The 69294-nt window shown below is 41.6% G+C and overlaps 7 protein-coding genes across 14 annotated transcripts in view; 3 read left to right on the forward strand and 4 right to left on the reverse strand.

Moving 5' to 3' along the window:
- Positions 1 to 10866, reverse strand: part of rab40c (RAB40c, member RAS oncogene family) — a 19432-nt gene extending 8566 nt beyond the window's left edge. Inside the window, exons 1-3 of the mRNA XM_048245357.1 lie at positions 9341 to 10866; positions 4208 to 4268; positions 511 to 571 (exon numbers count right to left, since the gene is read on the reverse strand). Coding sequence (XP_048101314.1) covers positions 511 to 571; positions 4208 to 4268; positions 9341 to 9482 — 264 coding nt within the window. The 5' untranslated portion in view covers positions 9483 to 10866. The remainder of the gene's footprint in view (positions 1 to 510; positions 572 to 4207; positions 4269 to 9340) is intronic.
- Positions 10867 to 12885: 2019 nt separating this feature from the next.
- Positions 12886 to 24630, reverse strand: pigq (phosphatidylinositol glycan anchor biosynthesis, class Q). 4 transcript variants are annotated; one of them, XM_048246953.1, is made up of 12 exons: positions 24456 to 24630; positions 24092 to 24178; positions 23160 to 23928; positions 22893 to 23024; positions 22655 to 22775; positions 20971 to 21097; positions 20584 to 20737; positions 19189 to 19300; positions 16699 to 16779; positions 15484 to 15598; positions 14581 to 14642; positions 12886 to 14179 (listed from the first exon to the last, which is right to left on the reverse strand). In XM_048246953.1, exons 3-12 carry the CDS (start codon positions 23885 to 23887, stop codon positions 14024 to 14026), a joined length of 1788 nt encoding a protein of 595 aa, XP_048102910.1. In that variant the 5' UTR covers positions 23888 to 23928; positions 24092 to 24178; positions 24456 to 24630; the 3' UTR covers positions 12886 to 14023. The 4 variants fall into 4 exon arrangements, with proteins under 4 accessions (XP_048102910.1, XP_048102911.1, XP_048102912.1 ...); XM_048246954.1 differs by having other exon boundaries at positions 24080 to 24178; XM_048246955.1 differs by lacking the exon at positions 24092 to 24178 and having other exon boundaries at positions 23160 to 23914.
- Positions 24631 to 25883: 1253 nt separating this feature from the next.
- Positions 25884 to 27746, forward strand: eef2kmt (eukaryotic elongation factor 2 lysine methyltransferase). The gene is made up of 8 exons (XM_048245664.1): positions 25884 to 26127; positions 26210 to 26272; positions 26362 to 26442; positions 26543 to 26644; positions 26800 to 26933; positions 27058 to 27299; positions 27406 to 27555; positions 27647 to 27746. Exons 1-8 carry the CDS (start codon positions 26008 to 26010, stop codon positions 27742 to 27744), a joined length of 990 nt encoding a protein of 329 aa, XP_048101621.1. The 5' UTR covers positions 25884 to 26007; the 3' UTR covers positions 27745 to 27746.
- alg1 (ALG1 chitobiosyldiphosphodolichol beta-mannosyltransferase) lies at positions 27557 to 32011 on the reverse strand. Its single transcript, XM_048245663.1, has 13 exons — positions 31714 to 32011; positions 31499 to 31576; positions 30990 to 31093; positions 30734 to 30882; positions 30554 to 30643; positions 30342 to 30452; positions 30046 to 30167; positions 29811 to 29849; positions 29651 to 29710; positions 29430 to 29540; positions 29183 to 29297; positions 29021 to 29096; positions 27557 to 28809 (listed from the first exon to the last, which is right to left on the reverse strand). Exons 1-13 carry the CDS (start codon positions 31997 to 31999, stop codon positions 28672 to 28674), a joined length of 1479 nt encoding a protein of 492 aa, XP_048101620.1. The 5' UTR covers positions 32000 to 32011; the 3' UTR covers positions 27557 to 28671.
- A 1489-nt stretch (positions 32012 to 33500) lies between these two features.
- Positions 33501 to 36741, forward strand: c6h16orf89 (chromosome 6 C16orf89 homolog). 3 transcript variants are annotated; one of them, XM_048246344.1, is made up of 8 exons: positions 33501 to 34135; positions 34363 to 34512; positions 34604 to 34754; positions 34858 to 34948; positions 35331 to 35493; positions 35582 to 35686; positions 35845 to 35931; positions 36525 to 36741. In XM_048246344.1, exons 1-8 carry the CDS (start codon positions 33967 to 33969, stop codon positions 36626 to 36628), a joined length of 1020 nt encoding a protein of 339 aa, XP_048102301.1. In that variant the 5' UTR covers positions 33501 to 33966; the 3' UTR covers positions 36629 to 36741. The 3 variants fall into 3 exon arrangements, with proteins under 3 accessions (XP_048102301.1, XP_048102300.1, XP_048102302.1); XM_048246343.1 differs by having other exon boundaries at positions 33504 to 34135; positions 34858 to 34975; XM_048246345.1 differs by lacking the exons at positions 33501 to 34135; positions 34363 to 34512; positions 34604 to 34754 and having other exon boundaries at positions 34864 to 35067.
- Positions 36742 to 37687: 946 nt separating this feature from the next.
- flr (fleer) lies at positions 37688 to 54803 on the reverse strand. 2 transcript variants are annotated; one of them, XM_048246341.1, is made up of 20 exons: positions 54606 to 54803; positions 54127 to 54192; positions 49458 to 49667; positions 49146 to 49202; positions 48806 to 48941; positions 48102 to 48206; positions 47211 to 47339; positions 46964 to 47013; positions 44911 to 45063; positions 44435 to 44500; positions 43919 to 43972; positions 43091 to 43156; positions 41850 to 41926; positions 41356 to 41566; positions 40915 to 40962; positions 40636 to 40707; positions 40400 to 40503; positions 39961 to 40039; positions 38973 to 39102; positions 37688 to 37837 (listed from the first exon to the last, which is right to left on the reverse strand). In XM_048246341.1, exons 1-20 carry the CDS (start codon positions 54657 to 54659, stop codon positions 37701 to 37703), a joined length of 2004 nt encoding a protein of 667 aa, XP_048102298.1. In that variant the 5' UTR covers positions 54660 to 54803; the 3' UTR covers positions 37688 to 37700. The 2 variants fall into 2 exon arrangements, with proteins under 2 accessions (XP_048102298.1, XP_048102299.1); XM_048246342.1 differs by lacking the exon at positions 40915 to 40962.
- si:ch211-76l23.4 lies at positions 53873 to 58748 on the forward strand. Of its 2 annotated transcripts, XM_048246347.1 has the most exons (5): positions 53873 to 53896; positions 55888 to 56005; positions 56858 to 57002; positions 57297 to 57426; positions 57834 to 58748. In XM_048246347.1, exons 3-5 carry the CDS (start codon positions 56876 to 56878, stop codon positions 58078 to 58080), a joined length of 504 nt encoding a protein of 167 aa, XP_048102304.1. In that variant the 5' UTR covers positions 53873 to 53896; positions 55888 to 56005; positions 56858 to 56875; the 3' UTR covers positions 58081 to 58748. The 2 variants fall into 2 exon arrangements, with proteins under 2 accessions (XP_048102304.1, XP_048102303.1); XM_048246346.1 differs by lacking the exon at positions 53873 to 53896 and having other exon boundaries at positions 55815 to 56005.
- The last annotated feature ends 10546 nt before the right edge of the window (positions 58749 to 69294 follow it).

Genomic DNA, 69294 nt, shown 5'->3' on the forward strand with positions numbered 1-69294 from the left:
AAATCATCTCTCGTGCTCTAACATTCATGAATCCCTCTCTAAACTCAAAATTGAGCTAGACCAGTCATAGACACATAAGAAGCTTTAAGTTCACAATAATATATAAAGCAAATTTAAAGCGCTATCTGGTCTACAACATACTTGTCTACTGCACTAACCCAAACACTGTTTCTGCTGCGGCTATGCAACGTAGCTGGAACATCTGGAGCCAGGACAGGCGAGCTGCCCGCAACACAGGACAACTGTGGCCGGCATGTGCAGCCATGACATCATCTGACCTACATCATCCACAGACTACACTACACACAGGGTTCTTTCTCTGAGCACCGTGACCCTGAAGAGAGAGGGGCTCTGTCTGCTCCCTAGAGAGCGCCTCCGCTGGGCTGCGCTGCGCTATGCTGCGCTATGCTGCGCTACGCTGTTGACTGCACTCAAGGGAGCCATGGCAACGCCTCAAACAAACACCAGCTTCATGGGGTCGTGTCGAAGGTCAGGGGGGTGTGTCCTCACCTGTGCCCCTCGGGAGTAGGACCTGAAGATAGTGCAGAAACGACCTTGCCCGGAGGTGTCCCTGGAAAACAGAAAAACAAGAGCATGAACGTACGCACACACACAGACACACACAGACACACACAGAGCCACACAGAGCCACACAGACACACACACAGACACAGAGTGAGTATAGGCAGGCTGAAGCAATGTTGTTCTTTCTCTATTCATCACCCCCACCCTATCCCCAGTGGGCGGGACACAGCTGTGGCAAACACAGAGAGGCTGGGGACCAGCTGAGAGCTGAGCTGAGGCAGCCGGCGAGGAAGAGACTAGGCAGTGAACACTCGAGAGTCGCTCGCTCAAGAAGATGAGTCACTGCCCTGCTCCCCTCGCCAGCGCAGCAGTCTCAAGGCACGACAAACGAGTTCTCCACCATGACACAACACTCACACCCTTCATCAACACCAATCCACTGCTCCTGCAAAACAACACAGTTGCTCTTGTCTAATACCTCCCATAACTGGAAAAAGAGAGCCGGAACAAAAACAACACTACAGCACAAACAAATCCATTCCCTTTCAGCATTTTACCATCGATAAGGGAGAGAAACAAATTGGACAAGCAGATCTGTTCTATTTCAATCTCCCTTTGCTCCCTTTGTTCCAATGCGCCCTCACTGAGGTGGAACATACATACGGGAAAGGAATGGCATGGCCTGTAGTGAAAACCAGCGCTGGAGTTGTTTACAGTGCTGGTGGTTTTCAGCACTACCTGCATGCCTGTGTGTGTGTGTGTGTGTGTGTGTGTGAGTGTGTGGTCTGTGGCTGCGGCTCCTGAGTGATTAAGGCCAAAGATAACAGGCCTAGAGGGCAGTCAGAGGCCGCTGGAAAGAGAGAGTACTTAGCCTCTGGTATGCATGTGTGGCAAACGCATTAACAAATCAATGAGCTCGCAGCGGATCTGAGGTCAGCTGGATCCAGACAACAACCGTGAAGCGAATCAGAGGATCGGTGAGCATCTCTTTCTCTGCCCGAAGTTCTTCTTCTCTCTCTCTTTCTTTCCCTCTCTCTCTATCTCTTTCTCTCTCTGAGCTGAAAGCTCACTGGCGTGTCCTGCTTTTGTGTGTTAGTGATGAGGCAGCACTCCCTGAAGTGGAACGCTAAGTGCTGCGACACTAACGTCCTGCCATATTAATGTTCTAATGGATGGCAAGAATGTTTTGGAATGCGAGCTACTCAAGCCGCGTCTTCATGTAGCTGTGAAGGGCGCTTCTCTCGGGCTCTACCCATTAGTTATCCACAACTACATGACCAATATTCACAAGTAGATGGATATGCATTTGAGTGCTTTCTTTTTTTTATAAAACCCATTACGGGCTCCTGCTGTCTTTAGTGTATACAGAAGTGAAACATATCCTCTCAGTCGAGCTGACAAAAGAGGTACTTTTCCATGTGAAAAAGTTATGTAGGATATATGTGTCTCCTGATGAGCCCCCAGACAAAGATTGATGCCTCCCATTTGCCACCCTATCATTTCAATGTGTGTAATTTCCATCCCTGTCTGGGAATGAGGCAGTGTGCAGGGAGACGGGTAGGAGGGGGTCTGCAGGAGAGGAGAGGAGGGGGGGGTCTGTAGGAGAGGAGAGGAGGGGGGGGTCTGCAGGAGAGGAGAGGAGGGGGGGGTCTGTAGGAGAGGAGAGGAGGGGGGGTCTGTAGGAGAGGAGAGGAGGGGGGGGGTCTGCAGGAGAGGAGAGGAGGGGGGGTCTGTAGGAGAGGAGAGGAGGGGGTCTGCAGGAGAGGAGAGGAGGGGTCTGATTCATAGGTCTGCTCCCAGATCTTTTTGACAGTGATGATGATGGTGATGCATCATCTTGATTGATCTTGAAAAAAAAGAAGCAAACCTACTTCGTCCAACATCTTCTACACGACGTTCTACAATATTCTAATGTGGAGGAAGGGCCAGGGTCAGCCCAGAGAGACAAAACAAGACTCTCATAGTGAGAGTTCGTCACTGAGTCAATGTAGGGCAAAATGCACAAACATGAGCATGTGTCAACTCTTGGAGCATCACTAAAATGACAGGGGGAGAGGGGCAGACGTGGCCTACTGGTTAGGGCTTCGGGCTTGTAACCGACGGGTTGCCGGTTCGATCCGACCCAGTAGGAAAAATGTGGGAGGGGGAAGTGGTTGAGCACTGCTCTCCCATGCCCACATCCACTGCTGAAGTGCCCTTGAGCAAGGCACCTAATCCCTCACTGCTCCCCGAGCGCCGCTGTAGCAGGCAGCTCACTGCTCCGGGTTAGTGTGTGCTTAATCTCACTGTGTGTTCACTGTGTATGTTTCACTAATTCACGGACTGGGATAAATGCAGACCAAATTTTCCCTCACGAGATCAAAAGAGTATATATACTAAAACATAATATGTTGAGTGGCCATTCAATTCAGTTCAAAGACAGAAGAGAAAGCAATCAACACACTGGCACTGTGGCACACATCATAATGACACATCTCATCAGGCAGGGCCTATCATTTGATGACGGGGCCTAACTTGTAAAGGAGACAGCAGGCACAGGATGGCTCCTTCAGCTGTTCAGAGAACTGAGAGGAATTACTAGCAACATCACTGGGCATCAAGGCAACGTGGGCTAGTGCTTGTTGGTTATCTTGTTTTTTGTAAAAGGTATTTATTTATATTATATATATGTATTATAAATGTATTGTTTACTCCAAGGGTTCCTATTGCCCTGTAGCTTAAATGTAAAATGTTGCTTTGCTTGAATGTTGTCGATGTAGCTTCAGTAAAAGTTGCTTTGGATAAAAGTGTCAGTAAAGTATAAATGCAACTATACTTTATTCAACTGCTTGGTTGAATTTCCCATTGTCCTGCATTCTTCAGAACGTGCATTAACATATGTTATTTGAACACCTATGAAGTAGATCCATTTTTTTGGCCGTATCACACTTGAATATTAATTCGCCGAATTCGTTGTGAAGTTTAAATGAACGGTCACGTTGCATCCAAGCTGTATAATACAGACGTTCAGAACATAGCAACATTTAGCATATGACGGAGGTGGCTTTTAGCTAGTTGGATGGCAATAGGCTAAGTAAAACAGCGATGTTTCAAAGATTCAAAGGTTCATCAGAATCCTGGGATATGCCCGCTTAACATCGGGAGAGCTGGAACTAACAACTGACCTTGGGCCATAGCAACCATCCATTTAGAACTAACGACTGGCCTTTGGCCATAGCAACCATCCATTTAGAACTAGTAATAGCAGTTTGTCCTGCAAGTTGAGAAATTAGTTGATGTGTCGGAAAGAAGCAGTTCTACAAACAACACAGTTTTAGCGATTAAAACGTTTAAATTATAATAGGAAATGAACACAACGCAAGTGGCAACAGTGGAATAAGTGGGATAATGAACTCCACAGCATTCGATTAACAGAAATGAATGCACTTACGAGGTTTGAACACTCTACCGTGCATTAATTTCTGTTAATCGAACGCTGTGTCGTTCATTATCCCTAACGTATTGCTGTGGGGAAAAGTTTGTTTGTGTAAAGCACATTACACACACCGCATGTTATGCTATATGTATGCGACATGCACAAACATGAAGACAAACACATTTCAGAGTCATTTTGTAGACAACACACTCAAACATCCGACAAGCCCAGAGACGCATTGCACTCAGGGGCGTCATCTCTACCTACCAGAGCTCAAGTTTCACTCTCCTGCCATCCAACAGAATGGTGGTGGTCTTGTAGTCGATTCCTGCAGGGAAGAGAAGACAAAAAACAGAAGTTAGAAGATAAGGGGGGCAGAATTAGTGCCACAGTGGTGCTGCAGTGATGCCCTGGCTGCAGACACTCCCCAGAATGGCTTGGCACAGCAAGGGGGTGACTCACTTCAGGCGGCAAATGTGATTTTACGCCGCTGCTTTAAGTGCCCGAGTCTCTGCAGTGCAGTGCTACGCTATGCTATGCAGTGGTACGTGGGGCCATAGTGATTGCATTTGGGGACTGTGAAAGCCTCCTTCCTTAAGCTCTTATAATAAAGTGAATCGATTATTAGATCACAGAGGCAGGCTGGGCTGGGCTGGCACTGCGCAAAGGAGTAGACGAGGTCAGGTGCAGTGTGTTGAAAGGCCAGGTAAAGGCCTTTCCCAAGCAGTTCTCACATGTGTGTGTGGTGTGTGTGTGTGTAGTGTGTATGCGCATGCAAGGGTGTATCCACAAGTAGGTGAACTTTATCCAGGTGAGATGGTACATAAAGTACATAAAGAGGCCATCAGAACAGGTGATGGGCCATCAGGGTCTGCTCTCATTTATTTCCTCCTGTCTCATACACCTGCTTCTTATCTACTTTCCTTGCTCTCTTTTTCCCCTCTCTCTCTTCCTCTCTCTAGCTCACACACACACACACACACACTCCCTGTTCTCTAGAGGCTTCTTCCCTCCATGTCAAAGCACAGAGGCAGAGCAGCAGGATGGGAGTTTTTTGCTTCTGCGCTGCTGCGTCTCAGCTGCTGCGGATTGTTTTAAAACCTGTTTAGCATTTTAATGGCTTCTCTGCTGGCAACAAAAGCCCATTGTGTGTCGCTGAAACCCCCCACCCCATACACACACACACACACACACACACACAACCAATACTGCCGCCACCACCATAAGGCATACAGCGACAGCCAGCAACTGTCATATTCACAAAACCAAATGAGCTTGTCTTATGTGCTGGTTCATCCTTTCGTACACTCTAATAATCTGATTACCTGTAATGCTGACAGCCAGGAACAATGCGGACAACAGGCGAGGACGCACAGATGCCAAGCACATTCGTCATGACGAGACGGGCGTAGCGCTGCAGCTGTTTATGCCCACCCACCCACCCCCATCCCTACCACATCACCGCCACCGATGCCAACACTACCGCTGTCTGTCTCTCTCCCTTACTCTCTCACACACACACACACACACACACACACAGAGAGAGAGAGAGATTGATTGATGCTGTGCACACTCCCATATCATCCCTTCATCCAAGTTGTTTGCTCTCCACATACACAATCTGGCAGGAGCTGAGAGATTAAAAGGCATGAAGGGAGGATCAGCGATGAAAAACAAAATGGCAACAAGGATGATGCGGCGGGGATGGGATAGGGTGGGGGGATGGTGGGCTGCCTGGTACAGAAGAGAGGGATGCAAAACGAGGAAGAGAGGGTGAACGAGAAACCAAACGCTGAGTGAGCAAGGCTGGATGAGACAGCAGCCAGACGCGAGAAACAACACAAAGACAAAACACAGATTGGAAGAGGAGTAAGATAGAGGAGTAGAGATACAATGGACACATGCAGGGGGGCACGAGAAGAGCGAGGAGACAACAGCTCAACAAGGACAGGACAAGCATAGTCTTTTTTTGGGCCCAATTCCTTCTTCAAGCCTTCATGACCTGGTGACAGAACAAGCCTGAGAGGGGGGAGAAAGGGCTCCCCGCACATTTGGTCTGACAGATGCCTAGAAAGAACGAGAGCAAACAGGAGGAAGAGAAATAGAATGAAATGACAGAAAAAGGAGAGAAAGATAGAGAGGAATAGGGGGAGGGAGAGTGAAATCGAGAGAGAGAAAGAGGAAAGAGAGAGAGAACGAGAGAAAGAGAGAGAGAGCGAGACAGAAAGAGAAAGAGAAGCAAGAGGAAAGCTGTCCAGACAGGGAGAGCAGCTCAGCTCAGCGCTGAAGGCAGGCAGGCTGTCCAAGCCTCCATTATTAAACATGCAGAAGAGAGCCTAATGAGGAGGAAACGGCTCTCGGCCTCAGCTTACACTTAAAAGGGAAGAGGGGGCTGCCATTTGATCCATGCAACCCGTCTAATCACATCTCTCTTCCTCTTTCCAAAAACCACACCACCAAATGCACAACTCCCTAATCCATGACCAGATGCTGTTAAAACCAGTCCTTCAAACACACACACACATCATAACCCCCCCACAAACCCTATGTTTTTCTCCTCTCAGAAAAATAAAACAATCCCAATCATGCTGGTGGTGAATGGATGCTAACATGTCCTCCTTTCCAGCCATCCCTCCCATGTCAGCATGTCCTGCTGCTGGCTGTTTGTCAGGTCCTGTTGATTGGGCGTGTGGCCCGCCTCACAGTCACAGCAGTGGCAGCATCACTGTGGTGTGCAATTATCAACTCAGCAGCACTGCACTGCCAAAGCCCCTCACACTGAAATTATGCAAGGGGGTAAGAGAAGGAGGCGAGAGGGCAGAGGGAAGAGCTGTGGGAGTGTGTGCGTGTGTGTGTAATAGCACAAAGGCATTCACGACAGGGAATTATAACCTAGACATTATTAGGTCAATTATAACTCTGCGGTATTTAACAGGTGGTATTGACTTTTCGCCATTTTCCCCTAAACGTTACTTTCAGTGAAGCTGGTGAGGAAAAACCTGGTGAACTCTCTATGTTCCAGAGCAGCAGGCCCACTTCTGGAGCACATTCTTAAAAGCAAAGCACAGCACAGCACAGCACAGCACAGCAGCCAAAAATCTGCTTGAGCTCAACAAAAGCAATGTCATTCTAAGCTACCCAGTCCTCCCAACACATACTGCTCTTTTTAAAGCAGTGTTTCGTCTTGCACGGTAGGCCAAACACACACAAAGACGGCCCGGGAGGGTGTGGATATGATTGACAGGTGTGTTCTGTCAGGTGCACTGAAGAAGAAGCATATGCAATCCCTTGGGGGAGAAAAAAAGTGGAAAGTCTGGTTTTAACACCTCCCACCATTTCTGAAGGTGTGGACCAGGCAGCACGGATGTAAAGTCATGTTAACCCATTATGTCTGATGCCGGTGGCGCAAATGGAGGATTTTCAACAACCTTGAAGGAATTTGGGCACACTGAGCTGAAGGCTAATAAAGTAAATTCCCATTTCACAGAATGCCTTCTCCTACGCTTGGACTTGGCAGCCATTGGACGTTGTTTAGCTGTTCCAAAACACTGTTCTTGATCTGTGCTCAAGATTGAAAAAAACATTGAGTTGCAACCAAAAACATGTATTACAGTGGGGAAATGTCTGCATAATACCTCGCCTGCTCCTCTCTATTGAAATATTTACACACATGCCGCTTGAGCTTGAGGGAGAGAGGGAGAGGGAGAGAGAGAGAGATAGAGAAAGAGAGAGAGAGTGAATGAGAGAGAGGGAGGGAATCAATTCCAGTAAAGAAGCCTAGAGCGTTCCCTAATCGAAAAAAAAAAAACAGCTTTGTGTTCCACATTTTTTAATGATGAAGACTGGTGGCTTATGAAGTGCCTTGTGTTTGCTGATTATTGTAATCCCTCAGCATTTCTATGCAGTGATGGCCCTGATTGGATTTGGCAAGAAGAAGGCTTGCAGGAAGCTCCTTTTAGTGGACCTCCCAAACGATGATTAAAATGGCCAGCAGGAGACATCATCAGCGGATGAGAAGGCCTAGAGAAATCCAGCCACAAATGCCTAAGCTAGTCTAAAGCAAGCATTTCAGAACACAGTGAAATACAAATGACTAAAATCAGACTTAAACGCGAGGGCTTTATTTAACCTACATAGCAGGAACACCACCACCCCTTTCAAAAACACCTCTGCAATCCCAAACCCCTTTGCTAGCAAGGAACCTTCAAGAGCAATTCTCCATCTGGTACATATCTTCCGGCCATGGGTTTGTGTGGGCTAGGGTGATGCATATTTCATCATAAAACCCTGTGCGAGTTAAAAGGCTTTTCTCTTCCCCCTGTGATAGTATCCATCCATGGAGAAGAAGCAGCAGTCAGCTGTGGGGTAGCTGGAAGGTAGGCAGCTTCACATGTAATGTAGCTGCCTGGCACAATCCCCCAGGGATGGTTCAGCAGGGAGAAGGGACTGACTGTAAGCAGCCTAATTATGGCTAAACGTGCACGCGTGTCTCCTTTCCTCTGCTGGTTTAGCATGCTAGTTTTGCAACAGCTGTGGGTTTGTTCGCTTTGACCACCTGAGATGTCCGACTGAGGGGCTGCATGCTGTCAAAGGCAGAGGCATAAGGACACTACATGCACAGACAGAGAGTTTTTGCTCACAAATAACCACAAGGTGCAGATCCTGTATTGAGAGCACCATTAACCCAAAACATTTTCTGTGAATCTATGGCTACATTTCAGCCATTCAGTATTTAAACAAACAGGCATTGTTTTTGGAACAGAAGTAAGATGATCATTTATTACTTTTGATCACACCTTTTTGTTTTTGGTCTTGCATTCAGGATCAGAAATTCCATGATTTCTGAGGTTTTGTGAAGCCCCAAGTGTCACTCACAGTCACTTCTCACTGCCAACATTACTATGCTGCCATTTAATGAGTTCAGACCACACTTGTCAGAGCCAACTAGCATTGGCATTACCATCTCAGCATGAGCACAACAAATACCTTTAGTGCCAACTGTAAAGCAACATAAACAGACTCAAGTTAGTGGCATATTCGGTGACTAACACGAACCACAAGATTAGAGGCTGAAATGCCTTCTCATCATGCACATCAGAAAGAGCGGCTCCTCTTCAGATGAGTCAACACTCCAAACTAAGTAACATTGCTGTCATGCCGTAATATGTTTACTCAGTCACATGGACACGAACACGCTGGTTTGTGAGGTAGGCTGTGTGTGGGCATTTTCTAGCCTACAGGTTAGTTATTATCCAAAGGCTGGCGCCCTTGTTTACAGTTGGTGAGAATTACCTTGCAATTGTAGAAATAACCCAGAAGAACCCAGCCCTCTTGTAAACAGATGGAACTGTCATGCTCTGTGAGTTAATTTGTGCATGTATTACAACAATATGGTCTTACCACTACTGTATGCGTATGGAGACTCCGCAGAGCCATCTTGAAGACTATCCAAAATCTCTCCTTTGCCCACGTCGCTGTCCCCCACCAGGAGGAACTTGAGCAGATAGTCGTAACTCTTCACAGGGCTTCCCTGGGTCCCCATTCTGCCTCACATCTGAGCTCAAGTAGGTGGCAACAGAAACGGGGTACGGTGTGTCCCAAGTGATGCCAAGGATGCCCTTGGGGTCTTCTGTCTTCCAATCTACGTCATGAACCTTTCCAGACAAAATAAGCTGGCTGGCAGGTGGCTTCAAATGACTCCAAGGTCCCAGTTCTCTCGATGTTGTTTGAGCCAGCTGACAATTATCTAGCAGTATCTGATGTGCCGCTGTCTTTTAATGGTTTAAAACTATTTGCAAAGGCAAACGATGTTAAAATAACTTATCAAAACGGCACTATGATCACACCAAGTATGCAATAGTTAATACAAACAGCGGATATCGCACCAAGTAAGCTAGCCAGCTAACATTACCTTGCTATCTAACTTGTTTACACAGAAACTGGCCATTTTTTCAGGCGTTAGTAGCCAAATGTCGTTTTTCAGAGTTGTCCCTATGTCAAGGCCATTTAGTGGAGACAAACGATGTACGTTTCAAAAGAAAACTTAAATATGACAATGGCAAAACAACTCGAAATATCAACTTGCTTCTTCTGCGTCTACTAGCCAGCTAACTTTAGCTTGCTAACTAGAATGATCTGAGGCTTCATTGTTAGCTAGTTAGGTTAGCTAGCATTTGCTAATCTGTCAACAATTAACAAAGAGTATACATTTGACTTTCGCCAATAATTAATGCACAGGCGTTCAAATAGCACAGGAATCAAGGTAGCGACGATGTGTTGACTAGCTGTCTGTTGTTCTATGGGAAGAACAAACATGTAAGTTAACAAGAACGGACACTAAAGAAAGAAATCTGTTTTCCTTGCCAGACAGTTAGCATGCGCTTTCAAATAGGTAAACCCCAATATGGATCGGTAGCTAATGCAGCCAGCTAGCTATGGCTGGCTATTTAGCCAGCTAACGATAGAAACGTTACCTGTCAACTGCCAAACCAATTTAGGAGCAACATCTACCATACATTGACACAACATTCATGTCTGATGTGATAACAGTATTGCGGTCTCCGGATAATACTTATATAACGTTAACACGTACAGAAACGCTGGCAACTCAGTTATCTGAAAACATGTAAGGAAGCTAGCCAAGCAGCTAATCGTAACGTTAGTTCAGCAGACGACTGCACCCAGGCCCCTCTTTCTTCCCCCCGGACAACAACGATTCAGAACTTAGCATGGGATATCCGAGAAGAGTCCAGAACCAGCTTGTTGCGTCCTCTCTTTTCTTCCACGATTGGTCCGAAACCCTATTTGTAAAGGTTGCATTAGAAGTGCTGAAACTATTAGTTCCCGTTGTTACAAGACGAGCTATCTCCTGTGACCAGGCATATACTCCTGATCATGCACTGTCAGACGTAGAATGTACTGCACTCAAGGCGACTGAGTGTTGCTCCCACCCCCCAAAAATAAAGCCCACCTACTTTGCCTTACGATTGGACACCATAATCGCTTATTAGACTGCGATAGGTTAATATTGAATTCAATCAAATTATATGCCAGCGTTTACAATGGGCACCTTTTTTGGATGAAATCCAGGCGGCAATACAGCAGCTGATACAGGTCGTTACAATGTGCTGACTTGCAATCTTTTGATGTGGCCCTTTCGATACATTTTGAACTGCATGTCAACAACAACAAATACAACCCAAATAGAAAATGCCTAGAACGATATTAATCATTAAATTTTCATGATTAACTCATTAAAACAGTTTGTTTATTTTAAAACATTTATTATTAAAACATTTATTATTATTATTAAAACAGTTTTTTTTTTTAGTTGCTCACAAAAGCAACTAAATCTACTTTACACCTTCCCGACCTACTGTAGGCTAGGCCTACATTGCGAACTTGACATATTGAGATGAGATGTCATTAAGCATTAAGTTGCTGCTTGTCTACAGAAACGTGAAATAGTAAGCTTTCAGTCTGTAGCATTGAAACAAACATAGCAATCAAGTAGGCTACCATTTCAGCTATTATGGCTTGGGCAGCTTTTCCTTTTTTTTAATTATAGTTCACCCAGGAAGCTATGTGTAATGACAGCTGTTTGGGAGCAGAGGTCAAAGCACTTTCAGGAAAATGTTGAGAGATTATTTTCCTTCCTCTGAATAGATTAAAATGCAAATTGATATGAAGTTTTTGTGCAAGACCATCTAGATCTGAGTCATAAAAGGGCCTCTGAGGGAAATGGGGGATGGTGACATTATAGTTTTGTTAATGCCATGAAACCAGTGGTGCTCTAACATGAATAGACACAAGTGTAAGCTGCCCAGGCGATTACCCTATTTTAATACCTTGAGGTTTAGAGAGAGATGATGCTTTTTTTTACTGTCCAGTGAAGTGGAGTCCAGTGAAGAACTCGAGCAGCTGTAAGGCAGCCCTTTACAATATTTATTTCACTAAAAGCCAAATTCAACATGGCTTCATCTATGAGCCTGATCTCATAATCTTATCAGAATGCTAGGTCAGAATAATATATAGGTCAATTAAAAGGTTAAACAGTCACTACTCATTTGTGATGTGCCACAGTGACCTAATATCACGTAATGATAAACAGCCACATCATTGTTGAATATATTGCAGGTTTTTAATGGAACTAGGTAGAGCTGCACAAGTAACTGATTTCTAATCAAAATCGCAATTTGAGCTAATGCAAAGGCAGAAATTAATTGTGCAACTTGCAACTCAGTCCCAATGGTTAATCTTGTCACATCTTTTTACAGATTTTTATATTCATGTCATCCTCTTTGTGTGTCAGACAGTGAAGTTCACCTGACAGGACTGCTGTGCTTCTAATGCATAAGGCATGCTCATTGCTCACCAATCAGAAGTGGCCCAACTTAAAGTGAGATTTGGAATATCGAACTGAAGTTTGACTTTCAAAAATTATATTGCATATAATAATAATATTATTATATTAAGTAATATCTGTCAGGGGGAGGGGAATCTAAATTAGATATGTTTTGCAAATATTGCAGCCCTACTACCAGGTTGTCAGTGGAACCTCGTGGGTGGTGGGTCTTGCTGGTATGTGGTGACATTCATCATCAGTTTTCCAGTCCTGTCTGCTCACATTCTCAACAGGGCAATTCATGGGACACACCTGTGTTTGTTTCACCAACACAACAACCTCCCTCAGACACACACACACAGACACAGACACACACACACACACCTCCCTCAGACACACACACACACACACACCTCCCTCAGACCTTAAGGGACACACACACACACACACACCTCCCTCAGACACACACACACACACACACACACACACACACACACACCCTCCCTCAGACACACACAGACACACACACACACACACACACAGCTTTTGCGTGCACCATGAACAGATTACAAGTGCAGGTCATAAGAGCAAAATTACATAGTCATGAATCAGAAATTTAATTTAATTTAATTTAATTTAATTTAATTTAATTAGAAATGTTAATGATTTTTAATAATACAGTTGAAGTACACCCAAATCATTTCCATTACCAAATTAAAACAACACAAAAATTAAACAAATTAAAGTTCAGCCTGGATTTGAGGTCAAGTCATAATTCCACTAACAGTGTACTATGCTTATTTCTGTCAACATTAAATCTATGCATAGTCTCAGGGGCCATCTTAGTCTAAACGTAGGCACATAAAACAGATATATATATATATATATATATATATATATCTCCAGTGTTTTAGCAACTGTTGAGTTGATCAATCCATTCAAAATATCCACAGTCAGGAACAGCAAGGATTTATGGACCTGCTTTAACAAAGCACCTAGGTACTACAAAGCTTCATCAATCATCATCTGCTCCCTGTTCTCCCTGGACAAATACTATCTGGTGATTGGAGTGAGTGTGAGAAATAGCAGCCTGGGAAGAAACAATCAGATGGTGGCAGTGCTAAACGACAGACCGAGTGGAAGGTCAACGGTTTGTCTTCCTGGTCAAATGATTGGAATCAGAGTTGGTTTATTTTCCCTGCAGCAAATCAAATTGGATGGCATGTCCTCGCCATGGTTACAGGTTGTAAAATACGTATGTCTGACATGTTCTCTTACTGTGATGGCACAATTCACCTACTAAAAAATAAACTATGAAATACACATAATAATCAAGTACATTTCATTATTTCAGGTCATTTATCTTTTTTTTGCAAATATTCATAATGTTAAAAATGGTCTCTGACATTTCAATAATAAAAAAAAAGATTTGCATGTAGAAAATAATTTGTTTAAATAATCCTAAATTACACTTTCAAAAATTACTGCATTTTGTGAATGAAGTCTAAGTAAATACACAATACTAGATTGTACCTTTCTATCCTATAATCTCTATTAATTCACTATCTGTAACATAATATTATATTAGCAGCTATTGCTTTTTTGCTTCCGGAGGGAAAAATAAAGGAAACATCCCCCCTGCCCTACACATGTCTGCCTATGCCCTTCTGTCCCTGTGTCCCCAGCAGTGCTTGTTTGCTTGTTGTTTTGGTCCTGCTCTTGGCTTGTCCTCTGAGGCCTCAGTCCATTTTGGTGCTGCTCTTGTGCCTCCAGGGATAGATGAGCTCTCCCACAAAGAGCTTCTTGCACAGGGCTCCCCACGAGTCCCTGGGGTAGCAGCTGTAGGTGGGCGTCCGGTAGAACTGCACCACCGTGCTGCACTTTATAGGATTGATCTGGACAAAGACACGATAGAGGGAGTGTGTGTGTGTGTGTGTGTGTGTGTGTGTGTGTGTGTGTGTGTGTGTGTGTGTGTGTGTGTGTGTGTGAGAGAGAGACAGACGAAAGAAATGGGAGGAGAGACGAGCAAGGATAGGGTGATGGTGCAGAATAAAGTGAATCTATAATAATGTTTTATCTAGGTCTGAATTACACAGAAATCAACTGGGTATTAGAGCAGTTACACTGCCCTTGGTGTCATTCCCCAAAGTCTTCACACTAATAATTCAACATGGAACTGCGAACATAAATGAATTAAGAAGCCAAATCCGGCTTCTGGATCTGGATCTCCAACTAAAGGCCCGCTGCAACAGTAATGTCAACAGCATTATGCTAATAATGAATAAATTAAACCCACCTCCATTAACAGATGAAGCGGAGTCCCAGGCTCCTGAGTCAACACTCTAAATTTTACCCCCTCTGTAAAGACACAAACAAACTACGTCAACAAGGAAGGATGCATCAGATCACACTTAACAAATAGAGTAGCTTCATTAACACACTACAGTTCCCTTCTAAAGCCCTAATATAAACATTTATTTTATTTCTTTATTTTACTATTTATCTTATTTTTAATCTCATATTTTAGGCATTACCTTATTTTATTTCTTATCCTTTTTTTATCCCTGCCCTGTCTTGCCATTATCTCCTTGCTCCTTAAATGTATTTCCTTATTGTCAACTCTTTATGGGGCAGCCGTGGCCCACTGGTTAGCACTCTGGACTTGTAACCGGAGGGTTGCCGATTCGAGCCCCGACCAGTGGGCCGCGGCTGAAGTGCCCTTGAGCAAGGCACCTAACCCCTCACTGCTCCCCGAAAGCCATTGTAGCAGGCAGCTCACTGCGCCGGGATTAGTGTGTGCTTCACCTCACTGTGTGTTCACTGTGTGCTGTGTTTCACTAATTCACCGATTGGGTTAAATGCAGAGACCAAATTTCCCTCACGGGATCAAAAAAGTATATATACTTATACTTATACTTTACTACCTCAACTGTAAAGTACTTTAGGTCGTTTAGGCCTGTTGTCTTGACTTTACTTTATTAACTTTCATTAATTTGAGCAAGCATCATTGTAATGTTATAACTATATGCATACGGTTTTAAACTCAGATATTCAGAGTTTCGGTTGATAACCAAATGCAACAATGACCAGCAAATTACAGTCCAACACCGATACTATGACATTTTAAAATGAACTTATGTGGTCCAGATGTTACAACAGGTGGCACAACACCAGCTGCACCTGACAATACCCAGCTCACCTGCAAGCCTGTAAGGCCGACACACGCGCAGCCCCATGGCAAACAGAGGGAAAGAGTTGATAAGGTCAACACTGAGGTGAATCAGGCCTTGGAACAGCACCACCACTAGACGAAGCTGCAGAGACAGAGTGGGATCAGATCAGATTAAAGCTCACTTCCAACTATGCCTCTCCCTAAATAGCAGATCAATTCAACCACTTTCTGTGAATGGGAGTATATTTAGCTCCCATTCACATTTTCAGTGATGGCAGACAACGAGCCAATCTGATTACCATGCTTTTAATAATACTGCTGGACTGCATGCTGTATCATGGGAAAAGGTGTGAAGCAGGGCAGTCCTGAGGGAACTCAGGGGGTAACCAGGCCGGCTATGCATTCCTCTCTCTTCACTGATATTTAAAGAGTTGGTCAGGAGAAATACAACCATTCACAGTACTTGAATATGAAAAATGAACTGCAAAATGTCCTTCATACTGTATGTCTTCCCTTGCACTATCCACGATGGAGAGGTGGGAGATGACACTGTTCTGATCTGACGTATCTCATAAATCAGCATGAACACCTGCTGTGTCTAACTGACCTCTCTTTGACCTTGAAGCCATAGGGCTTTTACGCCCCTCACCTCCACCACCATCACCACCACTACCCAGAAGGGCAGACCCTTAAGAGAAACACTTTCAAACTCAATATCCATTATCATAATGTTGCAACTTTGCTACAATCAAGTATGAGAGGTAATCTGGCAATAACAATATAAGCACTTTTCTGGTATTTTCTAATGCGTGTAAATGATCTAAAATCATTCACAGCGCCAAACTGACAGACTGAGCAAATGGTCATTGATATTCTCTGTGAAAGTGGTGTGAAGAGCGCACAGTCCCAAATACTATGATGAAGGTCAGAGCTGAGCGAGGAGGAGGAAGAAGAGTTTTTATGCCACTCTAGTGAAGTGTCTTATAATCGTGAGAGAGGTTCATGAATCTTACAAGGAGGATTAAAAGTTGATGTGGTTTCTCTGATTTTCGTAATTTATTGAGGCTCTGCTGTACTCCATCTTGCAATGTAGTGTGAGTGTTGTGGACTGGAATATCAATGTTTGAAATTTAAATAAAGCAATCTTCATTTCACAAGTTCAATTCCGCAGAGATGCACATCCCATAATTATCTGAACTGAAGCTACACATGGAAAACAACACTGGTATTTGAAGGACTCACCAAGGTGAAGACCAGGTAGTATAGGGCTGTAGTGGGTAACAGGAAGAGCAGAATGGTGAAGAGCAGCGTCCCGATGAACAACTACAAAACAAGTGGAAGAACATTCAGAATGTGTGCTTAAATTATTAAGATGCAACGGTCTCAGCAGAATCAACTATCCAATATGTCTTAAAAGTGATTTATTTTTTCTATTTTTCTTGTATTATCCTCAAAGCACCCAATTAGAAGATACAATTTAAGCCCAACCTAGCCAACCTAGACCATGCCTAGGTTGGTTAAGAGTATTTGGATGTTTATTGAGGTAATATGGTGGCAACATGGGGCGTAAGTTAAGGTAAGCTAACTGGCTCATTTGTTTTGTGTTTGTGGTGGGCTGTGCCTAGGTTGATGGTGGTTGGCTAGGGTTTTTATGGCTATGGTTCAGTCCACATCAACGGGACGGACCAACCTAGACCATACCTAGGCTGGTTAAGAGTATTTTGGGTATTGGATATTTCAATGTGGTAATATGGTGGCAGCATGGAGGCGAGTGTCTCCAAGACGCTGGTTTCACTCTATAAAAAGGGCATGAGTAGGCTGTATCTGCTGAGGCGACTCAGATCTTTTGGGGTTCAGGGGGAGCTTTTGAGAACATTTTACAATTCAGTGGTGGCATCAGCCATTTTTTATGCAGTAGTATGTTGGGGGAGTGGCATCTCAGCTGCCGACAGGAGGAAGTTGAATAAACTCATTAAGAGGGCTAGTGCTGTTCTGGGATGCAAGCTGGACTCAATAGAGATAGTGGGAGAGAGCAGGATGGTAGCTTAAACTGACATCTATGCTGGGTCACGAAGTCCACCCAATGCATGTCACTGGTCAACGCTGAGCAGCTGTTTCAGTGACAGGCTGCTACACCCTGTGTGTATAAAGGAGAGACATCACCGGTCCTTCCTACCCACTGCAGTTAGATTGTATAATAAACACCACCCCAATAGAGCACAAGGCACTTTAGAACTACTGGAGATGTTTTACTGACTACTTTTTTATACAGTTTTATACATTACACAAGGACAATGTAACTATTCTTAAGAACTGTGGGTTCCCATTAGAAAAGGTTATCCTTGTTGTTGTTGTATTTATTTATTTTATGTATTTAGCATTAGTGCGTAGTAGGATGATAAGACTGTCTGTTACTGCGATAAATGGCTGTACATGGTGGTTGTGCTTTCCCCACATGAGCTCAAACAGGTATGGTGCTGGGAAGCATGCCCCAAGGAATGTGTATTTGTGTATGTGTATTTGCTGCATGTCCTACTGAAGATGTATGGGGGTTGTCTGTAAGTCTCTTTTCCTTCATTGTCTTGGACGCTGTAACAATGCAAATTTCTCCCTTGGGAGACAAATAAAGGATTATCTTATCTTATCTTATCTTACGAAACATCGGTGAATGAGGGTGCCCACTTGATAACCCAATGACATGCCGCATACTATATACTGCTGTTGGAATGGCCATTTGTCTTGTGTTTGTGACCATTTGTTGGCAGATTTGTGCTTTTTAAAGTTAATTTGAGTTGGGGCTTCTGAATGTGTTTTTACCTTGGATTTTGGCAAAAGGGATTTTAACATCTAATCCTGTGTATTAATGTAATGCTTGTTGGTTTCTGTGTTTTGGGAGGTGGAGGTGATATAAGGTTTCCTTGTGTTTTTCTACGTGAGTAGTCATTATATGAAGATTTGACAGGTCGAGAGAGATGATACACTTAGTGGAATGGAATCAAATATGGTTGGATATTGTAGGCAGGGTACCTCAGAATTTAAGGCTTTGACAGAGAAGGCAAAAGTAACAGTTAGTCTGTTTGTGGGGGCTGACTCATTTACAAAATCAAAAAAAAGTTGCACTCCAAGAATTTTTTTCTTTTTAATATTTTCTTTAGTAGCGACAGGGGTAACAAACAAATGTTTCAGCCATTAGGCCTTCATCAGTGTCTCACACTGTCGCAACTACACATTAGCTGCTTTCAGACACGTCCTCCGCAGTATATGCGGAGCTTTGCCAAACGGAGGTCCGACCCTTCGAGTGATTCAGATATGATGCTAACATGCTGACATTATGCGGTCAAATGTGTGAACGACACGACGCACATTAACAGATTCTGTGTGGTTGAACAGGTTGAACGTGGTTGAACACATGGTTATGTTGTTCAAATATACGGCCCAACTGCTTGACATCCGCAGAACATATGGACTTACACGTAGGTCTGAAAGCAGTTATTGTGTAGTTGTACTGTCCAAGGTCTCTGTGCACTTAAGACATAAAACGTATTCCTTCAACTGCCTAACTCACACTCTGGGGTGCGTTTCCCAAAAGCATAGTTGCTAATCTGTTAGCAAATTAGTTGGTTGGCAATGGGAAATTGCATTGCAACCAACAAAGTTGCTAACTTAGCAACTTTGCATTTAGGGAACGCACCCCTGGTGAGGAATGAGCGATAAGGCTCCACTGAGTCGTACCTGGTCCAGATCGTAGGAGCAGGAATCCACACGCTGCCTCAGCACATTCCACTTCTTGCCCCGGAAGAGACGCCAGAGGGAGGCCAGGCCGTAGATCTTCAGGCAGTACAACCTGCAGGGCCAGTCAACACACCGTGAGCTCATCATGACCACAGCACAGGCGGCCCTACTTGGATGACGAGATCTCGAGTGACGATGACCAAGGAGAACAGCACTGTAGCCTCTCACAGAGCTCATGAACCAGTCTGGTGTTTCCTGTAAGATGAGCAATAGTTTCTTTCTTTTCTATCTAGTTTCTATTTTTTGTTTCTTCCCTGGTCAAAAATAAATTGTGAAATCCAGATGAGTCCATTTGAGACGTGTGTGCGCTACCTATTTACCATTGGGGTATTTAAGTTGCCTATTTTGATGAAGAGAGGGGTATTTAATTACTAGATGCCACCTGAGAGTAACCGTCTGTGATTGATTGGGTGTCTACAGCTTCAGTCACAGGAGTCTAGACCAACAGCACACAACAACCCAGCCTGACATTGACAGACTCACACTAGGCCTCCAGCTCCATTAGCAATCACACAGATCCTCCGAGGTTTCACCATGGGAAAACCTTGAGCACGACTTATAATGCATTCGTGTCATTGGTTTAGATAGAAGTGTGATGCATTTAAAATTGTAATGAGAAGTGAAATACGTTTTGTGATACTCTCCTGGGTTCAAAAGAGCAAAGTAAAACAAGACACGTATTGTCCAGACACACAGGACCGCAAAATGCTTATAGTCACGGTGGAGAAGTCCACTCTAAATATACAAGTCCAGGTGCAGAGAGGAACCTAGGGCTGTTGTTGTGGAGGGGCTTGGGATAGGTGAAATAGCTGACCTTTACAACACTCACTTCATTTGTGTATCGTTTACAGTTTTCCATTCAAGTGGCTGTTTGTATTCTAAACATCCAAAGGTGCTGAGTTCTACATGGCTAACTGCCACAGATGGTATCTTCAGAGGAAACAGGAAACCTCAGCAAAATCACATCACCTTAGGCTGTTTGCATGATCATATAGACATTATGTTTAAAGATATCATATGGATTCATGATCAACTGTAAACTGTGAGGATCAGGCTAGCACTGCATTTCAAAAATTCAAATATAATTCCATCAATCTTTTGATTACGGTCATTTCCACAGATAAAACTTGTTTTTCCCTCCTTGAGATTTAGAGATGGACAATTCAATGCTATGAGTGTTGAAAACATTTCACCTAACATTTGAAAGACCTCCACTAAATGGCCTGACAAATACTGCCCTCTGCTGGTAAGAAGTGCACATGATCTCACAATAATCCATCATACAAATGGACAGTCCGGCAAGGTACCAATACAAAATATGAAAGTGAGCCTTACCTGGCCCCATAGACGTAGAAGCAGTAGATGTGAAAGGTCAACAGGGCAACAATGTCTGACAGTACCGACAGAGCAAAGGTCAACCCCAGGCAGGCAGAGAGCCCTACATACCACAGGATCATCTCAATGAAGGGAGACATCAGGTGGATGTAGCCTGCAAACAAAACAGGGTTATTGATCAGCCCAAATACTTGGTTTTATTAACAGTACAAAAGTACAAAACTGTGCCAGGAACTGATTACTGTTTGTTTTAGTGTTTATATAAGATGCAGTTGGTAATGTCTGCAATTAAAACACGTCTTTATCTAGTTTATTTTGTTACCCACTAAAGTGAGCACAAAGTACAGCATAATAAGCTAGATGAAGTTACAGAGAGCCAAAACTCACTGATCCACAGGTGGATGTGATAGAGGAAGAAGCGGCCCAGCACTTCATCCAGAGCCTTGTTCATCTTCAGGCCAGCTGGTGCCCCCATCAGCCACTGCAGCAGCTCCTGAAGCTCTTTGGCAACATGCTAAACATTTAGAAGTTAACAGATGTTTTAAGCCACTTACAAGATAAAAATGCCACTATGCTACTTGTTGCAAGCATTCTGTCAGTAAGTATATAAGTTTCACATTATATTTGTTGATCTGGCAGACACTTTCATCCTAGATGACTTACTGATGAGCAGTTTTATCACACTTCTCTACATTCAAGACGTATTAGTTAGTACTCCTCATAAGCAGTCTCATAATAATACAGTTTACTTGGATAGGCCGCCCACAGAGACTTAATATATCATCTGGTAAAATTCAAAATTCAAATTCAATATGAAAAATCGTTGTTGAACAATTACTTAACATCACCTTAACCAAATCCAAGTCCTTACCTTAACCTTAACCGTAAATTGTAGTTAACAGTGTTAACCAGGGCTTAAATTTCACTGCGGGATTGCGGGTATTGCGCATAATTTGTTCAAGTCCCGCAACTCTAGCCATCATAATGCGAGAAATTCCCGCATACACTTTTACAGCCTGTCTGATGACGTTAATATAGCCTAATCATTAAGTGGCGTGAATGCGGTGCTATTGACCGGACTGATCAACTACCGAGTTGAATTGAACATAGCCTCATGCAGACGCACACACACACGAGAGAGAGAGAGAGAGAGAGAGAGAGAAATTTGCGCTTACGCAAATAGGCTACGCTACCATGGCAAACTTTTACATCTGGAAAGAGCTCCTTGGTAACTATCCTGCTAGCTCAGTCAGGTCACGTCAACACTTGATCCCAGAAAGATTGTCTTCGACATGTTAGTTTTTTCAACATTTATTGTATCTAATGACATAGAAAACATAATGATTTGCATACACATACCGCACTGTGCACAACTTTTATTCACTAGCGACTATAGCCTAAAACCGTCAGGTTGAAGGGGGGCTAATTACTCCATAGAATTAATCTCACGTATTTTCTTAAAGTGACAGGCACTCAATTACACCTACTCATCAGCAATGTGCACTCAACCTACACACCACATTAAAGATATGCCTAAGTGTTATTGGTTAAACGTCAATATGAGGCATTCAAATTACTAAATATGTTTAGCTACTAGTAATTACTAGTAAAATGCTATACTTTAAAAAAAATGCATTATTAAATAAATACACTCTATATGAATTCAAAAATATATGATAGAAACATATCACATAAGCTATCATTTTCAGTGTATGTTTGTGTGTGTGGAGAGAGTCAAGCAGAATCTAGGATGTCCACTGTTGTGAATGATCCCACTTCAGTATATATTACTGATGACGTCAGGGTGGTGGGGGCCCCAAAATCAAACACTTTTTAAAAAAAAGTATCGAAGTATTGAAATCGCAATTCTTGACTTGGTATCAGAATCGACCCCCCCTCCACCCCCAAATTGTGTAAATCCCCCCTACATGAATAACCTAAGGGGGGAATTCCCCCCCATTTTGAAAAATTAATTTTAAGCCCTGGTTAACAGATAGTTTTTGATGATCTGAGCATCTGTTTATAGTCTGTGGGTGGACTATACATGTAAAGTGTGACCCATAATACTTACATCTGCAACTGGTACCAGTGTATTGGCAAATTGTCCTATACGATTTTCCCTGTAGAGCCAAGATATTAGCAGCAGTCCAAGAGCCATGTCCACAAAGAAGGACACAAAAATGTTGGCCTTTCTGCAGAAGGAAATTATTAATATATTAACGTATATATATATATAAGAATACACTACCTTGCAATATACAATATTGGCTACCTATTTAAAATGGACTTTTATCTAATCTGATGCACACCTCATAAAATCCATGTGTCCGGTGGCTTTTTTAGGAGATGCCACAGTTTGAAGATGCTCTGTTCTGTGTCCCAGCTGCACACAAGTCGACAGTTTGCTGGAAATGAACTGGATAGGACGTGTATTCAGTATCCTGCAAAAAACCAAAGGACACAACCATCATCAATTTTACAACACTATCACGCAATTAAAGCCAGGCACATTTATAAAGACAGTATAGTGTGTGTGTTGTGTGTGTGTGTGTGTGTGTGTGTGTGTTCTAGCTCACCTGATGCCACATATCCAGTGCCAGACTGACAGCATCCACGTGATGAGCATGCACAGGGGAACAGAGCCCTGTTTGAGCAGCTCCACTACGATGCTGGCCTCCCTGCCCTCCGACTGCCAGTGGGTGGTCTTCAGTGGCCCGTCGTCGTACCTATCCAGGAAGAAGAGCGCCTGGCTGTGGGACACTGTCTGGAACATGGCACGCAGTTCAGAGGGCTCTGCTTTGGAGTTCTGTATGGCCTCATGGACTGGGTGGAGCTGAGACAACATCACCTTGCGCTGGTCGTAGTGGATGAAGATGATCTTCTTGCTACCTCCATTGTCACCGCCGTCCTTTTCTCCATTGGGGATACTTTCATCCTTTCCTTTGGATTTATCCGTGAAAAGTGTTCCCTCGTTGCCTACCATGTCACAGTGGAAGCCACTCTTGCCGACCTCACGGCTAATTTTAAGCCAGCGATTGTGAGGGAAGATGGTGCTGAGGTCCTTCAGAAAGCTGTCCATTCCTTCCTGGCCTTCTTTAGGCATGCTCCAGGAGCCCAGCACAGTGAGGTCGACATCTGTCTCACTGCGCATTTGGCTCAGGTACTTCTTGACTTGTCCGGGAATGAACGGGTAGTGGATGACAGCCAGGACCACAGCAGAGTCATGGCCAGGGAGCCAGCGACCAATCAAGAGGCCACTGTCGGCCATATTACAGCACTGGGGAAAGAAAATCTTCAGCACCATATTTTCCAGTTCAGGGTCGTCCAGCGACTGAAAAAGAAACCCTGTAGGTGAACATAATATGCAGATAGTGGTGATTACATTATCTCACAGCAAAAGTTGAATGATACCATAAAACGAATGAGCAACAAGCTATGTTTCGGTGTACAAGTTAAGAAAAATGCCTCCTGAAAAGATAATGGAAATTAAAAATACCCGTTTATTTACTCTTGCATGATACGAATCGCGCGCCTGTAGTTTCTCTGCTCTGCTACTGCCCCACTTCTTCTGACCTTCAGCTTTATTGAACCGTTTCTATAGTAACAACAACCCTCTGGCAAAATTAGCTTCATGGAATGCCTTTATTGATTTGTCACATCATTCATGACCAAATTACTGAATTTTCTCTTGACATAGTGTGAAAGTTTAGCAAGAAATATTTCCTATTTTGGGTGCATGTAACATTTCAGTTGACCGATAACATTCTGTCATGCAACCACTCTGTTATCGATAGCTAGCTTCCAGACCAGACAGATGTCAAACTAAACTTAGATAGATACGCTAGTTCTAGCAACCTAATGATGATACCCACCTTTCAAGACGTAGTGGACAGGTTAATTGTGTCAATCCATCGCTTTAATTATCTTAATCAACAGATCTATACCTCAACAAATACAGCTTTCTCATAACAACTAATATTTGATAGGCATACTCTACATTTAGCTTAAATGCTACTGGATATCGCCATGTTCATTGTTGATAGTGCGTCCATAAATACCTTCCGACTACTTTATTGTGGTCAATGCAATGGTTCCTACCTACCACACGAATGTAACCTAATGTGTAGGATTTTGTCGTTTCTTCTTGAAACCTGGCTCTGATATTATTACTTATATATATAGATATATATATTATTATTTTAATATTTGTTTACGTTCCAATTAATGCTATTTTTGCTGTCTGTGAGATGTTGACATGATGTGATGCGCTCATCCACCCTATTGTTGATCTTCAGTAGGCCTAGCTAGCTGCTACGACTGTGTGAGAGTGTTTTTCTTTTAATTATAGCCTAATTGCTAGCCAACAATTGCACGCACGCCAGTCAATGACAGGCAATACAGTCATTGACAATCTACATGGGGTTTTTTTACATCATAATTGTAACCTACTCTTATTGACACATTTACAAAAACATTTTATCCGGTAAAAAGGTTTCGTCTTACCCCCCAATTTTTTTAGCAGTAAAAGTCAAAGCTGTCTTCTCTTTAAAAGACCACAGACATGTCTGTCTCAGAAGGCTGGTTCAAATGACAGAACAACAAAAAGAGCGGGCTCAAGACCAGTGTTCAACCCTAGATAATAGCCTGAGCTGATAGATAACAAGGGTGAGGCTAACAGATATTCAGCATGCAGTACTGGCCTGGAACCATACAAAGTTGGAGAATAATATATTATGCTTTTTTTAAAGTGAAAACTGATGAATGTGTAGCTATAGACCTATCAACTGATCATATGGACAATTGAGTATCACCATAAGCAGTGGAAAGAAACAGTGACTAAAAAAGGCAATTATGCACACTTGCTTGCTTTCCAGCACTGCCCCAGCTCTTATTAACATGTACATGTCCTATTATTACATTATCATTTGGTATGTTATCCCTCCTAGCATCTGTAATATGGTTAACAGATGTATGCATGTATGCATGTTGTAAATATACTCAAAAACATTCAAACATATAGGCTATATATATATATATATATATATATATATATATATATATATATATATATATATATATATAAATATATATATATATATAAAAAACCAGGCTACCAAGCCTACAAAAAAAACATCCCGAGGGAGGGCAGCTGTCCAAGTTGGTAGCGGTAATGCACCATTAAAGTTAGTTGCCAACCGCCATAAAAACCGAAAGAAGAAGAAGAAGAAGAGGGCAGCTGTCTGCACCTATGGTCTGCACTTAAAAACTACATCCACTATGTAGCAACGCGGCTGCATGGAGTACCATGAAATCGTTCCGGGTAATCAGGAACTGTTGTCGGTGTAGTGTGGTTGCACGTGAAACCTTACTGTCTGTCTGTCTTGGTATGAATGAACAGCTAATGTGCAGCCTTCTAAAATACTAATGGAGACGACTATTAGTTCATCTAATTTCGCAGATGATGCCAGCCAAGTTAAAGATATCGTTTCCATCTTCAGGGTGCAGTTCTTAGCAATGTGTCGTTTGAATACTCTTCCATGGAGTGTAAGTGAACGCATCACGTTTATGTTCTCCTAATGAAGGTATTTCAAGATGTTATGCATTTAATATGATGTTTATTATTTAGTTGCTTGAAGCTGAACTCACAAACGGGCGGTCATCAGACCTTATTCTCGATATTCTGAATCAGGTTAGTAGCCTATCTCATTAAAGTAACGTTATGTGGATAGATTATTGCAGCGGTTCTAGCCTGAACTCTTATAATGTTCTTTCTTACAGACGTGTCTTCACACAGTTTGTCTCCAACATCCTCCGTCAGTGAAATACAGGAGACTCTTTCTTCAACAACTTATAAAAATGGTTTGTTGCTTTTGCACTGTATGCTATATTGCCACATTTTTGTTGCTGATACCAATTTTAGGGGATGTTCACGATTATTGATTTTGAGAAATATTCTCAGCATGAATCTACCACAACAGAACCGTTGGATGAACTCTATGATGCCTTGAGTGAAGTTCTGAGTCTCGAAGAGAAATCCACCTGCTATAAAAGTTATTTTCTGGTAGGACATTTTAAAGTTCATGGATTAGCAGCACATACTACAATCCCTGCATCTATGTTCACATATTATTGCTTTATTGGGGCTTTGTTTGAGCAAAAGGGCCCTCCCTCTTCATTGTCCCAAACACTGTTCAGTAAGCATGTTTTGGTTGTCAGCCTTCAGGGGGTACAGTGAGTCTGACAGAGAGCCAGGCTGTTATATCTGAAGGCACTACTGGACTGGTCACATGGGAGGCTGCTCTTTATCTAACTGAGTGGGCCTTGGAGAACCCACAGATGTTCAGTGGCAGGTGAGTCTCCGGTTCTATCCCAGTTTAACTAATGAATACTTAAACATTCTGCCCAGCATCAAAATGTGACCTAGTGGATTGTGAATGCATATACTGGGTTCACTCTGCCCCCTTTTCCCCTCAGGACTTTACTAGAGTTGGGCAGTGGAGTTGGACTAACCGGCATAGCAATATGTCGCTCCTGTAAGCCTAGAAAGTATGTATTCAGCGACTTCCACCCCCGTGTGCTGCAGAAATTGCGCACAAATGTTAATCTCAACAGCCACGATCTGTCAGATGTATCGGTATATGTTGAGGAGCTGGACTGGGCGGAAGTGTCAGAGGACAGGTTAATAGACATTGACGCCAACACAGTCATTGCAGCAGGTAGGACTGGGCCAGTATTAAGTCTAACTAATGAAAAACAAACAATAACCATAAGTGAAGTCATACCTATAATGTTGACTATTCTGCCATTGTTTTTTTTATACAGATGTGGTATATGACCCTGACATTGTAGACTGTCTGGTGTCGCTATTGGGCAGGGTGCTGAAATGTTCCACTACAAGTGGCCAACCAGATGTTTACATTGCCTCCACAATCCGCAACCCAGAAACATACAGTTTCTTCAAAAAGCAGCTTGGTGAGTGTATAAATTACTTTATTCATTTTGCATTGCTCCATTAATTTAGACCCACAGTGAATACCTATAAAATATCCTTTCTTTATTTCAGCAAATGCCGGGGTGAAACATTCAATCACAGGTCCTACAACCCAAATCTTCCCATACAACAGATTCTCCACCATAGAATTAATAAAACTATATTTGTAAAAGAGAAATGTTGCATTATTTCTTTGATATAAAGCATTTATTTACATTATTTACACATGGTAGATATATGCTGCCCTTATATTTAAATAAAGGAATGGAACACTGAAGTTAAAGGAGAACTCTGGTGAGTTTTCACATAGATCTCTGTTTCTCGAGGTCACCAAGTACTGTAGGTACAAGAGAAAAAAATGAAAACACCTAATTTTACCTAGCTCGAGTTGCTACAGCCAGCAGCTAATGCAGCTACAATGCTACACTCTGGGGGCATGTACATGGGAGCTCACGGGCATACCCATAGAGTGTAGTGCTGTAGCTGCCTGGTTGTGTTAGCTGCTGGCTGTAGCAACTCGAGCTAGGTAAAACCGATTGTTTTCATTTTTTTTTCTTTTCATAGCGGTCAGTACTCGGTGACCTTGAGAAACGGATCAATGTGAAAACTCGCCGGATTTCTCCTTTATCCTGCCAATATTCCAAATACGTGGATTAGTAACAAACCTTTCATAGTTAATTTAATAAGTGCTGCACCTAAAAGAAGAACCCTATGCCATTGTTTCTAAAAAATGACATCATAGGGCTTGTATATTAGGAAATGTACCACTTACTCAAACAATGCCACAGGACTTCTTTTAAGAGAGGTCAGGGCTGGTTCATAGTTTACACAAGCAATGCAGATTGAAATGCGCCCCCATCAAAAAGGCATGACATGGCACACACGCTTGTGTCACGTTACACATTTTGCTACACAAGTACACAAGTCACTTTGGTCAAGAAGTGTCTGCTAAATGTAACGTAAGTATGCGCCAAACCCTTTTAGCGTAGCTGGATTTGCGTTTGCATAGCTTGCATAGACTATGAATCGGGCCTTAATCTACCCATGTTTCTCACTAAACTACATATTTGGACTTGAATGAAGTCGGTTTTGGTTGGTCATCTGCTGTCAGCCGTTAGTATGGGAAGAACAGTCTGATCCCAGTTCTCATCCCAGCGCTGCTGACCACTGGCTCTCAGGTTCCTCCTGAAGAGCCCCAGTTTGCCCTCGCTGCTCGGGAAGTCACACAGCAGTAACTGTTTGGAGACAACAACTGAATGAGCCAAAACGCTCACCATGCAGCATGGTCAATGTGTTTGCATACAGAGATTTAACATTATGTCGTCCATAAAAGAGACATATGTTTGAGACTTTAAGTAGGGCTAGAGGAGCAGGAGAGTAATTCAGACATGAGACCAGTTGTGGCATTTGAACTTCTTTGTCAGTGAGAATTCACTGTTCTCATACCTTCAATTGTGTGGCTAATTCATTTGAGTCCTGGAATATTAATCCATTTTCCTCATGCTTCACCAATTCATGTAAACTGAAAAATATGAGAAATTGGTTCAGTTATTTAAAATACACCTGAAAAAGTAGGAATGCAGTATTACAGCCACTCCCTGTACCCACCATTCAAAGTGTATAGCACAGACAGGCAGGCAACAGCCGAACATGTCCACAACTTTCATAGGAAGATCAAGGCCACTGGAGGATTTGTGCAGGCAAACCCCGAGATCGGCAGAACCTAGTGTGTAAATCCCCCCCACACAACCCAGAACATTCTCTTAGAACTCTTCATGCTGAATGTCCTTTTCAGCGCAACTAAAATAAATATTAGTCAACTGACCAATGAATACATTTAGAAGGGTGAACCTACCAAGCAACAGAGGGTAATCCTCTGCCTCTAGCCATGGAGTGCAAATCTTAACATGTTGAAAGCTCTTGGAGTCAATTAGTTTTTTATAATATTCCTTTTGAGGGCCTTTACCTATGAGAAGCAGGAGAATATATGTTGCAAAACCTTTGTTAGTAGGCTGTTTGGTTCTTCCTGATTACTTGTGTATTTAATTAATTTAGTCAAGCCATGACAGACTTTACCTGTAATGACACAAATCAGCTCTGGGAGACCCTCGCCCGTATTCACAAACTCTTCATAATCTATTGAAAGAATAATTTATATAAGATTAAATGATTTCAGACTATGAATTTATATTGTTTACATTTCAGTATACTATGAAAAGAAAGAACAGTATCTTACACTCAAGTGCCTTTAGTAGAATTGAGAAATCTTCATCCTCTGAAAAACAAAGTACAAATGCATAACTAAATAACCATTTGGTATTCTCGGAAATTCATTCAATCACACACATCTGAAAAAAAAGAATCTTCTGTTACATCTGCTTGAGTAAATGTTTGCAAAGTCTGATTCCTCTCTGTATTAAAATCCATTTAAAAAGCTTCTCATCAGGTACCTCTGTGAGGCCAACACACACCTGTCCAGCTGGTGCTGCTCAACAGTAGAGCAGGCCTCTTTGCAACAAGACTGACAGTGCCAGTGTTTCCACTGTGCTGTGTAAAAGCGGTCAGCTCCACTTCTTCATCAGTGGGCTCACCACTGAAGGGAAGGTAACAGTACAGATTCAGTAAGAGATTCACTTTATATTCATATTTTGTTTGGCTCAGATATTAAGCTTACAAAACATCACAAGTGGATTCCTTGTCTAAGTTCATGTGCATCAGCAAATAAGACAGTGTTTTCTTTTACTATTATATTATATTCTATATATACCTTGGCTGCAACTGTGGGTAAACCTTGGCCATCTTCATGAAAAGCTCATGCTGAGGTTCCAACGGCGTCTCTTTAAATAGTAATGGTGGCTTATCATATAGAGTCGTTGCCCTAAAAAAGTTACGTTGAATTAATATGCATGAGACTTCAGTGGCTGCTATTTGATAGATATAAGCTGATTAAGGTGAAACTTCTGTAAACTGAAACCTTACGTAATGCTCCAGTTTTTGAGGAGGTCCTCTTTCATGGCCTTAGTGACACAAAGATTATAATTTGAAAACCTGCCAAAGAACTTCTCATACCTAAAAAAAAAAGACTGTTATTTAACCTGATGGTTCTTTTGATCTGAATAAGATCCTTCTTTCTATGTACTAGGAAACAACTCTTCTCACCATTTTGCAACCCGAACAATAGGATGTCTTTGTCCATGGGTAAGGGCCATTATAGTGTAACCATAGTTATGCCAGTCAATAATAAACTTGACCCCACGCAAACTACTCACTAACCATGTAACAGCAATGCTAGGCAATCCAGGAGGATTCTGAAGGTAAAAACACAAAAATATATAATATACAATGCAATACTGTACATCAAATAAATCTCATAATATCTGAATTATATCTAACTGGAGACAAGTTATGAAAATACCTGCATGAGAATATGGGAGAAATGCTTGATTTTCATCAGTGTATAAAGAAGCTGTAGGGATTGCACAACCACTTTGGTGACGTATCTTAGAATCTTGGGACCAACTGAAAAAGCAAAGTACAATTTTTCGACACTTCAGAGGTGACCATTGCAGTAGTTCCAATAAGAGAGTGGGAAAGTCCACAATATTTTGTATGAGATGCTGGAACAGACAGTAAGAGGTATCTGAGAAAGACAGCTTGTCAGAAATGTTTTTGAACTTGATGATTGTTAGAACCTAAATTGAGCTAGTTTGTACTTGCAGTAGTCACCACACAGTGACACAGACACTTACGGTGATCTGATATACGCCAGATAGGTTATAGTTTAATTAATTGGGAGTCTACTGATATTCCAGGCCTTTGTGCACTTGTGAAAAATCACAACAAATCTATGAACACATCTGAAACATCTGTGTCAAAATGAAGGGAACTGCATGGTTTTATGACAAACAAAACTGAACCAATTACCTGTAAGTCCTTTGACTTCGGAAATTGGAATGATTGTTATCTTTCCATTTGCAATGACGTCCTCGTGTGGTTTGGTACCTAAGGTCAAAACGTACACCTTAATTTGACAGTATGACTTTTTTTCTAGATGCACTGAAACGGAATATTGTTTATGAGCATTTGTCTAAACTATTATGTATTTTACAAAATGCCACATTAACTGCACATGTATTTACCAAAGAAACCAACGAAGGAGACGCTGTATCCATGCTTGGCCAGAGAGATTGCATGGTATTGCATTCGAGGGCTACGTCCAATATCACCCAACACAAGCACACAGACATGGCGATTTTTATCCTGACGGTATTCTCGGAAACTATAAACGCTCAAAATACAGACAGTTACAGCAGCAATTGGGAGAACACAGCAATCTGTATCTAATTCCGTTATATGTACACCTAAAAGAACAGCTATAAATGAAACAACAAATACAACAAGTAAGGATGCCTGAACATCCGCCATGATTGTTTAGATGATGACGTGTATGTTCCGGTGGAAATTTAAAGTGAACGTGTATCGTTTAATCCTTCCCTGTGCAATGGAGAACCAGACTGTTTACTACAGCTCTTTCCAAAAAGTCTTGACAGATTGCACATGACAATGGGGTTCAACACCTTTGCATGAATGACTGAAGCATTGAACTAATGCCTGGATAACTTACTTCTATTATATTTCTTAGAATCTGGCACTGAGGCATATCATAATTTCTCATTCATTTGAGATGAGAGTGCGGAAACAAGAGCACATTACCCCCATTCTCCACTTAACTCCACTGGCTTCCCGTCTCCACCAAGATTGAGGTTTCCCTCCTCACTCACCAATGCATCCATGGACATGCCCCCCAATTGTCAACCCACATAACACCACACGCTCCCTCCGCTCAATTCACTCAAACCTCCTCCACATACCCAGAACCAGACTCAGGACCATGGGAGATAGGGCTTTCTGTGCTGCTGCCCCACGTCTGTGGAATGACCTCCCTGACACCTTGAGGGCACCACAATCCACTGACTGTTTAAAAAAAGGACATTTCTTTTTAGCAAAGCTTTTGGTCCCCTTTAGATGTTTTTTTAAAACCTTTTTTTCTTTTTCCTTAAACTGCTCATCTTTTTTTGTGTTTTTAACCTGTAGCACTTTGAGATCTTCTGTATGATGAAAAGTGCATTATAAATAAAATGTATTATTATTATTATTATTCATTTTTCCCGGGGCCTAGTTCATGGTAGTCTTGGGAAGCCTGGGTTCAGTAGTTTAGTCCTTTTCCCACTGTTCTAAAGAGGAGGATTTGTTATCATCAAGGTCAACACATGCCTCAGTTCATTTGTGGGGTGAAAGAGGTCCCACAACAACTAGTCAATGGACACAGTGTTTTCACTTCGCTTTAAAAACATGGTGAGGCAAGAGGGGAGGGAACAGGGAGACCAAATGAGCCCTTACCCTACTCTGTTGTAAACTGTGACCTGATCATCACTGTTAACAGCTAACTGCAATACATTCAGCCTTACGAAAAAGAAAGTAGCAATACAATAACATTTTTAGAGTTGTCATGGTAGCGTACAATAGGCCTACTTCTATGATGTTCTGTAAACCTTTAAAATATCTTTACCCTCTAATATTCCCATAGTACAGTCTTATAGTAGCCTACTTCCATAGTGTGTCCTGAAATACAGTATTACTTCTATTTACATTATTCCATCTTATTTTGTCCCAAAATACTTCGTAATGGAAAATATCTACACTGTTCAAGTTACGCACAAGTAGGTCCTGCAAGTCATTATACTCCCTTTGGCAGTATCTGTTCAAATTATAATATTTTATCATTCATTATCTAAAACTAATGTCGATTTGAAAGCAGTCTTTGTATACCCTATGCGTAAATGCGCGCGCACCTTTCCAAGCGCTCCTACAGGAAAAGACGCACATAAGCTAATCAGCCTAGGGTGTTTTCCATCGAAAGTGGTTGAATGAGCTATCTTGCTAATTCCGAACTTCAGTCCTCTTGACTTGCAATTGCGGTCCTTGAACTGAGCGTATCTAATTTTGACATTAACTTCGGTTAAAATCACTGTGCGCTTGGTTATAGGTGGAACAATTTTGAGAAACTCGATCTGTAAAAATATTTCTAAAACATTTATATTGCTCTCTTAATCATGTTAACCTTAACTTCAAAACGATGTAGTGCAAATAACGATACGTCGAGGACGATGGTGTATTGTGGGTGGGTAAATTGCAACATCCACGGCTACTAGTGAAGGCTGCACACTCACGGAACTCAGCAAGTCATAATCGAAGTGGCCCCCGCGGATTTACCGAGTGCGCGCGCGTAAAGTCCATATTCCATACCCGGAGAATTGGATTGGACAACACTCGTTCCAAAATCGAGAGCTAATACAAAACGTCCGTGCGTCGAATTAAATGTTAAATCGAAGATGACAACGCCGTACGTACTTCTTGTATTTTGTTTGACCACAGTTCTCCCAACACAGCAAGAGGTTATCGATGATGTACTGACAAGCCTAAGGAAAGGAGTTACTTTCTTGGAAAAACAGTCCAGAAATATCAACCTCGATGGCGTTGTGGGATACAAAATTCTTCATGGCAAGTAAAACACATTTCATTAATCTAGTCCAATTTATTTAGCATGTTACGGATGTCTAAGTAAGCTAATATGTCGCAAAGAAAAAAAAGGTTGATTAGGTTTTGATTTTCAGTAGCCAATTTGCATGGTTCTGACTTCATTGTAACATAGCTCTGAGGACGTTTCGTATTCATTCATAGACTTCAGACTAATCCGATAATGGCAATCTCTTATGTTTTGCACACAGCTCAACTTGCGAAAGCTGTTCAGTCATGGCCCAGAGACCTAGACAGCATAACTCAGCGCTCAGCAGCAGCCTCCCTTTTAAAAATGTTAGATAACAGCTTGGGCCAGGCAATCAAATCACTACAGGTGACAGAACCGAAATACTACAGAGGTGAGATCAAATGTATCCATACTTTTAAAGACCTATAACGGCTATCTCTTCTTTAACTTTGGTTGAACTGTGGAATAATCTGTTTGAACAGAATTTGAACCTCTGATGGACACATCATTTTGGTCCATACCGCTTGATTGGACCACCACAGACCCCTCCCTTGTGTATGCTACTCGGAGATCCACAGAGTGCTATGATGAACAGCTCAGTGACAAGTGCATGACCCTTCTCTTAGGCACATGGTACAGAGATGCTCCAATGGTTGTTTATGTTTGTCTTATTTAAAGCTGTATGATTGGATGAACACACCTGTTTTGATCCCTCCTTTCATTATTTCTTTTGAAGGAAAGATAATGGAACCCCATGCATTGTAACAAAACTATGCCGAGACACTATGACACGATTTGGCTGTCCACACTATTCCCTGTCTCACCAGGTGCTTTATTTCATGATTGGGAAAATGGTTAAGTATGCGCCCGCAGTATCACTCCCTTACATTTCATTTGGAAAGATATTTACCTACTTTCATTAATCACACCTTTAAAGTATTTTTAGGTGAGTGGTGAGGTAAATGTTCTCTTTGTTGAACCTGTATGTCCATGGCATGACCTCATGTACATTTTTTTTGTGAAGAAACAATCCATTGTGTTCCTATTGCCATGACCTTGCGGCTTATAAATGCCTTTTTTGTGAGTTTGCGAATTGTGCATTTCAGAGTTCAAGAGCTACAAGATTACACACATTAAAACATTGTTTCCATGTCCTTCAACAACAGAACAGACTTCCGTCTTTCACTAGTCAACGTTATGTCTTTCCAGAATGGTTGTTCCAAAATGCTCAAGGGGGAGATGCGACAATCAAGAGTCAACATGACTGTGCAGCACTACCAACGGATCTTCTGCTCCAACATGATGAAGAGTAACCAGGAGATCTATAAAAATGGCTTCACTGGCCAAACTCACGACATTTTTATCGAAAATAGTGGGTTCACATTATGTATACTGTTGGTGAATGAAATTTGAAGTGCTAATGGGTCGGAGTACTGAGCCAGACTTCCTGTTATTTGCAGTACTCCTGTGTGGCTTGGCTGGCTTCTCAGATTTCTACAATCTCGATTGGCTGGAACACATATTGCTATGGCAAGACCCTGAAGATGGTTGTTTTGGGAAAGAGTGTAAGTGCATCTCCAGACTCAGCAGCTCAGTAATAACTTTTAAAAGTCATCATCCATTAAGGCTTTGATGGCCCAGGAACACGTGGCCAAGCCATATGGAAGCCATTAACAAGAAAGAGTAGCTGTGTTTATTGTCTTTGCACTGTTTGTTTTCCTAGATGACTTCTCCCTCGGTTTCCTGGAAGAACATATAGCACCACAACAACCTCACAGAAGAGTGAAGAGGAGGGAAAAGACCCTCAGAGGTATGCCGCTGCTGAGGTCGCTTACTCTCACAGTAGATGTGCAGGACACACTGGAGCCTGATAAGTCTGCATCCATTCTGTTCTTCAGATTATTTGCATTCATTGTGTTTTATGTGCAAAACGCTATATCCACCATTTTAGTGTATTTCCATAAATATTTTTTTTTACATTTTGTTTTCAAAGTAATTTCAGTAGAACTGTATTTGTGTATTGTTATTCAATTTATCTTTACTCAATTAAAACAGCACAACTGATTGATATTACCTACACATTTAAATAGCTTGACTTTTTAATGTTTTTAAAAACGGAGATATACCATTTTGTAACCAAACTCTTCATATTTCCATCATGCACAGTTAATATTAATGACAAAATGTAAATATGGTGTTTATTTGATGGTCTCAACCTATATTTCTGCATTTCTTTTGCTTTTCTGTAGTATTTCTATCTATTTTGTATTTTGCTTTGAAGACTCCTTTAAAAAGTCCTACACCAGTCATATAAAGGAATGCAGATTCTAAATGCTCTTAAATAATGCATGTCATTATATGCATGAATAGACTCTCAGAGATTTCCAATGTTTCCTCTTACAGATGGATGTTCTAGTCACATGACTGGTGTTGCTGTGAGTGCTCTGGGAGGGTACCTGAACTTTTACCTCTCCGAGCAGGACATCACAAAGAGACCACTCACCTGATCACATCAGCCATTTGACAAGATTCACGCTCACTCATCAATAAGCGAACACTGCATTGTATTTCAATTGAATATTTAAAATATGTAATTTCTAAATACATACAAATAATCTAATCATTGATGTTCACGTTTTGTCTTCTTCCTTTTATTCACTAGAAAGATAGTGTATACAGATCTGCCTTTTATTCACTAGAAAGATAGTGTATACAGATCTGCCTTTTATTCACTAGAAAGATATAGTGTATACAGATCTGCCTTTTATTCACTAGAAAGATATAGTGTATACAGATCTGCCTTTTATTCACTAGAAAGATAGTGTATACAGATCTGCCTTTTATTCACTAGAAAGATATAGTGTATACAGATCTGCCTTTTATTCACTAGAAAGATATAGTGTATACAGATCTGCCTTTTATTCACTAGAAAGATATAGTGTATACAGATCTGCCTTTTCATTTACATATTCAGCATTCCTGCTTCTCTGGGTTTCAGGGAAATCATTTGTTACAGCACAGTTAAACAGGAGTGAATGAATGCTTTTAAAACAGAGCAAACCTTCACCTCTAAAAGTAATAAATTATCACATATTAAACGTGTAAATATAGAGCTTCCCCCCTTTTTCCCCACAAACTTGAACACACACAAAAAAGGCTCCTGGGCTTCAAGCGAGAGACGAGGACTCTAAATAATATATGTCTGACAGCTGCTCAAATATAATGCGCTGCCGGGACAAGACAGGATTTTTTGGGAAATAAGGCCCCATGTATCATGCACGCCGACAAACACCAGTCCATAACACAATCAGCAGTGATGCACAGCTCATTAATGGCTGCCGTCCATCTTTCCAGGGTGACCATTACTGTCTCTCAGCAGACTGCTGATGACAACACACCAGCTCCGTCGCCAATTTAGAAATGACAGACCTGCCTGTCTGGCATGAGAGACTTAAAAAAAAAAAAAAAACATTGACTTAGACCACACTGACAGTCACAATCAGAGTAAATTACTACCCTAACAAGCTTCACAAGGAAGCCTTAAAAAAAAAAAAAAAAAAAAAAGATTAACAGGCGGATTTATTGGTTCCAGCCGATGACTTCATAGAAGAGGGCCTTGAGCAGCCGGGACTCGTAGGTGACGGTGTTCTTGCCGACGTGCACGCGGTCTTCCTCCAGGGGCTGCTCGATCATGGCTTCCACGTCCTTCCCATGGACTGCAGAGGGAAGGGAAAATTAATTAGCCCCGCTGAGAATGGCAGCTCCGAAATTTAATTATCACCTTGTAGTTAAGCCCTAAACCCCCCGCACGACTCTGCTCCCCTTGAAATGGGAGACTGGGACGAGTGGCACAGAGGTAGCCGTCTCCACCAAAGAGGTTATTACAAACAGCATCCAGAGACGGTACCATCTGGCTCATCTCAAAGTTATGATGCTCAGCGCTTCTCACTAAGATCCATCTTGTGTTGGCTCTACTGTATATGTGGTTTGAACATGGAGTTGGATAAAACTCTGGTATCACATGCATTTAATGCATACGTTTAAACATAGGGATGAATGTGCAGAAGTGACCATTCAAGACTTAAAGGTTGTATCAGCGATTGCAGGCCCAAAAAAGGTCCACACATAAATGATCACATTCATCTAATCTTTCCTAACGATCCGCTAGCTGCCCACCCCATAAGCAGGCCGTCAAAAAAACGCGTCTCTGTAGGCAGCCTACTGTAGGCTCTGAGATCTGCACACAAAAACATTTGCTACCAACATGTGTTGCCAACCACTCAAAAGGCAAAATAAAGTGCAGTGTTTTCCACAGAATTGATCTGTATTTGTGGTGGTAGGTTTGCAGAATTAACTTGAATGCAACAGTTTTTAACAAATGAGTGCAGTGTGGTTATGATTCTAACCAGATTTAAGCACAATTTAGTACAACCAGGAAACTCATTGTGTGGTGGTCAATGTTGATATTGTGGTGGGCCGCCACAAATAAGTCAATGTATGGGAAACACTGAAGTGTTCCAACCAATAACCGACGAGATGCACGTTCAGGAGAGTTTCAATTGCACAGGAGGGAGGGGGAGGGAGTAGCGAGCTAGCTCTCTGTTTTGTTTGAACGTCAACAGAAGTAACGTTACCTCGCCATCCCTGATACAACCTTTAACCTCAGAAACCTGTGATAAACAGGTTATGTGCTATAAAACCAATGCTTAGCCTCTTTTATCAAACTCTCTAATAATATTAACCAATATTTTCAAATACATCTTTTTAAAGTGTTCTTCAAGGTGAACATCTCCTCTGTTTCAAAGAACGTTTTTTAAATAAAGTGTTTAGAAAACCACATCAGACACGTACGTTCACAGTGCTCCAGGAACTGAATGCAGTCCTGCACCACGGTGTCCCGGAGCATGATCATGTGCTTGGCCATATTCTCCAACAGCGACAGGAAGCACCTCTTGGCATAGAACCACGTGTCGGTTCCGAGCTGTGCAAACCAACAAAGAACAGGGCAGTGATGTGTTAGACTGTTTACAAGTGTGTGAAACCCCTCTGGAATAAGAATAATAATCATCCCCGCCAGGCTGATGCTATCCAGCTGGGCTCGGCTCTAGAGGACTGGCAGCAAATGATTTCACAAGACTAATCTCAATCTTGTTTGTCATTTCCATTTCTGCTTAAAGGAGCATGCCAACTTGTTGCCAAATGACCTTATTTGCCATCTACCCTAGAGTTAGATAAATAGATACATACACCCTTCTCTTTTCTGCCTATAACTAAAAGGAAGCTATAGGCTAACTGGAACAACCTACTTACAGTGAATTATACTAAGTTAGGCCAACAGTGTCAGACTGGATTATTGCATGCAGAGAAGAGAAGAGTATGTATGCTCTTATCTAACTCGGGTAGAGTTAATAAGCTAATTAGTTAATAAGCTGATTTCCCAACAAGTTGCCATTAAGCACTCAAAGATACCACAGGTTCTACATGAGGTTTCCTGTAGCTCATTCTGAAACAACATGTGTTACATCAGTTCTTCCCACCAGAGTGTGTGAACCCAGCGTGCGTGTTTGTCTTGGCAGAAGGTACAATGCTCAGGAGACTATAGGAATGGAAATGGCCTTCTGGAGGGTGTTTGCTCAGCTGTTGTATGCAGGGATACAGAGCTGGTTCCTGGGTTGGAATCAGAAAAATAAGCTTTGCGGTGCTTTAAAAGAGGTTCAGAGATGGTTGGTGATTCACTGAGTCTGAACGGTCCAGTGGGCTTGTTACTAAAGTCGATGGCACCAGCCTAATCTACGGATGAGTTGGGGAGGATTGTGCAAACACCAGACTGTGCACAAACCTTTTTGTTGTAGGGCTCCAGGCTCTTGATGACGCGTGAAATGCCAAAATCATAATTCCCTTTGGCACAGTATAATGTTCTGCAAACATAAACATCATCACATGACATTTTCACCCTCTTACCACATACTGATTGCTATAGTAATCTAGTTATACTGATACATATGTACATGATAACATTATATACATTATTACACTATTAATATATCTGAAGCACTATATTTTTTAGAAGACATAAAAAAGGTAAATATCTTCAGATATCAAGGCCTTGTGTGTATGAAGTGATTAAAAAAATGGTTTGGACTTCACCCTTCCTTTCACAGGTCACAGCCTCATGCACTGGCCACACTGCTGCGCTGGACACAATGCAACTGAAACAGCTGTCTCTAACAGTTTCCAAAGAACCCAAAAGTCCTCTGCAGTGGGGAGGCCGCACTCACCCAATCACAAGGTTTACGATGCACAGATGGAACACTTTCTTGTCCGGGTCGTCGTAAGATATCTGCTCCTCCTCCTTCTCGATCTTTCTCATCAGTTCTTCGGCCTTCAAAGATAACCATGCAACAAACTTCATGCAGTAGCAGTGACTTTTAATGTTCGACTTTCAAGGTCTCTCATTCACTCACTCACACACACACACACACACACACACACAGAGAAAGGAGGAACTATTCACCTCCTCATTCTGACTGGTCATGATGTACGACACACAGAGGTTAGCCAAGACTACCGCGCTGACATTGAGAATCTGCCAAAGAAGGGGAGGTAGAAATGAACATCAGAGCAGAAGGACAATAAAGATATAGGCGTTAAGGAGGATCTCACACCAAATAATCGAAAAATACATAAAATGATCATTTACAAAAAGCATTCAAGCAAACAAAACACCACACGTAAAAATTCCCATGCTTTCAGACACAAACACGCTGCAACCAGCAAGCACGAGACTCGTTACCGAGGGCTTTCTTTTGCAGGGACACTCCTGAATGTTACACTGTTCCAACTAGCATGGGGGAGGGGGCAAAAGAACATTCATACTGTAATAAACCACCAAGCACAGCTTAATGAATTCATTATGTAGTGATATATACACTGAAATAAAATTAATTGGGTATGATGTTGCCAAACTTGAGTTATATTGAGTTACACAGTGATTTGGCACCAAAAAGCCATTGTCTAAGCTATATCTCCTGGTGGTCAATGAAAATACTGTTTATTTCTATATGCTATCAGTAACAACCTCTTACCTCTTAAACCAGGCTATTAGCACCTTTAACAGATTAATATGCATTTACATTCACAAGGGATATGTTAGACCACTGAAATCATGATGCATCATATTCTGTTTTTCAAAGAGACACTCTGGCGTAGACTTAATAGTAAAATGGGCTCTCACATTGTCATAGTGCTTCTTGACGATGGGTTCATAGAATCCAATGGCCTCCTTGTACTTGTTCTCCTGCATGAAGAGCACATGAGCCACGTTCAGCTTCCATGTGTCGTGCTCGTTGCAGAACTCCACCGACTTACGGAAGATCTTCTCCACCATGCTGTAGTTCTCCCTATTCCAGTAGATCTTCGCCTGAGTCATGAGCACTGGGATGTACCTGGAGAAGAGGGTGGTACAGTTTACATAGTTTCTACAACAGCCCACCAAGACTGCCAATGCCCAGATTTCAAAATCTAGGATCATAAGCAAGTTTAGACTCAACTAAACATAGACCATATTAATTTACCAAAACTTTTTTGGAATATGAAGATCATTTCAGCATGTGTCGCTGAAGTGATCTTTGTCTCCAAAATATGAAGAAAACTTCTTAAACATGATGACCATAATATAGAGACATATCGCTAAGGACCTGTCGCTATGTCACTGAGAATGGTACTCACTTCTCCAGCACCTCATCATATTCGTGCAGGGCCTTCTTCAGCCCCTCGTCATCCCGCGTGTGACGTGCATCCTGGACCTGGGGGCAACCACAGTTTCACACTGAAGCAACACAATTAAGTTCTTACAATAATGGCTTCAAATTCATTCTGATGCCACACTGACTTACAATATGGAAAATGAAATCTCTGACATTTCCGATGCACACTCTAAAAACACTTGTACCACACTCTGTAATGTTGTAGCAAGTAGGAGCATGACCCGTTTCATCGGTTTTAAAGCAACAACGAAGCGCTTTCCCTCTGTCGCACGCACGCTATTTGTTTATCCAGCACCGAGTATGTTGCAGGATTTTATGAAAGTATGGTGTGTTGCGACATCAGATGCAAGACAAATTTGTAGTTTCTTATGTCTCATTCCATCGAACTACAGATCCGCTACCCAAACTAGCAAACTTGCATAGTGCGGTTATAGTCGATAGAGGGTCGCGAAGCGAATGCAGAAGTGCTGTTCACCCTGTAATGGGTTGATGAACCACTGAAACGATTTTGGAAACATTATTTTAAGGTACAAAATACTCTTTGGTGTTGCTTTAAACAAATTGGGTATCCCCTTAGCACTAAATGGGTACAAATTGGGTATCCCCTTAGCACTAAATGGGTACAAATTGGGTATCCCCTTAGCACTAAATAGGTACAAATTGGGTATCCCCTTAGCACTAAATGGGTACAAATTGGGTATCCCCTTAGCACTAAATAGGTACAAATTGGGTATCCCCTTAGCACTAAATAGGTACCCGGTACATTGAACATTGATGACAAGGGGAATTCCTACACTGTGTTACTTTAACCAACTAGGCAGGCCTCCTCCTCATGACCTCCCATCAAACGGGCAACTCTAAATTCACATGGTAGCATCAAATCAGACTGCTGTCTTTGAAGGCTAATGAAAGGCTAACCCGCCACCCCTTACCAGATGTAATATCTTTAAATCTGCGTGCCTTACATCTAACAAGCAGAAAAACTAGCGTTAATGATAAATTCCTATTCCTATATTTCATTGACATTTTCTTGCTTTCTTTGACACTTGACTTGCTGCAAACTGTAGGAGTACTGATACAAACACCATACACACCGTATCAAAATATTTACAGGAACCTATTTTGCAATACAGTACATCACACTCTAGTGGACAAAAGCTACACAGTATTCCTTAAACTAGAGTGAGAAAGGTCCAGTTTTACCTGTTTGGCTGCCTTCCTTAACTGGTCAGTTAATTTCCCAGCAATTTCATCTAATTTCCGGAAAGCCTGCAACAGACAATGATAACAAAGAACCATATATGACAAAAGTTAATGTTAGATATTAACACTTTGAGTGGCAAAAAACGCATTATCGCGTTTTTAGCTTTTTTTTTTTATTACGAAAATAGACACTCTAACACACCTTATGTGCAATTTTGGGAACTCTATGATGAATGGAAATTAATTAGATGACGATCGAAAACTCATGAAAACACACATCTGGACATTTTATCATAACTCTGCTTTTGATGGTTGCCGCTTTGGGTCGAATTAGTGATGCATGCACGTCAGGTCAAAACCAGGCCATTTATTTTCGTGGGTTTATCACTAAGTGGCAGTCTCACCAAGTCTCACTAGGTCACTTCCCGAAAACTTTACAGGCAACACTTCATATGTCATGATAGATGCTATATCTCTATTTCTAGAAAAAAAAACAGGGATTTTGATGAAAACTAGCCACTGTTTAGCTTGGGATTTCTCAGGAACAGAGGCATGTAGAAATAAACGGTTTGTACCCACTGAGAGCTCACCTTTCAAACAAAACTTTCAGCCGTAGTATGTGTCTATAGCTATAACATAGAATACGCTGTGGCTCTACAACAATGATCTAGATTGCTGGCACTCTGGGCCTCAATATACTCAACATAGACTTGACAAACATTCCTTGTTGTCTCTGAAAAAAGAGAATTTTACGGAACTTTATCACTTCACATTTATGATATTTCACTCTTCAAACAACAACTAAGAAGAACTTGTTGATGTCATTACCTCCTCTGGCGCAGTCTGGCATGTCAGCATGGCATCTAGAAACTCATAGAGATACTGCGGAAGAGGGAAAAATAAAACAAAAACAACATTCAAAAGTGCCCTTCATTTGTCACAGGTTCCATGAATAGACAACAGTGACCTGACAACTGACAACTGAGAGGTTCCTGGGAAACAAAAACCGCAGTGATTCTGTCCCATGTCCAAGCCATTGTCTGCCAAATGTTTGAGATGTGATTACCTAAGGAAGACATGCTGCAGGCGCAGTCCAATTGTTAATTCAGCCAAGTGCTTCGAAACTCAGACAGGGTAATCAATTGATATCAACTGATTGAGCCATTTTTTAGGGCAGAACTAAATGCTTTATTCACATTCACAGCGCCCAGGAGGGAAACAATAGAAGATGAAATACCCCTCATTCTGGCATACGAGGAAAAATGGGCTCATATATGATTCAGAACCACAAATAACACGATGAAAAGTGTGCATGTGTGTGTGTGTGTGTGTGTGATTCCATACCGGACTCAGAAACTTGTACGTAAGATGGGCGTTTTCGGCCAGAACATCTGCAGCCAAGTCAAAGTACTGGCAGCAAAACAGAGCAGAAAATAGAGAGAGAGAGCTGTTTTAATGAACTGTGCATTACTTTCCAAAACAAAGAGGTCCAACATAGTACTTTTTCATTGCATCACTGCAGGGGTCCTGTAAAGCATGGGCCCAATTTAAACTGCAATAACACACAGCATGGGCACTTCTTACAGGGGGGGGTGGGGGCAAAAAGCTTGTCATGCAAAATTTAGATGGAAGGCCTCCAAAATTGGCTACAAGGGTGAATTAACATCTATATTTAATAGCCGCTCTGGCTCTGGTTCTGGCAAGCTTTCACCCATTCTTTGGAATGTTCCAAATGGCAAAGACACCAATGGGAAAACTGATGGAATATTCCGTGACATCACAATGGAGACAGCGGGCTAGGGTCGTGCTTCGTGGCTCACCTCGTATTTACAGTAGAGGAGCAGCAGATTGCCAAACGTGACTGGAGGGAAAGGGTTCTGCTGCAGGAGGAAGGCCAGCTTCTCAAAGCCCTCTGTGGGCTTTGTGTCCATGTTCATCAGGGCCTGGTTGTGGAGGGTTACTGGATCCAGCTCCTAGTCATTAAAAATAGATTAGGCAACGCCTGATCCCCCAAATCAAAAACATCTCCCAAAGCAAACAATGCGTGATTTAATATCGCTACAGGCACTGGATGACACACACGTCCACAGTTTTTATTTTATTAATGAATATTATCTGTATCAAGACAATCTCAACTTTCATTCTAACAATAATTTCACTTAAATTTATAGTGACATCATTACTTCTAGCAATATGAATCATTCATTACTAAACCAAATTTCTGAGAAAGTAGTGCTACCATAGCCTGGGTGAACCCAAACAATCCTGTCAGCAAATTTGATTTTGCTCTGCAGGTCAGTCTGGAAAGGATCCCATTAACGTCCGTTTTCGAATCACCGAAAACCCAGGATAGTGTATTTTCTTCGAAATTGATTGAACAACAGCATATAAAGCCTCCATTTTATGATTTGGTAAGAGTTTAATGTGCCAGTTTAAGTTTAATTTCACTGCTGGTTATGCCCTGGAAGTCATAAAGCGGGAAATTCGGAAGCGGGCATCAATGGGATTGTTTCCAGACGGACCTGCAGATCAAATTCAAACTTGCTAACAAGGGTAGTGGTACCCTTCAGTACCTTAAGAGCTCTCCTGAATCAGTTTATAGTCATGAATGCAACAGCAGGGGGCAGTAGCTCACTTTTAAAAATTCAGCCTGAGTTGTGCTCTCCTCTGCCTCTGAATCGTGACACAAATCAGTTGGGAAAGTGGGAACAGAGCCTGAGTATACTTTTTTGAATCTGTGCTGAATACCAAATGTGTCAATGCAGCTATCATTCACACAAAAAGAAAAGATTCTGAGAAACCCCACCACTGGCCCCTTCATTACCATACTTATCCACCTAACCGTCTCAAACTCTTCCCTTCACTTCCAAAACACAGCTGTCTTTTTTGGTTATTCTGAGGAGGGGGTACGTTTCTTTCCTTGTGTTTAATGAGACCTTATGTTAGGCAAAAAAAGACAAGTGCCTGTGTGTGTGTGTACATGTGTGTGTGTTTGCTATTAGGTGTTAGAGCTCTGTTTCTGCTCATTATATTGTTGCGAGTGCCAGCAATAATTAGAGCAAGGACATGTTCCTGCAGTCCACGGTCATTCCAGCAGGCAGACAGGTGGGAGGCTCTTTTTGTCAGGCAAGCCTCGGCAGTGCAAACACCGAGGGGTTGGAAAAATCCCTGCGCTGCACCACCCGAGCCCAGGGGCATGCCAAAGTATGCTCCTTTCACAGGAAAGGCACACACCCGAGGCCATTTTACAGATGAAAACTGAACATAGTAACAGGCAGGGAATGTGTATCAATGCAACAGGCCAGCACAGGGTGTGGGCACGCCAAGGCTACATCCCACAACTGTTATCATTCTTGAATGAATTACCAAAAAAAACAACAAAAAAAACTACATGCTTTTCATGTAGTCACACTGACTAAATAATTTTCTTTTTCTTATAGGTAAGAGAAATAGTCAGAGCTAAATATTAGGTGTCTCCGTGAACTGAGCTAACTTGGAGGACGGCATACGAGGCGAAATCTCATCTCCTCCTAATCCTCAACTCTGAAGGACTGTTGCCCCCCTTCAAATGTCAATGCATGCTGCCTGTTAAAGTCAGCCTGATGACAAGCCATTGATGCTAGCTAGCTCCTGCAGTGAACAAATTGTGACCTAACCCAGGAATTAATTAGCCGACACGAAGATGACACCCAGATAGGCGCCGCTGGCTTATCTCGCCACACCACTGACACCCTGAGTCATTGGTAGAGAACACAAAGTCAGATCTAGGCACAGGATAGTGCCCGTCAAAAAGGAAAACTATGGAGCAGAAGGACAGAGATTAGAAACACAATCATGGGACCCAGCTGAATGACAGAATGTGTGAAAAGTTACCTCTTCTGATCTTGGAGGCATGTCTGTCAAGGCCTCTTGTGCTGAATCAACTGTGTGATACAGATAGCATGTGTGTCACAGTATGTATACGCCAGTCTATTCCACCTATGCATTCATGTCCCCATTAGTGTAAAATGGTGTCCAGGAAATCAACAGCATTATCACTTCAACAGAAATATATCCACATTATTTGGTGAAAATGAGCATCAAAAAGTGAGGGAAAGTGGAAAGCATTTCTCATGCTTACAATTCTTGAGCTGGTACTCAATGGCTGCCTTGAGGTTGAAGGCTTCAATCAGGGCAGTCTCATGGAGGACTAGAGTATTGCCCACACTTCTCACCTCTATGCCCTCGGTTGTCATGCCAACACTCAGCTCTGACAGAGAAGAACAAAATTAAGTTAAAAAAAAATAACCTTTAAAAATAAATACATTTTAAAAAAATAACCTTTTAAAGTAAAAAAATTAACCTTTATTTGAGAGGAAACTTCAAGATAACACTGAGAAACAAATGTATAATATGTTTGTACTCTGCACAACAGTATGTGCACATTTTTCATTTTCTAAAAGACAGACAAAGCAATCCCTGACAATACTTTATTGTTTGAATTGTTGCCTTCAGGCAGATCAATTAACGCAAGGACAAATAGACTCAAACACAGTTTTTATCCAACTGCAATAACCATCCTCAATGCTGCAAAAAAATACTGTGCAATATGGAATCTGATGTAAAATGGATCAATGCAATGACAGAAAGTATGCATGTCTGTAGATGTATGTTCATACTGTTTTTATGCAATGACTGTGTTCATAGTGTTTTTTTATGCAATGACTGGGCGTGTACTAGCACCTAAATTATATTTTTATTGATTCAATGAATGATGCACTGACTGGAGAGCACTTTAAATTTCCATTGTACCTGTGACAATGACAATAAAGACCTATTCCTTCTTTAATCTTTATTGACAGTCAAAGAAAAAACATATCTCAACATATTTACATGAGGTATGCTAAGATTGAAGTAAAAGAAAGGACAAAAGGCCACACTTTGCATAAGTTAATTTTATTGCACAGACGTGCTCAGGTGGAAAAAGTGTTGCATACAAATCTTAAATACCTTAAAGATTGTTGACACATACCTGGATGTTCTCGTATTCCACGTTCTATGATCTCACCAATGTATTTGAGAGCTGATGCGTATTGCTTTAAGCTATAGTGGCAAAGGGCGATGTTGTATGACAGATCTGAAACACACACACACACACACACACACACACACACACACACACACACACACACACACACACACACACACACACACACACACACACACACACACACACACACAAACCAAACAAAGGATCAAACTCAGGCTCAGCTGTATTTCTAGAGTATATTATTTCTGTGCAAAGGTCTGAGAACACAGGGGTTTCTGGTCTACATCCGAAACCATACAAACTCCGGTCGGAATTACTACCCTGCGGCCAGGCAAAATGCTTGCCTTGGCACCAGCTGCGTCTAAGCACAGCTCTGAAAGGGTGTGGGTGCTTCTGTCTTCCTCTGCACTCTTTGTAAACACAGTCTGTGGTTTTGGTGTGGAAAGGCACACTGAACCCACACTTTCATGTGAAAGGTATGGACGGAGGATAATTTCCTCACCCAGTCTTTTTCCCAGTGTACAATTCTTTAAGCCAAATAGTTTTTATGCAACATGTTGCATGGGTCACATTTTTTTTTAAACTGAAACAAGCATTGCACTGCTTTAAATACATAAGTAAAAAATGTTGCATAGTTGTGCACATATACTGTTGAATTTTGGAATGAACTCAGGCATGGTGCTCACCTGGCTGGTAGCCTAGCACTTGCATAGAGGACATGAACTTCTTGCAAGCCTCTTCATATTCTCCCTCTTTGAAAAGCAAGCAGCCAAGATCCACGTCATAATCAGGATCATCCTGAGGCAGCTGCTCCACCAAGGTCTAAACAGCCAAAAACAAAGTTGGGGTTTTCTTCTCCACAACAGTCCACACAGAATCATGGACAATGGCTTGTGTCATATTCTCAGAAACCTACGTAATTTTGACCACACCACGGCACGCAACCAAACTGCAACCTAAAAGTTACACATCTAGACAAAATATATGGCAGACCAACATCACACCATTATGACACATGTGGCATACCTTGGCTCCAGCATACTCTTCTTCTCCGTATTTGATGGCAGCTTGAAGCTTGATCATCTAAAAAGAAATATGGATTTCGGTAATACTAGTAACCACAATTGTTTTGACTGAACAAGTAGAACAATCATTATTTCACTCTTCTCTTGAATAACGCCCACAGTCAAATTGAGAAACTGGACAGTAAAATACTATTGTTTGTGGGGTTATAGAGATACTACAATACAAATGCATACTATTGCTTGTGACATTGCACTACAGTTTCATTAATTTAATTAAATTACACCACCATTACTAGTTAGGTTGGCAACATACTTTGGTATGACTGGTTGGATTGTCCAGGAGAAACGTAGCTTTCATGGCATCAGAAAAGGCACATGCCCCATAGAGTGACTGGGCATAGTAGAGTTTGTACTCCTCCACATCCGGATGTAGCTGAGTGAGCTGTTCATAGCACTCTGCAGCATTGGTGAAGTCCTGAATGTGGTAGTAGCAGTAACCCAGCAGCGACAGCGCAGCTCTTGACTGAAAAGCCAATAAAAGAGTAACAGTAATACATATTTGAGAGATTTTATATATCACTGATTCTTGAGATAAGGGACAAAAGTACTTTTGAAAAGTGACAAACAAAAAATCAATACTACATTAATTTGAATTGGATATCATCATAAACATAGATCTCATCTATCATGCCTGAAAAGGAACAGGTTTTTTATTAACCACTTTTTATAAAAATTGACATTTACTGACTTAGTAACTTGTCATTTGTCAACTCCGTCAGACACATGAAAATATGTTTTTTTTTGTGTGTTTGATCAATTCAACAACACTCTAAAGTCTTTAAGTGTGTAGAAATGGTGTGCCTTAGCAAGGTTTAGTGATAAATTGCATTATATACACTTTTAATATAATTTTACATTGCTTTGAAATAAGCCATTTTAAATTACCTTAATTTAGTTTACTATTTTTTTATTTTTAATATATACACAATTAGTGGTTTTGTGCACACAAGACACTGATGCATGTAGATAAGTTGGTGTTTTAATGTATAAACACACTCAATTGAACAAAATAAATATACATTTTTTTTATAAAAATGAAAAACCTCCATCTTACGGTGTTGACACACAACTGACGGTGTTGACACACAATTGACGGTGTTGACAAACTAATCGAGAATCAAACTGATTAAAGATATTTTACTAGTTTTGACATGGCAGTATCAAGGGAAAGAGTATCAAACTTCAAACAAAGAGTTTCTACAGGACCTCTCAGGCAACTAAGTTCTATGATTTGCTCCAATTTCTCTCAGCAAGTAAGTACATATAGTGTTTTATCTGTCATTACTGCCTTCGGTGTAGAGCCAAGTATTAGATATTTATATATAATAGTTTGTCTAACCTGCGGGAACAAGCTGTCCCGGTCAGTTTCAAAATCTTTCACTGGACAGAAACAGACATCCCTCCTCCTAGCCTAGTTGCCTGCTGTAGTTTTACTGGTCACCTTGCTGTTTTATAGTTGTATCTGGTAGCTTTGTTGACTTTACATTCTCCTATATGGGCCTAACACTTCCCTGCTAAAGTGGGTTTGCTGGTTGACCAGCTTGTTTGACCACCCTATGATGGTTGACCTACTAGACCAGCAAAACTCTTGCGAAAACATACCTTCAGCTGGTTTTCCCAGCTTATGATGGTAATTCAGCTGGTTTTGCTTGTCGTGCCACCTCAAGCTGGTCATTTTAGCTGGTGTTGCTGGTCTATAGTGCTGGTTTAACTGGCCATGCCAGCTTATGTTGGTCATTCTAGCAAACCAGCATGACCAGCTTGACGGGCTGGTCACCAGCATGACCATCTTGCACCAGCTTTATCCCACAAGACAGGCTGGTCACACCAGCATGACCAGCATGACCAGCTTCCTCAGATGGTCACACCAGCATATCCAGCTGGTGGCCCAACCAGCTACACCAGCAAAGACCAGCAAGAGCTGGAAGAAAACCAGCAAAGACCAGCTAAAACCAGCTACCAGCATAAGCTGGTTTCTAGCTGTTTTTTTCAGCAGGGTTTAGCCATTTGGAACAGAACAACACACCAGAATAGGCCTGTTTAGTAAGCAGGATTTGATGGTTGCATTGCAAATCAATGCAGAAGTAATCCAAGTATTCAGAATACGTTACTCAGATTGAATGCGTTACAAAATACATTTTTGGGCATGTATTCTGTATTCTGTAACAGAATACTTTTTGAAAGTATCCTTCCCAACACTGCCTACATCTCATGAGTCCCATGCGCTTTCCCACCAGTGGAGCTAGTTGGCTAGTTGATAAAACTTTTGTCAACTTAAAAAAAAAAGCTTAACTCCAGTCGTGATTCAAAGACCGCTGTTTTCCAGCAACAGCATCCATCTTTTTTGTTTTCAAGTAGCAGGGAATTCACGTGGAACCGTCGCAACTCTGTCATCATTATGTTAAGCCCGCCCACCGACTCTACACACAATATGATTGGCCTGATCAAAGTTTGATTTTTCCAGCTCACAAGCCAACAGAGAGTTGCTAGACTACCCTGGCTGCAAATTACATTTGCTGCTGCTAGGGTACGTCTAGATTTCTAGGCTACCCTCCTCCCATATTTAGGGTGAAAATTGGCAGTAGGACCACGACGATGCAAAAATTCAACTTTCACATCTTGGTGTTCTATATCTACATCAATGGACTTTCCTAACCACCAGTGATCATCATACACCACTGCCAGCCAATCCCCTGTCTCAATACTGTTGATAATTATATCAACAGTAGTACCCCCAGGATCTTTCAATGGCTCCTCTTCCATTTCATCCACCAAATCTTATTTCATCGACCGAATCCCCTGCTTCTCCCAACTCGTCTTCCATCTCCTCTATCAACATGGACGGCTCTTCCTGGCCCTTGCATCAGTCTGCTGCTCCTCTGAGCAGTCTCTTATACAAAGAGTAGCTGGGGGAAAGCATTGGCAATTCAATAGCACTGCAAGAGCATGATAGTTGTCTGTAGCTAACACCAAACTGGCGAAGCCTATGGAGAAGCCGATACTTCTTTAGAACCTAGCCTGATACACTGCAAAAAATGAAATCTAATCTTATAATAACATCAAAAAATCTATTTGGTATTGTTTCTAGTATGAAAAGACATAACTCTTGAAAGGTCATTTTGACTTAATTTAAGAAGACTTTGACTTATTTTAAGAAGTCTTATCAAGACAAATTTACTTAATGCACTGGCAGACAAATTGGCTTGTTTTTAGGACAAATTTGCTCAATGCACTGGCAAATCTGCTTGTTTTCATGATGAGATGTCTTAAAATAAGTCAAACTTTTCTTAAATTAAGTAAAATGATTTCATGAGAAAGCGCCGGTAAGTCTCTTTATACTGAAAACAATACAAACTAGTTTTTTATCTTGATATAAGATTAATAATCTTGGTTAGATTTTATTAGATAAGCAGTTTTTGCAGTGTAATGCCAGTTGTCTGTGACCTGATTTTTCAACGGCTCGTTTCTGTGCCACATGAGTTGTATAATTCCTTCTCAGCTCTTGTGGAAAAGAAGATATCTCCTAATGTTGGGGTTCCGATGTTGGCTTCCCGTTATCATCCTCTCTGTTTCTGTTCATGGAGAATCTACAATCATTTTATCTTTTAGTTTGACATGACTTTTCTATTTGAGCCTTCTTTTTCCACCATTCCTGCTTTCTTAGTTTGTGTTGCTCTTTTGTTAATTTCTTAACCTTTTATTTCAATGCTTTTATCCCCCTTGCGTGTCTTTTCCTGTTTTTTCTCCTCTCTCTCTCAGCTGCAAGGGCACGCTGGGTTGAAGTAGGCTCCTCAACAGCCTGGTCCAGAGGACATTCTGGTGGGGTGTCTATTTCATTTAGCCATCTATTCTGCATAGCTCTGGACCTTTTCTTTGCTTTCCTCCAATACTTATTGCGGTGCCTTTTTTCTCTGGGTCCTAATTCTCCTACTTGTTTTACTTTTTTGTTTTGGACCCTGTCCTTCCATCTCTGTCTCTCCTTTTCTAACTGCTGTTTACTGTCTAACTGTCCCTCCTACTTTCTACTTTAATGTATAAAATAATGCAATGTTCACGTTAAGTATTTTGTGATATTTTATTAAGCCATCCAATTAACCTCATAATCATATTTGTGCATTTTGGGCATTTTAAAACACTTTATTTTTGCAGTTTGATACTGTAACCTCTGCGGAGGACGAGTTCATTTGCATGGGCTTTCATAGTACAGTGCCGGTATTTTATCAAATTACTATGAAATAATATAAATATAGCCAAAACTAAAAGTCTAAACATACACAATTCTTTCATATCCAACTTTTAAAGCCTTTTTAAATGAAATAATTTATTGTTTTTTTAAAGGAAATTGCAACATTTTTGATGGGGGACATGTTTTGTCCCTTATCTCAAGAATCAGTGATCATATTTTGCATATTGCAGCCAATACGTCAACTGGGCTAAAAGGCATGTTAGGTTACCTTTCCTTCTCTCACTGCATTCTCAGAATCTCATCCTGTTAATCCTATATCCGATGACTTCGGTGGATAGAAGAACTAATTTCTTCAATCTTTGCATCTTGGCTGGCTAGTCTAACTTTCCGCTTTTTCTGCGCGCTCTTGGATTTGATAGAAGCGACTACTAGCGAGTCACAACGCGCAACTGCTAACGTTGATGGGAGGTGTAGTTTTTATGCTGCATTCAAGACGTGATTCTATGGTTTGCACCAGTAATGTTTCTCGATGTTGCGGTGTATTTTGTAGACAAACATTGACATGGTTAGAAGTCATTCGCACCAGTGCGCCTAAATATTTTTTTGCACTCGCACGCCATCATTTTTACTGAAGTTACGTTAATAATGTTAACACCAAGGTCAACCAAGATATTTTTAAATGACACAAGAGCAGGTTACATTAACTTAGAACTATTCTTGCTTCATTCAAACTTACCTTCATCTGTTTTTGCAGTTCGTTGCTTAGGATATGGATGGCATCTCCATAACGCCCATCTTTGATCTTCAGAAGTGAAAAGATGTTTGTTACGTCAATGTTTAACGTTAGCAGCTAGCTAATCAACCACGTTAATCTACCGTTACGTTAACTCTCTTACTGGTCCACCCATTGCAACGTTAATGTTAACGTTATCGTAACAAGCTTGCATCGTTAGTTAACTGCAAGAACAAGAGCTCACAACTGATGCTGCGTACAAGTTAGTATCTTGATTAATAAACGGTACATTTACAGCTTTAGACGGCTTCTGTAAGCAGGCTGTTAAAACCAGAACACACACCACAGCAAATGATTGATCCCGTTAACTAACATGATGCTAACATAGCTTCTAGCTAGCTATCTATACAGCGTTAGCTAAACAAAGTTAACGTTATTTCACTAGTGTCAACGTTAGCTGCCTAAAGTTAGCATCTACTCACCATTTTGTAGACTGTAGCAGTGTACTCTCCGTCTTTTATCGTTGTGAGTGTCATGATTTTATTCAGGAAACAATCCCACGTTTACAAAATATTTACCTTTCCAAATAGACAAAAAGAAGAAAGAAAGCAGTGTCTCCCTAGCACTGTTAGGTGTGTGAGTTGTCTGCTATGCCTATAGGTAACCTTAGCAACCCGACCGACCGGACACGGATGTTGAAAAGTGATGGACGTTTTCATTTTCCAATGAAATTTTCTTGTGACCAATGACAGCTCTCGAACTAGTTAGCCTGACTAAACTAAAAATAGTTTCTCATCGTGACATAAACCATGTAAAAAATACAGTTTTACAAACTGAAATATTTTCCCTGCCCTAGCAATGGCCTGGCTTATTGTTTTTCTCAGTTGCTTTGGCGCATTTCTCAGATCAGAATGGAACTTCTCAAAACTGTTCAACTCCATCATCACTTGTGCACATCATGAAAGCAGTTTCTCCCCACCTGGAACAAATAACAATGCTTTAGTAGCCTACATCCATGCAACTTTGTAGGCTACAAATATCTGCTGTTTTTTTGTTGTTGTTTTTTTTTTTCAATTGCTAATGTCATGTTGGTCAAACTCTAAATGCACTTGGTTCCCTGCTGAATTTCCCCTTAGGAAAAAGTAGGCCTATATAGGAATCTTATAGGAATACTATAGTAATTTTGGACATTAACTCACCATTTATTTATTTTAGCAATATCATCGCGCTTAGTCTTTGGAATGAAAGAATATTTATTATTAATTTATCTGAGGTGGCGGAACTGCGTCGTCCCCCCACTTCCCACTTTAACACCTGCATAGGCCTAGACTGTATGTGACCTGCCAGACAGGAACGTAGAAAGATGCAGTGGTGCACTGCTCTGACCAAGGGGTGTTTTACTATTGGCCTAGGTCTACAGTAGGTTATGGGTCATTTTTCATTTGCACAATGAAAAATGAAAACAATTTGAAACAAAAAGAAAGCCAAGCCCATATTTATCTATAAAAGTGGCATAGCATAGGCTACTTTGTTATGCTGTTAACAAATATTTTTCTAGATTTTTTCTCTGGATTTTTTTTCTTTTCATTTTTATATTTTTTAGTTGGAGTCCATGGTGCATTTTACTTCAGGGTATGGGTGAAATGTAATAAGAGCAGAAAATCCGGCTCTAAGAACACATTGGACCTGAGGGGAAGAGCTCTATAATCCAAACCACATTGGCTTGCTCCAACAAGAAATTCTGTGCTCCTTGTGCATCATCAGGAGAGAGCGAGGAGGTGGAGAAAAGGCGAATTGAAAGAGAGAGAAAGAGAGAGAGTTGTATATTTGGTGTGCTCTGCACAGTAGACAGTTCATCAAATTCTTGGATACTCCATTGGCGGTAAGGGACTTTCATTGTCAGTTGGCTTGGCTTGATTTAAAAGGTTGCACTTAAACTTCCAGAGCTTTGTAGAGTGAATCAGTGAGAAATAAATGCACTTTGATGTTTATCTAAAACATCAAAGTGTTTTCTTTTGTTTTGTGTTTTGTTTTGTAATGTAACTTGCACTTGAAATGTCACTTTAGCAAATTAAATAAAAGGTGCTTCAGTATGTTTTCTCATCCCATCATTTTTTTCCGCATTATCTGATTTTCAGAGTGCAATTCATGCAAAACAAGCACCAAGTCTGTGTAGCTCTCCAAAGCTACTGCAGTATTGTGTAAAAAAAGATAGAAGAGAATGCTGTGTCAGTACTATTCCCCGTAAATTACAAAAAACACAGTATGGCTATAAACTCCTTTGTTTTTTTTTTCACATATCATTACGTCAGTGTAACTACTGATATGAGCTTGCATTACGGTTCAGATCTACTTTGCACACTGCAAGGGCATGTCATGTACCACTGGAATCTGACATGAATTTTCCCATGATGTGTATTTTCTTTTAGGTGTATCTGACCTTTTAACACCGATCCATGGACAACAGATGTAAAATAGCCATTTTGGCTAATTCTGGCATATTTACATTTCATGTTTATTATGTCAAATACACTTTAAATAGAATAAAATAAATGCAATATACAAATTGCATCAGATTGCCTGAGAGCAGGACTTTCCTTTAATTTGTATGAACTATTCTTTTCATGTTGACAGACACTGCCGCAAGTAAAACGCTTTATAGCTACTGCATACCACTTACAGAACATAAATGCCGTCGTCAATTTTGTCTTACCTGGTTATTATGATTCAATAGGTAACAAAATTGGCCACCATGAGCCTCAGAGTGAGTGTGTTATTATTGGCTGTGGTCATGGTGTCAGTCATGGGACAGAGAAGACGCACCAGCACCAGCACAAGCACATCAACAAGCAACAATGAATGGAACTTCCGTGACGGCTGTGAGAATTCTACATTATTTATATTGAGTTACCATATTGAACATTGAAGAAGATGCTGTCAGGTTTTTTTTTTTGGTATTCAGATAGATGGTGCTCTATTTTTCTAAGAAGATTTGTATCGATTATAAGTGTGGAACTGAATCGATTTGCTAACACAGAATGACATTTTGTCAATGCTGTTAGAAGCATGAGAAAAAACACAGATTTTGCCTCTGCATCAAGTATGTGAAAAAGGGTAATTTGAGAAACCTTTGTTGTATAGATGAAATTAAGACAGCCTCTTTGGGTTTGCAGCAGAGAAGGTGAATATGCGGGGTGTGGCCAACCTCACTGAGATTCTTGACAACTGGAGATTTGATATCCTGAAGGAGATGAAGAGTCTTCTGCTGAATGATCACCAGTCTCTGCTGCCTGACTATGCCAGGTAGTATTTGCAAATATATGTATATATATATATATATATATATATACACACACACACACACACACACACACACACACACACACACACACACACACACACACACACACACACACACATAGAATTATACTCGAGGCTCTAATTACAGAAAAATGAAAAACAGCAGCTGAGTGAGTTTTGCATGGCATATTGGGTAAAGTTCTTGCTTCTTATGGTTTGGAAGGTGGTCATCTTGTAGGCCTCAGAGCACCAGACCAGCAGCAACCAAAATACCTCTGGTCAGGCCTGCAAATGTATAACACAACTGTTCTCCCTCTCTCTCTCTCCACCAAGTGCTCCTTTCTGACTATTTTTCTCTCTTTCTTTCTCTCTACTGAGTTTGTCTGTTCTTGTTTCATGCTATCCCTCAGAATTCAGCCACTGTCTGAGGCTTTGGATGACCTGTACAAAGAGTTCAACGCCTTGAAGGCACATCTCGGCGATCTGACCGAGAAGTTTGGACCCATTGAGACCTTCATTGATGAGCTGAAGGCTGAGAGGGCATTGGGCGGTGCCGCTCGGGCCAATGCCCCTCAGGCCGACCCAGCTGTGGCCAACCCGGCCCCGGGGCCCACTCGCCGAAGGATCCTCAAGAAGAAGATAGCACCATCCTCCTGAACCACCCCACCAACATAACAGTGCTGGCACTTTGCGTCTGTTCAAAGGAAACCGCCATGATTGATTCATTGCTTCTCTAAAATTAGTCATTTTTCTGCATGTTGCTAGGAAGCAGGTACTACTCAACCTACTGCGCCGACCAGAGAGACCATCTGAAGGTCTGTGGTCTATGAGGGAAATGGTTTAGGCAGCTGAGGTTAGGGAACAGGAGGGGAAAGTCCTTTTTTATAGGTTATAATCAATGGTGCTTTTCATAGTTCACATCCTCTTTGGCAGACCGGCTGGTGACCAGTTTAGATAAGTGGAAACAGCCTATCATTGTGTAATGTATTGAAAATGTGATAGAATTAACTAGATAGTAAAACCACTTTAACAGGAACATAACATGTGGACATAGTGATAGTGTATGTAAATTATTATTATTTTGAAGGTTTTCCTTTTACAATAAAATGATATGGCTGACCAATGCTTCCCCCGGATATAACCATAACCTCTTTGAATGGCATTGTGTAAGTAATGCAATGCGATTGCTATGCTATACAAATTAACGCACATGACTCTGTAAGAGTCTAATAGTGCCTCATCTTTCATGGCTCATATTAGCTGCTTTATTTTTTCTATGTTTATACTGCTGTGAAGTGTCAGCAACAAATAAACAATAATCTGATGCACATATTTTTAAAAACTGGCTGTTTGTTTCAATTTCTTTTGTCTTGTAGAGAACTAACTTTAGTGAACCCAGACAAATTTGAGTTTAGATCCGTCTGACCATCCCCCAGGGTGTCATTAGACCCAAAACTCTACTAGGGCACAGTCTAGTCTAATGATAATAATAATCTGCTGCCAAAAAGGAACTAGTTAACAGGCAACAGGAGCTAGTTAAAACCCATGATTTATTTACTTGGGCACAGTCCGGGGGTATTCCAAGTATGTGGTTTAGTGATAAACCTGGGTTAACTCAGAGTAAGTGGTAAACCTCCTACAACAAGAGCCCTATGGCATTGTTTTGTTAGGAGAATGAAGCCATACAGCTCTTCTATTAGGAGGTTTACCACTTACTCAACTTGTTTGTCACTAAACCATGTACTTGGAATACCCCCCAGTCTAATGATAATAGTAATCTGCTGCCAAAGAGGCAACACGAGCTAGTTAAAAACCTGAACTTATTTACTGGGGCACAGCAGTTCTAGGGGTACATGCCCCAGTAAAAGGGGTCTAGTGACACCCATGCAATCCTCCAATTCACAGCAATTTCCAAAATCACAGAAACCCCAGGAGCCTATTCCAATCTCATATAAGCATGGGACAGGCTTAATATGATGAGGGAGGAGCACAGTTAGCAGCGCTGCTGAAAACAAACAATGTCTGCGCTGATGGCATCAGTAAACGACACAGACAAGCTGTATCTTCTTTGGAACTGAGTAAACAACTGTATTCAGTCTGGTGTCAGCCAGGCTACCTGCACAAAAAAAACTTTGAAAAATAAATGTATAAATATCTAATTTGGGGCGATATTGGACCAACAACAGAAAACTGACTGACATTTACATAATTCAGTTTTACCTGCTGAAGTCTGAACATTAAATTAACTTCGCTCACAAAGATAGTGGACTATGGTTATGTAAAACATATGTATGTACATACATATGTAAAACATATCTCACAAAATGAGATATTCCCAGAGACAACCATGGCATACAAAATCAATATACATACTGCATGTTAAAAAAGAAGAACAACTTTTAACACTTTGGCCTGTCTCAGACAGGGCATTTAAAGCAGCTGTTGCTCTATCAGTTTGGAGTCAGTGGATGGCCTCTGTGCACCACAGACCCTCTTTTACACACACACACACACACACACACACATGCAAAGAAAGAGAGGCAGACTTGAAAGTGAGATAACTTGAAATCAGGTAGTAAACACAGTGCTAGGACTCATTCCGACATGAGCAAATGTGATTCTCCAAGATCAGATGCTGCAATATGGTGTTTGTGTGGTGGGGCAGGACAAGAGCCGAAGCAGCAGACAGGGTGTGGAAGACAGAACCTCTGAACACTCATTTCACTGTCTGGAAGCCACGCTCCACAGCACAGAGACGGAACACCTGATGGGCAGGCAATGGCCAATCTCTTAACACACTGACGGTCCTGGCAGAAGACCTCAGCATCTAAAGTCTGGCACCCTTGGCTAAGGTAGATGTTCTCACTGGAATAGGAAAACCTAGCCAAGTGTCAAATTTGGTAACTCTGCTGGAAAACAAATGTTCTTATGGTTACTTGACCATATGGTACTTCTACAACATTTATTTGATCATAAAAATGGAAATTCTGTTTTGAATGATTGACATGATTGCCTTAATCAGTTACAGAATTTATGTGAACAGTATATTCTCTCTCACAGTAGCAGTTGAGATGTTGCGACTGACTTTGCAGCTTGTGATCCTCTGACTGCTATTCAGTGATGAACCACCAGGGGGACACACAGAATCACAGCACCCTAATCATACAATGGATTTATTCATGTTTATACTTGTTCATCAGTGGTAGAATCCTTGCCAAGCCTAGCTAAACATGTATCACGCCCATCATACTTATGTCATTGGTAGACCTGACGGAAACTTCACAGGTGGAAATGTTGCCCTATACTTGCCTCGAACCATACAGTATAATCATATAGGTGTTTTTTCTGGTTTTGACGATGAAGCTTAGTTGATTTTCTGTTATAGTATCTATAACACTCATTATTGTGTCCAAATCTCTGCATATTTGTCAGTATGGAAAAACTCAATCTTGCATGAGACAGAAAGACCTATACTGTGAACATAATGAAATCTGTAGTAGACCCATTTCAAACTGATCTGAAATAATATAGATGGAAAATAAGGTAACACTTAACTTGACGGGTGAGTTCATAACACATTCATAGCAGCTGTCATAAACTGCACATAAAGCATTCATGACTGTTTCATGAGACATGACTCAACATTCATACCAAACCTTTCATGAATGTGGGAGACAGAACAACGAGAGCTTGTCAAAATAAAAGTCCAAAGTCGCAAAGCAGCATTGTCGTTTTTGGTCCAAACCTCTTACATGATCACTTCACATCTGAGTCAATGGGCTAGGCCTACTCCAGTGTCAAAAAGACAGAACATGGTCAAGCAAATAATTTTTGTTTCATAAAAATGTATTTGTTTTATGATGTAACCTTTGCTCATCTTTCTCATCTTTTGCTACTGGGAATGTCCAACCGTTCCACGTTACACAAATACGGGTCAGCTGAATGTATACTTGTATAGTAAAGTGACATTCGATGTAGACTTCATAAGATATTCATGAAATATTTACAAAGCCTGGAGAGATTAAATTAATGGTATCCAGGTTACACAAATATTGTATATGTTGGACTTTTATTTTGACAAGCTGTCGTCTTTCTGTCTTCCACATTCATGAAAGGTTTGGTATGAATGTTGAGTCATGTCTCATAAAACAGTCATGAATGCTTTATGTGCAGTTTATGACAGCTGCTATGAATGTGTTATGAACTCACCCGTCAAGTAAAGTGTTACCGAAAAGGTAAATAATAACATGTTATGACTCTATAGCCACACAATTGCCATTTTAAATCCATGCAAAGAAATAGTTCTTTTGAAATAATAATAATAATAAAAAAATAATCTATAGTCAGAAAGGATAATTGGGTGTTTTGCTGCTGACTGTCCTGATGATATGATGGGCCTTGTGTGAGTATGTTGATGGGAGATAATTAAAGCCTGAGCCCAACTGTCTCCATATAATCATTGCAGAGCCTCTGGAGCTCCTACTCTCCTCAGCTTGCATTCTGTCATTGATCAAGAACATTCGGGAAATTTTGGATTTTTTTTGTAGTTTTCTGAAAGTGACAGTGTAATCTTACTGTCACTATAGTGAGCCATCGCTGCATAGCTCATGGATATGAAAGTAAACCACTGTCTTAGTGATAAAGCTTGCCCGTGACAAGCTGGAAATACCCACTGGACGTCCCCGGACCTTGGTGTCAAAAGTCTCACCCGGCCAGGGCAAGGATGAAGTGCGGATGAATGGTCCAACCGGTTAAACCTTCATCACAAATTTCAGTTAGCCTGCATTGACCTCTATCAAAAAGCAATCTCTTATCAGCCCTTATATAACTCTGAGACTTGACCATGGTGTTCTTGAGCAAAGCCAAAGAGCAGTGATTTCTTCATGTCTGTTTACTGCTGCCCCTACAGACCAAAAAAAAAAAAAAAAAGAAAAAATAATCTGATCTATCGTCAGTGCCTTAACCTTGGATTTTGTGAGGTCCAGTGAGTGGTCACTCACACTGTTCTGAGGCAGACCAGCTGTGGAGTCGGGGGTGGGGGTGGTGTTATTGATTTAACACACATTTACAGTTGGTAATGAAAACTCCCAACTGTAAAATGGCCAAGCTGGTACTCAAGAAAGATGAGGCTTGGAGAGACGCCAGCATAGACCAGGAGTTAACAGAGTAAGGCGATGAATCCTCAGGGTTTATTTGACGCGCTGGGTCCATGGGTTGACCTCGGGAGCTGGCGCCATCAGGACTGTAGTGGAGGCTAAACACAAGTAAACACAGTTTATCCACCTCTGAAATGTCAGAAATAGAGTTTATTTACCAATTGCAACTTTTAACATTCAAATATCATACTTTATTATCCACATTCACAATATGCACTCATCAACACTCAAAGAACCATTTAATACCACTGGTATTGTTATAAACTTTGGACAATAACCTCCACCATCATCAAACATGTTCTGAATGCCTTTTTATACTCTGATCTTGCATGGCGCAGTCCACCTTACCATGATTACAGAATTCATAGTACCCACCTGTTATTTTACCACTACACCCTTGGGTGCCATGTGTCCCCAGATACCTCTGAAGGCAGCTTGAATTCATCCACACATACTCACACACACCCCTGCACAAACATGTAAATCCAATTCAAACAGACAGGTTACCTTGCGTGCTTGCATCATCCGCTTCATGTGGGGAAAAATAGTAGGCTACAGATTGTGTGTGTTAGTTGATGAGATCCAATGTGATTGTACTGCAAATGACTCAAGCTTCCAGACTGTACACCAAATCTAAAATAATGAACAGTAAATGCATACTTTTTGGTTTAGATGAGCAGTGCATACTGTAGTTTACTTTGCAGACTAACGAATCAGAACAGTTCGCCAATTTTTCATGACAATGGAGGGAACCCAATTCCCCAATCCTGAGAGATTTCTGGGGACGCATCATCTGCACATTTAGCTTAACTCTGATACATAAGCTTCCTTATTTTGTTATCTTAGCATATTGCCAAACTGAGTTCCTACAGTGGAGTTTCTAACATTGTACAAAGTGATAGAATGCAAATAGCCTACATTACCATTTTGATGCCCCAATTTGTAGGCGACCTATAGGCTGAATTACTCCAATATTAGAACTCGCCATTGCGTACTGTTTAAAATGGAGTTTAAAGCACTACTATGCAACAATTCACCACTTTACAAGGTAAGCTTTTAATCAGGCAATTCGTTATACCATTCATTTTGATGGTAAACATATAAACGTGTCTTTCCCACCAGTCATACATCTCCATGAAGGTCTGTGTTCAGGGTTGGAACACATTACCCTGGAAATCCAGAGTTGTCGCGAGAGCACAATGGAATTGTCTCTGCAAGACACTGGCAATGAGCAATGATGCACGTTACTTTTACCCCTTGCATCCCATGAAACCAATCAAATCGGCATATCTGATATAGGCGGGCCAGAGTCGAGCTAAACTGATGACGACAGCACTGCAACGTTGGAGGTCAGTACATATTGATCGTAGTGTTATCCAATTGCGTTGAAGTCCAGAATCTTTCAGAGTAAACATTGGTCTAGTGTTATCCAATTGCGTGCAGTGAGATTTTCAAATCTCATGCTTGGTGCCTCCCCTCAAATTGGGCCATTACATTGTTCGTGGTTCAGACCCTTAAAGGGACACCAGGCAAGCCTGATGCTTTTTCTCTACAAAACTCCCCCTCGCTCGGTCTGAAGCTCTTTTCCTTTTCTTTGCGTCTTCCGTCAAGGGTTTTCGCTGCTTCTTCGCCGGCTCTGCCATTATACACACATTTGCAACAATCTCTAGCGTTTCGTTAGCCTGCCTATGTGGTGTAAAGTGATCCTTCTTCGGTCAGTGGGTAGGATACACCGAACTTGCAAGTGGGATATTCTTCCTACAGGCAGTAGGGGCGGGCGAGAGAGCCTTCATTCGCCCCGTAATGAGTCATTTAACCATATACCGACTTACGAAGATGATTAATTAACACGAAAACGTTGCCTGGTGTCCCCTTAATCTCTCTAGATTACCAGGGTCTGGATTTTCCAGGCTAAGAACACAAGGCAAAAATGCAAGAAAACCCTTCACAGTGAGACATTGCTGCCTATATCGCCAAAAAACACCAGTTAGCATGTCAAAAAGCTTCTGCATGCCTTTTAGGTTGGAAACTCGCTAGTTTCAGACTAAAACTCCATAGAGCTACTCAGAAGTTAGACACTCATGGGAGCACATGCTACAAACTACAAGCGCATGCTACAAGCAGGTGAACTGTGTCTATCAGGAAAATATAATGCTCTGTCCATTCTTTCACAAACGAACACTGGTGGTGAAGGAATCATAATCATAAAAGCTTTTTTCATTATTCAACTAGTGTTTCACAGGCAGGACAGAAATGCTTTGGGTCCCAAACGGTCCCCCTTTACTGCATATGAATTGGTCCATGTTTATGAGACGTGGGTGACGCAGGGAGAGGCTCGGTGACCACATCAAGCAGTGTCTCCTGACTCGGAGCTCAATCAAGCACACAGCTTGCATGAAGATTTAACAAGGCCCTCAAGTTTAAGATTTTAATCCGAGAGGATATTGGAGGAGGTCTTACAACAGCGCTGCGAGCCAACAAGACACAATCAGCAGACTTATGTGGACTTTTCTCCAAGGGAAGCGAGCAGCCACCAGCATAGTGAACTGTGGTGACCTTGCTCCAGTCATTTTTCCAGATTTGATTAGAATTTTTATAGGCCTGTTACTTATTTATGGAAAATCCAAAGCCCTAAATGGTCTAAATTGTCAGATCAGATATTATAGCGACTCTGGCGGTTAGGACAAGACTGGATTGGCATTACATTATGAGAGGTATTTCTGCATTCTCGGAGTCAAGGCAAGAGGGCATGACTCTCCAAGATATGAAGAGGATTTTCAGTGCACTTAAATCCCCAATAAATAATATTAGTGGAGCACACACACACACACACACACACACACACACAGATGAACTATCTCTCTCTCTCTCTCACACACACACACACACGCACGCACACACACACATACACAATGCACACACACACATACACAATGCACACACAGAGAGAGAGAGCGAGTTGTTTTTTTCCGTACAGGCTATTTTGATTCAATTTGCTGTGCACAGCTAACACTTATCCATGCATGCATGAACAAAAAAGGATGTTCTATCAGAATTATAATGAAAGTAATGTGCCTCTGGGTCATGTCTATGACAGGTGTAAGAATGATCAAAATCACCACAAACTATTGTCAACTATTGAATATGCAGAGGCTCTCACAGGCAGACCACAGGCAGACTTAACAAAAGAAATCTTAATAGAATTGGGGAATGATACATTATTTATCAAAATACATTATTTGACTGGTGCTGATTTAATTGGCTCAGTATTGTGTTCCCTCAAAGCCCAAATTTAATTTCTGAAAGAAGGTGGCTGAGGAGGTAGGTTTGCATAATTGGGCATATGGTACTGTGCCATCCATAGCTTTAATCAAAACTAAGCAATTAAATGTATTGTAAGATATCAATTATTCATCAAGTTTGATGCCTATTGGCATGATACCTGTAAGACATGTTTGATAAACGGCAAGGGACAAGTTGTTGATTAAAACAAACATTGTTTTCAAATAAAGCAGAGAATGATGCAAGATACACAGAAAACATTTTTTTTCCATCTTTAGAACACCAAACATGATTTTCTTTCTTTTCCCTTACTAATTAAGTGAAGATGTCAGAGTTAGAGCAGAAACCAGAGAGTGTGTGTGTGTGAGAGAGAGAGGGGGGGAAGAGAATGGCCTCTCTATTGCACATTCCATGCAAAAACTACTGCAGTGGGATTTCAACTGTTATCTACTCACTAAGTGCTCTATACTTAGTACGTACCCTACATTTAAACTCTCTGGCCCAAGTCTCATCTGCAGTGGGTGGATGTGGTTGTGGGTGCCAGAAAACTTGACATCCTCAGGAGGTGCCAACCACCTTTCAGTTCCCATCCTCTGCCTGAGTGACTAAGAGGGCTCGAGTCCACCCATCACCATTTTTCAAATACCCCACTGACCAGTGAGGAGTGCGTACACACTAACATTACACAATTGCATTCCCCAGGCAACTGTGATGAGATTAAAGGTGATCTAAGCCATGTTACGTGGTTTCTAAGATAAAACATTTTTTTTGTCACATACAGCAAACATCACCTCACTATCTGCTGATGCTAAATGTGGTCTCTGTGGACAGCCCAGGCTCCAAAAATGGCAACAAAAACAGCCTGGTCCAGCCTGGACCATGAAACATAACATACTGTTCCAGCCAATCACCGGCGAGATGCGCGTTCAGGAGAGTTTCAGTTGCACGGAAGGGAGGGGCGAGCTATAGCTCTCTCTTTTGTTTGAACGTCAACAGAAGTGACGTTACCCAACATCGCTTAGAGGGGCAGCCGTGGCCTACTGGTTAGCGCTTCGGACCAGGCATGGCTGAAGTGCCCTTGAGCAAGGCACCTAACCCCTCACTGCTCCCCGAGCGCCGCTGTTGTTGCAGGCAGCTCACTGCGCCGGGGTTAGTGTGTGCTTCACCTTACTGTGTGTTCACTGTGTGCTGAGTGTGTTTCACTAATTCACGGATTGGGATAAATGCAGAGACCAAATTTCCCTCACAGGATCAAAAGAGTATATATACTTATACTATAGAGCACCTAACATAAAATGGAAATTGACAGATTAAGAAGGGGGACTCGGGCCTTGATCCAAGACTCCTAACTGTCTGCTTCATCAGTCCACCCCTAACCTTCCTGACCATGGCTAAATAGAGGGTTCTGAGAACCCGGGTGCACACTCTCACTTTTTAACTTCTCTGCACTTGTTACAGTTAGCAGAAACCTTCACCACATCTCATAAGGGCATTCTTTTTGAGTAAAAGGCTGAGTCATTCATAAAAATGCTATTCTGCTGCTTTTGTGTGCCGTTGTTTTCTTGACTTTTCAGTCTCCACTTTCTTGTGCTTTTTGTGGTTGCAGGGGAGAGAAGTCTGCTCAGTTTGGCTCTCGGCCCTGGCACCTGGAGAAATGTCTAATGACAAAGCGCTGTCACCGCTTGAGCTTCCTCATGCTGAATCCTGAGAGGAACGCTGAGCTTTTGTTACCTCATGACAGGGAGAAGAAGGTGCCTTAGCCGCCGGAGTGAGCTGACGGCAAGTCAGTGAGAGAAGATGCCAATCAGAAGGAAGGAAAATGTGTCTGTGTGTATAGATGTGGGTGTACCATACTGTGTTTGTGTGTTTGTGTGTGTGTGTGTGTGTGTGTGTGTGTGTGTGTGTGTGTAAGGGTGCGTGTATGTGTTTGTGCATGCGTGCTTTTGTGTATTTATTTGATGTGAGGACTGCCACTGAGTCACTGTACCCCAGGTCCCTAATCTCCACACACACATGAACATTTCTCATGCAAACATAAGAAATTTATGACTGAACATCGGTTAGAGCATTGCATGGCATGACTCAGATTCGCTGCTGGCATGAGTCATTAATGATGAAATAAAATGATGAAATCGGAAGCTCTCAAATTCAACCTGTGGTTGTGCTGCAATGTACAAACAAGGTCAGATATTACTGAATTAAGTAGCTTATCACAATAAAAATGATTTCCTGAAGCAATTTATGAAGCTGTGTATCAGCAAGCAATTATGAAAGACTCCAAAACAAACCTATTTGGATTATTTTATTGTGTTCTCAGTCTGTGCACAGCAAGTGATTTTCTAGTTGTTTTAAATGAGAGGTTCTGGTCCTTTGCACATTGCAGACGACGCAGCAGGATTCTGCAGTCAAATGAAATGGAACCGCACACCTCATTCATTTCACTTCTATTTGATCACAGACCCAATTGGCTCTGTCATCAGATAAAACTGCGGCCTTATGTCCTTTGCTCCTAAAGCCCAATTCACACCAAAGATTCGCGACGAGACGAAACCGTTGCAGAAAGGAGTTGCAGCGGTGTGAATTAATTGTTGCACATCGTTGCCAGCTGTTGCAAGCCGTCGCAAAGCATTCACCATGTCTAGTCGCAGTTGCAAGGTTTTAGAACGTTGAAACAAGTTGCAGCTCATCTCGTCGTGAATCTTTGGTGTGAATGGGGCTTAAGACGTTTTGGTCGTACTCCCTGCCCAGTCCCATATGATTTGTCTGGAAGAGACGAAAGGTGTATACGGATGGCGGTGTCAGCAAGGGAAAACGGTCAGAATCAGAGCTAGATGTCCATGGAAATTCCCATATGGGATGAAAGCACTTAATCACAGTCTGTGATTAAAAAGCCATCAAATGACCTCAAAGTGGGCTCAACTGAACTGATTGTTAAAGTGGAGGAAGAGATGAAGTAGACAAGTGAGATATAGGAATATTCCATTAATCAGGCTTTCATTACAGGCATTCAGCGAGTCAGAGTCAGTGGTGTTGGGAAGAGTTGGTGGTGGTGGTGTTGGTGGTGGTTGTGGTTTATGGTGGTGGTGTTGGTGTTGGTGTTTGTGGTGGTGGAAGAAGGATGCTGTAGTCACCATACAGACAGCAGCAGAAATGATTCTCTATAATTAGGCTGAACACTTCCCAGTGAGTTTGAGTTTGACGTATATTGTACACAGTTCCCCTCTCTCTCTCATGACTGCGTGGGCAGTATGATCCAACAACTGTGAAAGATGCCCTGTGAACTCCCAGTGCAGCACATGGGTGGGCAGGTGACTGGAGCAGGGGAGCAGGTATTAATTCCCTATGGCAAGCTAATGCAGTCTCTCTCTCTCTCTCTCTTCTCTCTACCTCTCTCTCTTCTCTCTCTCTCTCTCTCTTCTCTCTACCTCTCTCT

This window comes from Alosa alosa, chromosome 6 (assembly GCF_017589495.1).
Source record: "Alosa alosa isolate M-15738 ecotype Scorff River chromosome 6, AALO_Geno_1.1, whole genome shotgun sequence".
In the NCBI taxonomy this organism is placed as follows: Eukaryota; Metazoa; Chordata; class Actinopteri; order Clupeiformes; family Clupeidae; genus Alosa; species Alosa alosa.

What these genes read in the sequence shown, in the direction of transcription:
- pigq (XM_048246955.1), bottom strand. Translation starts at nt 23,887, where the DNA reads ATGGTGCTGAAGATTTTCTTTCCCCAGTGCTGTAATATGGCCGACAGT. An exon ending in CACTGGATATGTGGCATCAG is followed by an intron (nt 23,025 to 23,159) that starts GTGAGCTAGAAC and finishes GGTTTTTTGCAG; the next exon opens with GATACTGAATACACGTCCTA. An exon ending in CACTGGTACCAGTTGCAGAT is followed by an intron (nt 21,098 to 22,654) that starts GTAAGTATTATG and finishes CTAAATGTTTAG; the next exon opens with CATGTTGCCAAAGAGCTTCA.
- eef2kmt (XM_048245664.1), top strand. Translation starts at nt 26,008, where the DNA reads ATGGAGACGACTATTAGTTCATCTAATTTCGCAGATGATGCCAGCCAA. An exon ending in TTCTCGATATTCTGAATCAG is followed by an intron (nt 26,273 to 26,361) that starts GTTAGTAGCCTA and finishes TCTTTCTTACAG; the next exon opens with ACGTGTCTTCACACAGTTTG. An exon ending in CAACACAGTCATTGCAGCAG is followed by an intron (nt 27,300 to 27,405) that starts GTAGGACTGGGC and finishes TTTTTTATACAG; the next exon opens with ATGTGGTATATGACCCTGAC.
- alg1 (XM_048245663.1), bottom strand. Translation starts at nt 31,999, where the DNA reads ATGGCGGATGTTCAGGCATCCTTACTTGTTGTATTTGTTGTTTCATTT. An exon ending in TCTCCCATATTCTCATGCAG is followed by an intron (nt 30,883 to 30,989) that starts GTATTTTCATAA and finishes TTTTACCTTCAG; the next exon opens with AATCCTCCTGGATTGCCTAG. An exon ending in GCTGATTTGTGTCATTACAG is followed by an intron (nt 29,541 to 29,650) that starts GTAAAGTCTGTC and finishes TGCTTCTCATAG; the next exon opens with GTAAAGGCCCTCAAAAGGAA.
- c6h16orf89 (XM_048246343.1), top strand. Translation starts at nt 33,967, where the DNA reads ATGACAACGCCGTACGTACTTCTTGTATTTTGTTTGACCACAGTTCTC. An exon ending in ATTTCATGATTGGGAAAATG is followed by an intron (nt 34,976 to 35,330) that starts GTTAAGTATGCG and finishes ATGTCTTTCCAG; the next exon opens with AATGGTTGTTCCAAAATGCT. An exon ending in CGACATTTTTATCGAAAATA is followed by an intron (nt 35,494 to 35,581) that starts GTGGGTTCACAT and finishes TGTTATTTGCAG; the next exon opens with TACTCCTGTGTGGCTTGGCT.
- flr (XM_048246341.1), bottom strand. Translation starts at nt 54,659, where the DNA reads ATGACACTCACAACGATAAAAGACGGAGAGTACACTGCTACAGTCTAC. An exon ending in AAGAGTATGCTGGAGCCAAG is followed by an intron (nt 48,942 to 49,145) that starts GTATGCCACATG and finishes TTGGCTGTTTAG; the next exon opens with ACCTTGGTGGAGCAGCTGCC. An exon ending in CCTGCAAAAGAAAGCCCTCG is followed by an intron (nt 40,708 to 40,914) that starts GTAACGAGTCTC and finishes CTTCTTTGGCAG; the next exon opens with ATTCTCAATGTCAGCGCGGT.
- si:ch211-76l23.4 (XM_048246347.1), top strand. Translation starts at nt 56,876, where the DNA reads ATGAGCCTCAGAGTGAGTGTGTTATTATTGGCTGTGGTCATGGTGTCA. An exon ending in ATGGAACTTCCGTGACGGCT is followed by an intron (nt 57,003 to 57,296) that starts GTGAGAATTCTA and finishes TTGGGTTTGCAG; the next exon opens with CAGAGAAGGTGAATATGCGG. An exon ending in CTGCTGCCTGACTATGCCAG is followed by an intron (nt 57,427 to 57,833) that starts GTAGTATTTGCA and finishes GCTATCCCTCAG; the next exon opens with AATTCAGCCACTGTCTGAGG.